The 60948-nt window shown below is 36.4% G+C and overlaps 1 protein-coding gene and 2 long non-coding RNA genes across 3 annotated transcripts; 2 read left to right on the plus strand and 1 right to left on the minus strand.

The window, feature by feature from the left end:
- The first annotated feature begins 10225 nt into the window (after window positions 1-10225).
- Window positions 10226-13026, plus strand: LOC140142280 (uncharacterized). Its single transcript, XM_072164249.1, has 2 exons — window positions 10226-11736; window positions 12795-13026. Exons 1-2 carry the CDS (start codon window positions 10226-10228, stop codon window positions 13024-13026), a joined length of 1743 nt encoding a protein of 580 aa, XP_072020350.1.
- Window positions 13027-35811: 22785 nt separating this feature from the next.
- Window positions 35812-42010, minus strand: LOC140142639 (uncharacterized). Its single transcript, XR_011857548.1, has 3 exons — window positions 41798-42010; window positions 40511-40634; window positions 35812-38135 (listed from the first exon to the last, which is right to left on the minus strand). It is a non-coding gene; the product is annotated as an uncharacterized lncRNA (long non-coding RNA).
- A 4681-nt stretch (window positions 42011-46691) lies between these two features.
- Window positions 46692-50591, plus strand: LOC140141886 (uncharacterized). Its single transcript, XR_011857480.1, has 3 exons — window positions 46692-46890; window positions 48055-48178; window positions 50175-50591. It is a non-coding gene; the product is annotated as an uncharacterized lncRNA (long non-coding RNA).
- The last annotated feature ends 10357 nt before the right edge of the window (window positions 50592-60948 follow it).

Below are 60948 nucleotides of genomic sequence, written 5' to 3' on the forward strand. Positions count from 1 at the left end.
AGTCATCAAAATTCAGATTTTGGTATCTTTGTCATTGTCATATATAGATGACATAGCCTGTTTAGTTGTTCAGCCAAAACCCGTGTATTTAAGACAAAATAAGGCATTTACATGAATCTGTAATTTATATACTGACAGTATAATAGCTACATTTATTTGAATTGGGCTTCAACTTCGTCAATACTGCTCTTTTCTTCGTTTTTTTTTTTGTTTGTTTTTTTTTTGCAAATTTTAATTTCAAAAATTCCATATGATAATTTGAAGGACTTATCATTCACTTTTAAGCAATTTATAAACAATTTGATTTTTTAATTCAAATGAGCTAGTTTCTTCTTAAAAGAGACATTTCAATTAAAACAAAAGTGGAATATTATTGGTTAAGAAGCGTACTGCTTTGACAATCCTAACAGATAGTAGAGTATAGTATTTCAAAATATTCAAGGTCATTTTTTTTTCTAAACCCTGTTCAGATTCAAATCCAATATTTTCAATCAATGCTCACTGAACCAGTTCGTAACCAAAAGAATGCGTAACCTGCAAATCTGCAAAGGTCATATTTCCACGGTTCAGAAAACTTCTTTACACAGTTTTGTTCAAAAATATATTGTTATAGGTCGTGTTAAATATACCGTTTGTCTTGGTCAATGAGTCCATTTTGACCGATTTTCAAAAGAAATACAGACACCCCTTTTAAAGTCGCTGAATTTATGATAATCAATTTGGCTTCCGCAGCAATCACTCTACTTATATGGCCATTATACATTTAGTGGATAAAATTAATAATGCGGTAGAAAAAATATAAAACTACTATTGGAGTATTTTTAGATCTTTCAAAGGCTTTTGATACTATAGACCATAACATATTAGCCCACAAATTAGAACACTACGGATTCCGAGGCATTGTACTGGACTGGTTTAGGAATTACTTAAGTAACAGGAAACAATATGTATATTATAACTCGTGTGAATCCAAAATGAAAGATATCATATGCGGTGTCCCTCAAGGTTGACCTCTACTGTTATTGTTAACACATCTAACGTACTAAGCTTTATTCTGTTTGCAGACGACACCACAATACTCTGCTCACATAAAGATATAAGAAGCAAAGTTTGGTTAATTAACAATGAACTAAAGGAAGTCAGTAATTGGTTCAGAGCAAACAAATTATCAGTAAATGGCAGTAAAACCAATTATGATTCTGAGAGCACCACATATGACGTCCAAGAAAACTTAACATGGAAGTGTCATATTAACTGTATAGCAAAAACTATTTCAAGGAATATTGGTGTAATGAACGAACTCAAATTCTTTGTACCAGATCGCATTCTTTATACTCTATATTGTACCTTTATTCAACCTTATTTAAAAATATGGAATATTAAGTTGGGGAAACACGTGCAAATCATACTTGGATACAATTGTGAAACTCCAAATATGGGCGGTACGGACAGCAACAAATAGTCAATACAGAAGTCATACAGCCCCCTTGTTTGCCAAATATAACATTTTAGCAAACAATGACACCTATAAATTAGAATTGGGAGCTTTTATGTATAAGTACGGTTTTAATGAATTACCGAGCTTATTTAACAGTTTATTTACCCTACGATCTAATATTCATGAATACCAAACAAGAAACGCTAATTACTATAACTTAAGGGCTGGGGCCCGGGGCTGGGGTATGAACGTTTGGACAGTATTTATTTTGGGACATCAGAGCACATCAGACATATCGAATTGCATTCTGAATACGAAGAATGTCATTCTGATATCAAATAATTTTGATTTTTTAAATTCGCAATTTAATACACATTTTATGGCAAATCATTAAAATTGATATTTTTGATATTTAACAGTACTTGAAGTAAACTTTATAAATCTGATGATTTATACTTAAAGTGTATGTAGGTGGGATGAAAAGCCGACGATCAATTGAACATTTTGACCTTTCGTATTGAAGATATGGATTTTTTTCCCAAAACACCAAAAAAAATTAGGTCTTTTTGGGAAAAAAATCCATATCTTCAATATGAAAGGTCAAAATTTTCAATTAACCGTCGGCTTTTCCTCCCTGCTACATACACTTTAAGAATATATCATTAGATTTATATAATTTACTTCGAGGACTGTTATATATCAAAAATTTGAAAAATATCAATTTTTTATAATTTGTCATAAAATTTGTATTATATTGTGATTTTCAAAAAATGAAAATTATTTGATATCAGAAAGACATGCTTCGTATTCAGAATGCAATTCGATAGGTCTGAGGTGCTCTCATGTCCTACAAAAAATACTGTCGAAACGCAATAAACGCTCATTTTAGATCCCTTAACTAAAATAGCAGGGTATTCACCGATCATGCTGTCCGTACATCAGGTCCTATATTATGGAACTCATTGCAAAAATATTTAAGAGCGTCTTATTCAGTGAAACATTTCCGGAACGTGTACAACAGACGCTTAATTTCAAAATATGATCAATTGACGAGCATTGTAGTTTTTTGGTTCTTCTTTTTTTTTTTTTTTTTTTTTTCTGTTTTTTTTTTTTTTTTTTTTTGTAACTCTTCTGTTAAAGGGGATGGCTACCTCTGGCCTTACTGGCCTTTCGGCCATCTCCTCCATGATTCTTTGATGGTATTTTGATGTAATGATATTTTAGTGCGTAATTTGTATTTTTATGTGAATTGTGGAAATGAATAAATGAATGAATGAATTCAATGATTTGCTCATCCGGACTATCGTAATAATTGTCCAAATTCAACGTGGTCCCTTTCCTATGAGCTAACCTGATAGCAACGGTAGCGGGACCAATATTGGTCATAAATGAATGGTACTGGCATTAGGTCATCGGTAGATGGTGCGCATCTCAGAAGAGCCTTAAAACTTTACCAAGGGACAAAATAGATGTGTGCTATCTACTGAAGATAGCACCATGATGACAACATACAGACTGCTATCTATGAAGATAATATCATAATGACAACATACGGACTGCTATCTACTGAAGATAGCAGCATAATAACAACATAGAGAGTGTTATCTACTGATTAGATAACACCATAATGGCAACATACATGTACATACTCCTATATACTGAAGATAGAATCATAATGCAAACGTAAAGACTGCTGTCTATACGTATACATCCTACTAACAACCTGCAGACTGCTATATACCATGTATACTGAAGATAACACCATAATGACAACATACAGACTGCTATCTACTTAAAATAGCAGCATAATGACAAAATAGAGATTGCTATCTATACTGAAGATAACACCATAAATTATGACATCATAAAGACTGCTATCTACTGATGATAGAACCATAATGATAACATAAAGACTATACGATAACACCCTAATTACAGCATGCAGACTGGTATCTACTGAAGATAACACTATAATGACAACATACAGACTGCGATCTAACATACAGACTGCTATCTACCGAATATAACACCATAATGACAACATACAGACTGCTATGACGACAACATACAGACTGATATCTACTGACGATAACGACAACATACAGGTTGCTATCTACTGAAGATAACACCATAACGGCAACATACAGGCTGCTATCTACTAAAGATAACACCATAATGACAACATACAGACTGCTATGACGACAACATACAGACTGCTATCTACTGAAGATAACACCATAATGACAACATACAGACTGCTATCTACTGAAGATAACACCATAACGACAACATACAGGTTGCTATCTACTGAAGATAACACCATAATGACAACATACATATTGCTATCTACTGAAGATAACACCATAATGACAACATACAGACTGCCCTCTACTGAAAATAACACCATACTGACAATATACAGACTGCTATCTACTGAAGCTAACATCATAATGACAACATACAAACTACTATGTACTGAAAATAATATCATAATGGCAACATACAGACTGCCATTTACTGACAATAGCACCACAATGACAACATACAGTCTCCTATCTACTGAAGATAACATCATAATGACAACATACAGACTACTATCTACTGAAAATAATATCATAATGGCAACATACAGACTGTTATCTACTGAAGATAACACCAGTGATTACATATAGACCGCTATCTACTGAAGACTGCCATTTACTGACAATAGCACCACAATGACAACATACAGTCTCCTATCTACTGAAGATAACATCATAATGACAACATACAGACTACTATCTACTGAAAATAATACCATAATGACAACATGCAGCCTCCTATCTACTGAAGATAACACCACAATGACAGCAAACAGACTGGTATACACTGAAGATATCACTATAATGACAACATACAGACTGCGATCTAACAAACAGACTGCTATCTACTGAAGATAACACCATAATGATAACATACAGGTTGCTATCTACAGAAGATAGCACCATAATGACAACATACAGACTGCTATCTACTGAAGATAAAACCATAATGACAACATACAGGTTGCTATCTACTGAAGATAACACCATAATGACAACACACAGATTGCTATCTACAGAAGATAACACCATAATGACAACATACAGACTGCTATCTACTGAAGATAACACCATAATGACAACATACAGATTGCTATCTACTGAAGATAACACCATAATGACAACATACAGACTACTATCTACTGAAAATAATATCATAATGGCAACATACAGACTGCCATTTACTGACAATAGCACCATAATGACAACATACAGACTCCTATCTACTGAACATAACATAATGACAACATACAGACTATCTACTGAAAATAATATCACAATGGCAACATACAGACTGCTATCTACTGAAGATAACACCAGTGATTACATACAGACCGCTATCTACTGAATGTAACACCACAATGACAACAAACAGACTGGTATCCACTGAAGATAACACTATAATGACAACATACAGACTGCGATCTAACATACAGACTGCTATCTACTGAAGATAACACCATAATGATAACATACAGGTTGCTATCTACAGAAGATAGCACACAAATGACAACATACAGACAGCTATCTACTGAAGATAAAACCATAATGACAACATACAGGTTGCTATCTACTGAATATAACACCATAATGACAACATACAGATTGCTATCTACAGAAGATAACACCTATCTTCTGAAGATTACATCATAATGACAACATTTATACATATTGCCGTAGGCCCCTTAAGCCTAACACCATGCTTTGCACTATGGATGTTTCAGCCCTGAACACTAATATCCCGGCAAAAGAGGGTATAGATGCATGTCGTTCTTTTCTTGAACCCACAAATTCTTCAGACCAACTTCATGTTATGGATAAACTACATGACCTGGTGAATAGCTCATGGTCCGAATCTCTCTAAAAATGAATTTCTTAGCGTCCAACTTTGCTAGTTTTCGGTTATTTGCCAAACTATCACAAATTCGCCAGAACAACAAAGTGAGGGTGTGTGTACGCTCGGCCCAACCAATCAGATTTCTCTCTATTTCAGCGCACGCGTAAATGTTATGATGATGTCCTAAATGTAATTAGTGAAAAAATCAATTGTCACAAGTTGGCAGTATTCACGTTTTACACGTATGTCTGCCTCATATTTTCAAGGTTAACGCAACAATTATTGAACGAACTTCAGTCAAAGTTCATGTTTTGTATTTTTAATGCTTCATTGCTCTGCAATTTACTATTATACTGAAATGTACGTGCTGTGTATGCCAACACTCACTCAGAGAGCCCAAAGTTTACTCATTTCAAATATAAAGCCCTTTTGTTTTTGCTGCTTCTTCCTAAAACGATATAATTGGTGCAAAACACCCATCGCAATAATAGCGTCCATACATGCCATACCAGAAACCGAAAGTATATTCTATAAATTGTTACACTGTCTGTCAATGGAAAAAACCCAAATATAGTAATTACACAAAATTCGTGGCACACCTCATCTGGATCGTGTTATTGATTGTTAGCGTGCCACCACCTTTCCTCGCCGTTCCGTCGAATGTGGACAAGTGATGGCTTTTTCAGCCTTTACATGACTTACAGGCAATGTTAGTTCTCCAAAGATTTTTTTCCCTATGAGGCACCGATAAGCAGTCCCCGAACAACGCCAAATATGGATTAAAAGACCTTTGACCTTGGATGTACAACAGCATGTTATGATCTAATGGGAAACTGTGCACATCAACAAACACCATTTCTATCAAAAGGCAACGTCTGATATAATTTGAAACCACATAAATTACTAGAGTTGGTTCTTCTCTTGGATTTGGACCAAGCTTTAGAATATCGAATGTTGCGTTTTGAAATAAAACAAACCAGAAATTTATCACCCATTGTAAAAGATATGGTACATGTACCGAATACATGTACATACATTGGCTGACCTTGTGGATTTCCTGGCCCAGCCATGCTAACCACATAAGGAGATTATACGATTAACCTAGTCCAGCATATGGTCATAGCAGGGTATTATTATGTAATACTCCTGATCCATATTTGGCGTTCTCTTGGACTGATAAGGGTTACAATCATCGCGTAAATTGAATAAAATTGCAGTAACGTGCTAACTACAGACAAAAGGATAGACAGGTGTACAAAAGGAAATTGTCATTTCAAAACAGTAGCGTGCTGATCGGGACGCACATGGGCATCGCTCTAAACAATGGTATCCAAAGACACAGATATAAAGACAATGTCAAAGGATAGACAGCTGGCACTTACTCTCTCTAATGCCCCACCAAGCCATCACTATGTAATGCTCATAACACATAAACCCTACCAAGCCTTCACTCTCTGTTATACCCCACTAAACCATCTCTCTCTCTAAAACACCACCAGACTGGACCACACTCTCTCTAATACCCTACCAGACCCTCACTCTCTCTTATACTCTACCAGACACTCACTCGCTCTAAAACACCACCAGGCTGGCACTTACTCTCTCTAATGCCCCACCAAGCCATCACTCTCTCTTATACTCCACCAGACACCCGCTCTCTCTAAAACACCATCAGACTGGCTCACACTCTCTCTAATACCCTACCCCTTAACCAACCACACCCCTTGTCCCATCATGACAACCTTTTGAGGTGGTCCAAGGAACCAAAATGCCTACACATTCCCTTTTAAGGGAGTTTTTGTTAAGTGATCAGTTTCATTGACGTACGATTCAAACCTTTATCATTGCAAACACAGGTAGTTAACAAAATACTATCTATTGCGCAACACTGTGTTAAAAAGTCGTACCCATTTTGCTTTTTAAAGCCTTTAGACTTTGACCTCTGGGGAAGTGGCTAATATAGAATACATCTAGGGTCATGGGTCATCATTGTACTAAGTATGAACCCTGAGGGTGCTTTAGTTCTTGAGCTAGAGCTGTTTGAAATTTTACACATATTGCTCACATCCAATATGGTTGCCAGAGTAACATTAAGTAACATTTTTATGTGTGCTCAAATAGAAGCCAATGCTTGTGCTGACGTAACTTAAACAAATGAAAAGAACATTATGAAGACAAAAAATAAAACAAATTAAATTGGATGAATGATCTTTGACTTGATTGTAGATCGAAATCATTATTTTCAACAAACGCTAATATTTATCATTTAATTAATGCATTGCACAATTAAATGTGTTGTTGCCTTGAAAAACGGCTCATAGAACCAAACAATTACAATACCTGTACATGTAGCGACAAATTGACGGGTTTTAATTAATTAAAACTTATTTTGTATGACACCGCAAAGGACCGACTTTTGATCTGTTGATGTGTCAATGAAATCCACAAAACATTGTAAGTCCTTTGAGTAATGAGCGTGGTTAATCTTAAACGCAGGGCGGGTCAAAATTGACTAATTCTACTCACAAAATGGCCCCAAAAAGCATTTTGAAATGACCAAAGTAGACCTGTTTAATCTACATTCAAGTTATGTAAATATTTTACCTAATATGCATAGAATTTTTCTACTTATCAGCTATGTTATTTTTACATAATTCATGGTTATGTAAAAAATACCTATTTGTTTTGGAGTTCATATGCTACCTAATGTTATGTTTTTTTTTTACATAACCTGTGTAAAAAAATTTCTGTGTGATATGGTAATGACAACAATGTTACCCAAACCAGCTTATCCGCAGATAGGGCAGACCATTTGGATTGAGGGTGGATTGAACCCATCCATAGATTTATTTTTATCTTCAGAAATTATTCTGAAGAATATTGATTCAACTCTTGGTAGTTCAAAAAGGAGCTCCTTGCATGTTTAGCAGAAAATGCGGCAAAAATCGCTGTTCGTTGGATTTTTTTCCTGAAATTAAAATTTGCCTATACATAAAATTTCCAAAAGTTGACATTTTTACGTCAAAGCAATATTCTGGACATTCTGTTAGGAATGTTTGTACTTATGGTATCAGTGGATAGAGGAGAGGTATAACAAATAATATAATGTCGTTTGATATATACAGTAAGCCAAAAAATTAAGGTACCAGTTATGTTCACCTGTTGTATATCCTTAACAAAGACAGATAAGCCATAATTGGAACCAGCAGCCAATAGCTGCATCTGTTAGCTTGAATTTAAGACCTCATTCGTTGAAATTGTTCAAGAAATAAAGACACGGCGATCCCAAAACTCAAGGAAGATACCAGGGATACCAAGGAAGATAAAAGTTGCAGTTTGCTGCGTTAAATGCCCTATTGATTTGTACACAAAGCGTTCGTGAACAAGAGAACTAGCGCTGCGCTTCCATTGATTGGTTACGGTTCGCTATCTCTAAGGTTCGCTATCTCTAAGGTTCGCTATCACTAACTTCATATAAGGTTCGCTATCTCTAATTTTAAATAAGGTTCGCTATCTCTAATTTTAAATAAGGTTCGCTATCTCTAATTTCAAATAAGGTTCGCTATAGCGGTCCTTATTTAAAATTAGAGATAGCGGACCTTATTTGAAATTAGAGATAGCGGACCTTATTTAAAATTAGAGATAGTGGACCTTATTTAAGATTAGTGATAACGAACCTTAGGTATAGCGAACCGTAATCGAGATTAGTGATAGCGAACCTTAGAGATAGCGAACCTTAATTAATTAGGGATAGCGAACCTGAAACAAAATTAGTGATAGCGAACCTTAGGTATAGCGGACCTTTATTGGAATTAGTGATAACGAACCTTAGAGATAGCGAACCTTCAATAAATTAGTGATAGCGGACCTTATTCAAAATTAGTGATAGCGAACCTTATTTTAAATTAGTGATAGCGAACCTTATTTATAATTAGTGATATCGAACCTTAGAACTAGCGAACCTTATTCTAAATTAGTGATATCGAACCTTAGAAGTAGCGGACCTTTTTTTGGGTATAGCGAACCCTTTTCTCTATTAGAGATAGCGGGATTCTGATCTCCATAGACTTTACACGTTAGTGATAGCGAACCTTAGAGATAGCGAACCTTAGAGATAGCGGACCTTAGAGATAGCGGGATGTCACCCATTGATTAGCACGTTAAAACCAGCGTCGTGCTTTCATTGATTAGAACACAAAAGTGCAACTTTTGATTTCGTTTCTTCATTAGGTTTTTAGTTACCGTTTCTTTCATTCTCAGCCAATTTCAACAAGTAAGGTCTTAAATCAGAGCTAAAGAGTACAGGTCTTGGCTGCTTGTTTTAATTTGGACATATTTGTCTTTATTTATGATATACAGGGGAGGGACTTGCAACAACCCCTTCTTCCTCGACCCTCGTCGTAGTTCATGTTACAAAAATGGCTCATAGAACAACGATTACTGTTGCACAACTTTGGTCGTTCTTGCAAACCATATATCACGTTGTTTTTCCGTATGTATGTTGCATGTAATTGGTAGTATTGTATAGACAACAAACATGGGTTAATAATATCACGTTGTTTTTCCGTATTATGCATGTTGCATGTAATTGGTAGTATTGTATATGCTTCCGGGGTGTATGCTTCAGACAGATGTTAAGCTATAAGTCTTCATTATGACTCGTTATCTTCAATTGATTTAATTGCCGTTTATTCGTCTAAAATAATAAATGCGTGGGCTTACTATTGATAACAATGAAGGGGTGATATAATGATCCGAATAGATTGTCTTGGGATGTCTTATATTCGAGTTTGTGTTCCAACAGAAAACATATCTCATTTCAAAACAGTAGCGTGTTGATCACGACGTATATTAGTATCGCTCTTAACAATGGCATCCAAAGACACAGATATAACGATAATATCAAATTCTGACACCAACAATAAGAGTGTTGAAAATAAGTGGGGGGAATCGATTAATCATGTCAAGCAGCTTGACACAGCATCGGTTAGTTTTGATGCTAGCGTGGTATCAGCGTCTTCCTCGACTTCTGATGAAGAGGACAATCGTCTGGTACGTGAAATTATCGCCGATATCACTTCTGACAGTGGTAGGTGCAAAGATATACACCGCTGTATGAAAATTCTTATATTTCAGGTGATCCCATTGATTGTGCTTGTAGCATTCTCCGTGTTGTCGTTAAAAGAAACGGTTAAGCGTCTGAAATCAGCAGAGGCGATACAAGAACATGTCTATGCCAATCAACGGATCGGGGACTTGATAGTCGCGTTACAAATTGAACGCGGTCTCAGTGCTATGTATTTGGGATCGCAAAGAAGCAACCCTGACGTCTTAGAGCAGTTGTATATCGGGCATCTTTACAGTAATATAGCGCTGAGTGCTTTGGATGTCTGGCCTGCAGAAGGAATTTATTCACAAAATGTAGGCAAGTTGGCGACGAAGAGTGATTTGGAGGAAAAGATAAAACTTCATCGATGGCAGGTAACAAACAAGAGCGGGAAAACGTCTGTGACACATAACGTATTGTTTTATACTGCGGTTAATCGGGCATTGATGGTTAGTGGGATTCAGGAGATCATAGAGAATGATCAACATGCTATCTGGTCAAAACTTGTAGCGCGTAACAATCTGCTTCATAGTTCGGATATGTTCGGTATAATGCGGGCTCTCGGAAGTGTTCATTACAGTTCGTGTAAACTGTCTGAAACCGATCTTGATTGGTTTGTTAAGGTATCTGCACAAGGTGAGCTGTTATTGGAGCAAGCATTTGATTATTACATGTCATTAGCAGAAGAATATTATAACTTAATAAACGCACATGAGTCCTTGATGCAGGGTCTTTCAAATATGACATCTGATATTATCCGCAACGTCGATGCATGTGAAAAGTACGGTACACTAACTGCTCGCGACAAGTCTTTTCAATGGTTTTGGAACATGACTGTTGTCATCCAATCAATTGCTCAAGTTCACAATTGGACGTCCAATCTGATCAGAGAAGAGGCACAAAAAGTCATCGACGAAGCCCAAGTTAGCGCTTCAGTATATGGTGCAATGACCATTGTTGTAGTATGCTGTAGTTTTGTACTTGTTGCTTATTTCAGTAAACAGTCACATGAACTTGTTACTACTATCGGGCATTACGCGCAACAACTTACGGATAGAAAAAATGATTTACAAAATGAGAAAAAGCTGAGTGAGAGACTCCTGTATCAGATGTTACCGAGAAGTGTTGTGAAGCAGTTGAGAGAAGGCAGGTCTGTATTGGCTGAGAATTATCAGTCAGTTACCATTTATTACGGTAATATTGTTGACTTTACGCCGATGGCAGCTCAGATGACACCCATGGATGTAGTTGATCTTTTGAACAAGCTCTACAGGTATTGTAAACCGATATTTTATATAAGATGTGATTGCTGTAAGACTTGTTGGTTTATGAAGAAGATGTATTTTTTACCTAAGTTATGTAAAAAAATTACATAACAAAATACCTAATAGCTGATGTAAAAAAAATCTACATAAAAGTTATGTAAATATTTTACCTAATATGCATAGTATTTTTTTTACTTATCTATGTTATTTTTACATAATTCATGGTTATGTAAAAAATACCTAGTTCATATGCTACCTAATGTTATGTATTTTTTTTACATAACCTGTGTATCCCGAACTTTTTATTGTTATTCATAAATGAAAGCCAATCATTTTCAGTTTTATTCTGACAAATAGAAAGATCGAATCTTGTGAACTATTACTTTTACATCAATTTCAATAATGCCCATGGGTTGTCTGTGGGTAACTTACGTTACTAAGGTTTATTAAATATGCCAAACAATAAAACAATTGAATATAAGATAATACTTGCTGTCATTCAAAATCAATCTTTTGTCAATTCTTGACGCTTTTATTTAATATTCAATTTCAATTTCAATTGTAACTTACGTTACATGTATATGATACTTATCATTGAGCATATCCCTATGGTGACACTAGTTATTAGAAAAACGATCCAGGGGTAATCGGGTGCTGTTTTAGTCAATTGTAATAGGGTGGTAATACTAGATCAGACTGACATTGTTGTGATTACATGAAAGAGAATTCCCATCTCTCACCGAATAGTTTTAAATGTAAACAAAGTAAATGTAATACAAAGTAATACTTGAGTATATCACATTTTCATTTTGAAGTTTGCTGAGTAGGGGGTATATTGCGCCTTTCGCCGACAGTGCTTTTCAGTGCTCCATATGGCAGCTCGTCTGGTCTCCTTTTCTACTTGTGATGATGATGCCTAATGTATAAATAAATAAAACTGATGCCATGCCCGGGATGTCATGATGAAACTTATAAGTATACACGTCTGCTTGTTGGACCCTGCAAACGATTAACGGTGACGAACAATATCTAATAGTTTGTCTTCACTTTTACTTCTTTATTTCAGTATCTGCGACAGCTGTATCGACAAATATGACGTGTATAAGGTAGAGACGATCGGTGATGCTTATATGGTGGTATCAGGTTTACCAGAGCCTACCGACCGACATGCGTGGGAGATAGCATCTATGGCACTGGATTTGCTTAGTGTTACCGAAACATTTGCTATACCTCATTTGCCAGACGAACATATCAAACTTCGCATTGGAATTCACACTGGTAGGTCCTTGCAGCAATAATCATGTTTCCCAATCATGTTTTTATTTCAGAGCTTTTTATAATTTTGTAAGCAAGACAATTCACCTTAGAAGTAGTGATGTAACAGGATTAATTACCATAGCGATGGGTCAAAATGAATTTTGACTGTATTGCCCAGCACTATAATAGAAGACCAAATTTAAATTACTAGTTTGCGTCTGACGTCATGGCAAAGACGCGGCGTGGTTGCTGACCTGCGCAGTACAATACGGCATTTTTGGTCTGGTTGACAGAACGTCATACGCAAAATTCAGTCTTCAAATATAGATGTCACAGTGTTCGTCTCTTCATTGCACCATAGATTTATCAAGAAATTGCTAATTAATTCTGTATACATTTCACATTATGCTGAGTCATATATGATGAATGCAGCCTGATTATAGTGTAGGGCAAAACCAGCAACAATAGCATAGCATATGGTAATTAATCATGTTACATCATTATTTCTACGACGAAATATTGTATTATATATGGATGTTGTATTAATACTGATGACCAACCCAATACAAAACGAGTATTTACAGCAATATGCAAGGTCATCGAAACCCAAAGCCAATATCTCTCAGAAATGTTGTCCAAGAACATATTTTCAACATACCTGAAGTTGATGGTAGGGCAAAACGTCTGACATTGGTTTTCAGGGGGGTCAAAATGTACAAAAAATGTACAATTGGAGTTTTGTGCATGGGTAATATCTCAGCTAAAAGTATTCTAATAGGCTCAATATGGGATAAGAGTAATGTCCTACCAAAGGGCGCTGAAAAAAAAAAAATGGCCAGAAAAATTATTTTTACTTTTGGAGTTCTGACCCCCCCCCAAGCCACTGCTTTTATCTCCAAAAGAGAAATTACTTATGTTGTAAATATAAAGAAAGGAAGGAACAAGAAAGTAAGAAATATAATAAACCAAAAGTCATAAAAACAAAGAAAATATAAGTAATTGCAAGTATAGCAAATGAAGGACCATCCCACATCAATGCTGCCCACAAATTAATGACACAAAATTCATAAACCCATAAGCCCAACGACAATGTTCATTCCCTAAATAAAGCTGTTATTGTATAACACTATCATTAAGGAATGTTTGATATTCATGCATGGTACGTGTACTCCGTTAAATCTTTGAAGTATATCTTCAACATTTATGAATCGCTTGAATTTTTTTTTTTTTTTGCAGTTTATTAATGCTAACACTTTTTCCTTCAATGAGGGTTCTGTTTTTGGGACACCCTGTAAGAAAAGGTTATTGAAGCAAACATGAAATTAATCCATCAATGGTCTATACGAAACCTTAGAAGAAGTAATGTTATAACTACCTGGTCGTTCGCGTTCCCGCTAAAGAGTCTATCAAATAACAGGAGAGCGTGGCCTAGCGGTTAAGGCATATAGGACTGTGAACCCAAGGGTCAAGGGTTCGAATCCCATGTCTGGCTCTTTGTGTCCTTGAGCAAGACACTTCACTCTACTTGCTTAGTGCTTCGGAGGGCACTTTAAGCTGTCGGTCTCGTGTACATGCATATTTTCTCACATTAATGTAGTGTGCACGTTAAAGAACGTCACAGGCTATTCGAAACGAGCAGGGGATCATCCCGGTCATGTTGACTGTACTTCAAAATACACTCATCTACTCTAGGTTCCAGAGTAAAAAATAAGTACAGCTTGTCTGTACGCAGTGCGATAATACTCATACATATGAGGGAGGCACTTATAAGGAAGAAGAAGAAGAAGAAGAAGAAGAAATAATGGTAGAATACTAAACATATAACTTTGTTAAGGGAGGTGTAATGAGCGAACCGTGGTTTGGATTCCAGAGGGAGGGTGTCTGTAAGAGGCACAGCCATCAGAAAATGAACAACTGAGATCGCGCGCCAAATAAACTTACTGCAGAAATTTTCCAAATCTTTAAAAAAAAATAGGCATAGGTGGGAATCGAATCCGGCACCTTCCGGTTCTGAATCAACGGATAGTATCACTAAGCCAACTTTAACTCTGCATTAAAACCTGTGATATTAATTCTTGATAATGCTTAACGAAAAATAAATAAATAAATAAATGTGTCCGTTCTCTCGAGCCCCAAAACGTCATTAAATAAATAAATAAAGTAACTAAATAAATAAATAAATAAATAAATAAATAAATAAATAAATAAATAAATAAATAAATAAATAAATAAATAAATAAATGTGTCCGTTCTCTCGAGCCCCAAAACGTCATTAAATAAATAAAATAAATAAATAAATAAATAAATAAATAAATAAATAAATAAATAAATAAATAATACAAAAGGAAATTATAAATTAGTTTTTCTAGGCCCTAACGGTGGAAAAATAAAGCAGCATAAGAAAAGTGCCAGACGCACGGTTTCGAACAAGCGACGCCCAGAAGTAGAACAGCAACTTAGAAACCACAACGCCTTAGACCGCTAGGCCATAGAATCACACAGTTTCTTCGAAGTCAAAGAAATGTATTAACCTTTAACGTTACGCAATATTGGCACATGACACGGGCACATGTCTGCGGGTAAAGATACTGCATGATAGAAAGGCGCATAAATAATCTAAGGGTCTATCCATGAAGTTAATGGTCATTGACATGTAACCAATTCTTTGTATACCAGTGTATATACCAGCTACAGTCAACATATAAAAACAAGTATATTGTTAGGCGTAGACGCAATCATCAATGCGCGAAGTATAAAACCATAGTCGCCACTCGTGCACTTGTTTGAGTCCACGGGCATTCCGAAAACAGCCTTCAACCCTGAAATCAGAGGTCGGTTTTGGGTTGTTACATGCAAATACAAACTAAATATATCTTGAAAAAACCCACCAAGAGGACTACGAGACTTATTTAGAGCCAATCTACATTCTGTTATTTACAAAAGCCGACGATCAAAGTGAAATTATAAAAGGAGCAAGACCAGATATCAACGTTAACGTTAAATCACGGTAAGCCTAAAATCGCATCGAAAACGCCAAAATGCAGTCACAAAATTTATAATATTACTAAATCACCAAAACGAATTGTAACGTAGGTATGCAGAAAAGAGTTGCATTAGCAATAACAAAGTATGTGCAAACAGATTTGTCTTTGGCATGTCGCTTTTTTGAAATATCACCAAAAATATCAAATTTTGGAAAAACGCCCCAAAATTTAAAACAAACACGAACCTTCCAAAATAAATATATATTAACACTCGGCGGCCAAGTCACTACCTGTCGCTGTGATTTGGAGTAACTCGTTGCTTCCCTTCTCCAGATACCTGTACTTCAAGGTCGCTCATACCCCACGCCTTAAGGAAAAACTTGGTTAACATTTTTTATCAAAAACTTTCATATCATGATACTACGTTGGTGATGTTTATCATTCATCCACGTTGTAAACAATCATAATATTTGTACTATAATCTTTTCAACTGGATTTACTATTAAGTGAGTGGGAAATTTTCACGTTCCATTCTAAATGGAATTGGCCTATTATCAAGAGGACAATCTGTTTCAAAGATTTCTATTTGTTTACTAGGTCCCTGTGCTGCGGGAGTCGTAGGGTTGAAGATGCCACGATACTGTCTATTCGGAGATACTGTCAACACTGCGTCAAGAATGGAATCAACCAGTGAAGGTAAAAAGATAATAATATACCGATACCATCGCTGTTGTTATTTTGTTTTTTGTTTTGCCGACCTCTCATCGTGACGTCACCCATTCAAAACGTATATATATTTGATATTTGCAGGGCCGTCGCCATGGGGATGGTGTAGGTGGGTGCGACACCCCCCCTGGCGATCCCTAAAGGGGAAATTCCCCCTGGTGATCCCTAAAATAGGCAAATTCGCTACATTATGAGCATCATAATGTAAACATATGGAAAGCACATTTTCTATCAAACATTATTTTACACCACAATTGATATTTATCCCGTGCGGCTTATGCAGACCCCTTCCAGACTTGTCTTTGAATTTTGCGAAAAGATATTCCATACTAAATGTCAAGTCTGTAATAATATATATGGTGACGACACAGGAACACTACCATACGAGAGCTATTCGGTACTGGCCACAGATGCCCCATTACTCCAGCCCTAAATGTAATAACAATAGTAATAGTAATAATAATAATAATAATAATAATAATATGTGGGAATATCTGGCGACACATGAACACTGCCGTAAAAAGCTATTCGGTGTTGGCCACAGATGCCAAATTTCCCTAGCACTAAATGCAATAATAATAGTAATAATAATAACTAAATAGTATATAGTATGTGGTGACACAGGACTACTACCATATGAAAGGTATTCGGTACTGGCCACAGATGCCCCATTGCTCCAGCCTACAATGTGATAATAATAAACTCAACCCAGAAAGTATCGAAACGATTATAGATGGTCAGATATATCGGGAACTGAAATATATAGCAAAAACTTATTTAATGTATATAAAGCGCAGCTTTCTCCTGCGCATTTTGATAAAATAGGTATCAAAATGCGCAGGCGAAAGCTGCGCTTTATATACATTAAATAAGTTTTTGCTATATATTTCAGTTCCCGATATCTGGCCATCTATAATCGTTTCGATACTTTCTGGGTTGAGTTTAGTTGTAACACTATATGACCGTAATTATGTGTATTCATATACAAGCTTATACATATGGTCCATAGTGTTATAAGGTTAAATTTCTCCTTTTATTGAGAACAACATCATACTATGTAGCCCAATATATGAATTATTTAGGGACCCCTTACATGTTGAACAAACGGGGTCGACTAATTTAACTTTGTCTTATTGTAGCATGCCCTTATTTTATACTTTCAGCCATGAAGATTCATTTGAGTCACGCTACCAAAATAGCCCTAGAACGCGACCGTGACGGAAAGAGATTTGTTATAATTCCGCGAGGAGATATTGAAGTCAAGGTGAGATTATTGTATACAAAGCGTTCGGTTACGAAATATATTTTTGACTTGCTCAGACGAAATGAGCGTAAAGTTGGTAGTATCAAGACCATTCCCTGATGATTTTATATTCTTTATTATACGAGATCGTGACGGAAAGAAATTTATTATTATTCAACAAGGAGATATTGAAGTTAAGGTAAGGTTATTGTATATTGATTATTTTGTACAAGTAGTATGCCTTTGAGAATGGGACACATATCCCGTTTTGGAAATTCGTACTTCAATTTCAACGAGATTCGGTGGCTTATTTAAAACAGCGGATGTCCTCACAAAAGTAGCTTTATATTTTGCTGGAAAAAAAACAGATTTTTTTTACAAAGAATATTATGCTTAGGTAGTGTTACCCTAAAACTGTCGCTTTTGATCCCATCTACATGGGCAGGATTGTCTGAATCCGAACGGACCCAAATGAAATTGCCTTCCCCCCCCACACACACCCCCACCTACACTGAAAATACACCTTTAACATCCTTGTTACCATCCCTGGCAGTTAAACTTTTTAGAATCATGAATATTAAATTATGCTTTTATACATGTATATTGTGTGTAATCTGCAGTATGTGTCTTTACAATTTGTAAATATGCGCATGTTTTCTACATAATATTCTACACACTGCAAACTAAATATACCAGTCATTCTTTTTGTTTTCTTTTATTTCTATTATAATCTAGGGTAAAGGCACAATGAACACATACTGGCTTGAGGAGGTAATGGACCCATTGGAAACTAAGCGACAAGTTGGTTGGACCAATCACACAGATACAGAAGAAACACAGTTCAATTCTGTTCGCTTGGTAAAGCCGTACTCACCCACGCGTCCACTTTCTCCCTCCAATTCAGCGAATGAAGCTACAAATGGGAGGCTGTCACCAGTGGCGTAGCCAGCAGTTTTTCAGAGGGGGTGGGGGTGGGGCAAAGGGGGCCAAGACAAGTTTTAAGGGGGCACCTTTTGGCAACAAAATCAGTTTATGGTACAAATGCGCGCTCAAAAAAACAGTTCATGGTACAAATTGGCCCTTTATAGGTTAAAATGGCAAAATATGATGTTAATTTGGTCAGAAACACATAAAAATCTTAAATATCGGGGAGGCCACCAAGAGGGGGGCAAGACTTTTCACAGGGGCAGCTGCCCCCCCCCCCCTTGGCTACACCACTGGCTGTCACGAGAAGGTTCCTAACATTTGAAGCAGATTTTGTAACATTACCACTATCGGTCGATAGAGATGGCGTCTGGTTAATTCTGAAAACTAAAACAAGAATGGTTATGTTTTGGTATAATTAACACTGAACCCTGCTTTTTGATTTTGATATAAGTCAAAGAAGATACGAAAAAGGGAGAGAAGAAGAATTTTTCACTTGGCACCTCCGGGATTCGAACTTTTGACCCCCCGCATGCAAACCACACGATCGCGGACCGGTAGCTACACGGGTTATCGCTGCCAAGCCAGCAAATCCGTGAGCATATAACACTTAGGGTGATTGCGTCATCGCAGACCCTGGGATTCATGCATGCGCAGAATTTTTCATCGTGGTATTCTGTGGTTTTTTTGGTGTTAGGGTTAATGATTGAAATTTAAAACTGTTGAACCAATCGCACACATATCTACCTCGGAATGGACATATTTCAGTTGGCCCTCTATCTTCCACTAGCTAGATTAATAATTGATTAAGACTCCCTGAAATTTGAACTTACCCGAACAATCAGACAAAGTCTCCAAAGGACAGGACAGAAAAAAGGACATATCTGTCTTGTGTATTAGACCAAGGCCAAACTGCAATCGTAAGGAATCGTACACACGGGAGACAATCGCCCTTTGAAAACTTGATTTCTGGAACATATGGGACCAAGTTCCACTAGCTCAGAAGTTGCAAACCACATTCACTTTAAGTCAACTGGATATTTGTGGACACAGACTAAGTCATGATCTTGGAGAGACATGTAATTACATCTAAACGTCAAGAAGACAGTGATACTGCCACAATACACATCAAGTCATAGTAGTTGGGTGATCTAGAGCAATTCCGTGACCGTGGAGAGCGAAGGTTCGTTTCTCAGTGGATTTGTCTTCTATGAAGGTTAATTGTAACATTTCCATTAAAAATGTCAGATATGTCCCTTTTTAATTTTGAGCCGAACAACTGAGGTTAAAGCAAAAAAAATGAAATATACTACCAGCGCCGATGTCGGCAATGCGTGTCATTCCTTCGGTCGTACTACGGCACGGTCCTTTGATGTGTGAACGACTGCCCCGCACGCCATTTACGTACTGTGTTATGAACATCGCGTATGCGTTCGACTTATATTTCCATCGTAATAATAAAACGACGATTCCTGCGCTTCATTTAAAATCTCGGATTTTGACAAAACTATAGCACTATTATATATATATTATATACCTCATATATAGATTCCTGTCATCTGATTGGTTGAAAGTGCAGTCATTGAATTAACTATGCCCGCAAAATGAACTATGGACCGGTCCATGGAAATGAACTATGGACCGGTATGCGTATGCGTTCGACTTATATTTCCATCGTAATAATAAAACGACGATTCCTGCGCTTCATTTAAAATCTCGGATTTTGACAAAACTATAGCACTATTATATATATATTATATACCTCATATATAGATTCCTGTCATCTGATTGGTTGAAAGTGCAGTCATTGAATTAACTATGCCCGCAAAATGAACTATGGACCGGTCCATGAAAATGAACTATGGACCGGTCACGTGCGTCACGATCAAACTGCGCGTTTTCCCAGCGTAAAATGATATTACGCATGAGTTAATGTTTTCACGCGTTATAATTACGCAGAAATCGCAGATTGTAATCTGTGTGCCGTTCGCATTGAAACTATTAGTTTCTCTTTCCAAAAACTGTGGCTTTTAACCAAACAGATGACAAGAATCTTAAGATTTGGTATATAAAACAAATATTGACTGCTTTTTATTCGGGGCATGGTTAAAATTATAGGCCCGCAGTGATCTCAAAACCATGCCTATGCCCTCGGCTACGCCTCGGGGCATAGTCATGGTTTTGAGATCACCTTGGGCCTATAATTTTAACCATGCCCCTCATAGCAGTCACTATTTGTATACTATAGCACTATAGTCTTGTTTTTTGCAGAATAGGTTAGTTTAATGAAGTGCATTACAATCGTGTAACAAATATTGAGGGCGTCCTTCTCAGCAAATGTTACAATCAGGCCTGGTTACAATATGGCTTTAAAGCAATAATATGTGATTTGCATTAAAGAATAGATTCCTATTTTAAATATTAATTTTCACTGATCACATTGCCCCCTTTAATTTCGAGCCAAACAAATCATTACTGGTCGAATACGATAGGATTTCAGTCTTAGGCGCGTTAACACGGCTACCCAATAGGGCTGGGGTCTCCGGTCGAAGCAGGTAGTTGAATTCGACAGGCGATCATGCAAGGAGGCTTATAGACTTGAAACAGCCACTGTCATTGATTGGTTAGGGTTAGGATTAGGGTTAGAGTTAGGACTAGGGTTATGAATAGGCTTAGGGTTAGCTTACACACAATAATTACTTGAAGGTTGTACACCGCCCCCCCCCCAAAAGTAACTTGTTGAATCAAAAGCTAGAGGGCTGCATACAGGTTCAAAGACCTATGAGAGCGCTATCAGAAAACTTTTTATGTAATATTAACCGAAATCTTATCGTGTTCGACCAGTAATGTGAGGCAAAACGAAGAAATTTGCTATTTCACTCCAGCACGGTTGTTTGATATAATGTAAACTGTGTCATTTTAAGTCAAGTTGAACAATGATGGCGCTCTTTATCTCAAATCTTGTTTGCATCTTTCCAAGGGTTATCAGAAAAAATACTAACAATGGCAAGGAAATTTTCATAAAAAAAGTTTTATCATGAAATAAATCATATTATTTGGCTAATTTTATCTTTAAAATAACGCCCTCAATTTGCACAAAAATGTAAAGTTTAGAAAATAAAATTACCACAAAAACGTCGAAAAAACTGATACTTTGATATAGAAACGAAAACCTATCTTAACAATAGCTTAATAATTGTGTTACAGTATGTCAGCTGTTGGTATTGTCCAGGTCTAGAATTGAACATTATACAAAGTCTTTTGTTATAAAAAACTAATAAATGACCACTTCAAACAACCGAAATAGCTCCCCGATCGTACATGTATTATTATTGAGCAATGTGTACACAGTTTATAATCACTCATTGCAATGCACATTGGATTCAATGATAATACATGCACGAGACATGTTAGCCATCCCTCGATCGGTGAACTCAGATATAAAAACTTAAATTTTACTGTAATTAAAGCACTTAGTATCACATGGTATTCAAGTACAACATTCAGCATTACAATCATACAAACAGTAGAAGTTTGAAAATATTTAGTGCGTCGCTGTGGAGTAAGTCACACGTTATGGCTTTAATCAGGGCCGGATTTACAATAGGGCCAGATGGGCCCGGGCCCAGGGCCCCCAAATTTTTGGGGCCCCCAAAATTTACCCTGTGCAGTGTGCATCTTCTATTTTAGCCGAAAAACAACATGTTTTTGACCAAAATATGGTACAAAAATGCAAAATTTTGCGCGCGCGCGCACTGGCCCATTATCACTGATTATATAGCAAATTTCAGCTTCAATTTGGGTAAAATAGTCTAAAATTTAAATTTTTACAATTATCATAGTAAAATCTAAACACTTGGCAACTTGAGAGCACCCCAGCAAACACAAAAACGTTTTTAAAACGTTTTAAATAAGTTATATTTTGGTTTAGGTTAAAACGTTTTAATAACATTAAAATGTCGGGTTATATAAAGGTCATGATAACGTTTTAAAACGTTTTGTTTGAAAACACACTACAACAATATTTTTAAATGTTTTCAAAAAATGTTATTTTAAACTATTTTTGCAAACATTTTTGCCAAATATTGTGTCAATACTTAAATAACATTATGTTAAAATATTTGAACCCAGCAAACACAGAAATGTTCTTAAAATGTTTTTTCAAAACCTTTCAATAACATTTAAATGTCGGGTTATATAAAAGTCATGAAAACGTTTTTAAAACGTTATTGAAAATATTTTGGGCAAACATTTTTCGCAAAATATTTTTTCAACCCCACAATAACATTCTGTTTAGAATGTTTTGTATCAAGTTTTCAAGAATGTTTTTGGAATGTTATTAAAACGTTTTGATACCCTTTATATAACCCGACATTTAAACGTTTTCTGTAAAACATTTTTGTTTACTGAGCAGTAGATTATCAAAAAATGTTTTTTAAGGTTACGAAAACGTTTTATACTCTTAGTATACCCTTTATATAACCCGACATTTAAACGTTTTCTATCAACCTTTTATAACCTTTTGCGAATGATGTCGAAAACGTTTTGTGTTTGCTGGGACATGCCTTCTTCACGATACGTTTGGGGCCTCCAAATTTTGGCCTGGCCCAGGGCCCCCAAAAAGGTAAATCCGACCCTGGCTTTAATGCCTCAGATAGCGACGTTTTCACGTATTTTTGTGGGATTTGAGAGCACATCACATATCAAATTGCATTTTAAATCTGAGGAATGTCCTTCTGATATCCAATATTTATTTATTTTTTATTCGCGATATAATACATGTTTTATGCCAAATGATTAAAAATTGATAGTTTGAAATTTGACATGCCTGTAAGTAAATTGTTTAAATCTAATGATAGATATGTACCTAAAGTGTATGTAGCTGGGATGAAAAGTTATCCATCATTTGAAAATTTTACCTTTCGTATTGACATATTATTGCTTTAAAGCCGTATTGTAACATTTGCTGAGAAGGACGCCCTCAATATTTGTTACACGATTGTAATTCACTTTCAATATGTGTCATTTTATGAGAATAGTGTTTTACTTTGTGGGTACCCTTATCATAAGTGTCATTTTTTATCATCGCATTGGTTGTGTTGAGGGGCATGTGAGGCCCACGGATTGCCTCTTATGCTACATCGGTGGGTCTCTCATGCTTCTTATGGATGGAGATGGCTGTGTCACAGCTTTATGTACCTTTAGTGGTTGTGTATTGTGCAGCTGGCCTGCTTTTAATTTCATCCATAGTTAATATTCATTTAATATTTTTAGCTATATTCATCTTTGTACATTAAGTAGTTTTATTATTGTGTAAAGCGCATTCACAATGCGCTATAAATACTGTGTTATAATAATAATAAATAATAATAATAATAATAATAATAATAATAATAATAATAATAATAATAATAATATTATTATTATTATTATTATTATTATTATTATTATTATTATTATTATTATTATTATTATTGTGTTTATAAAGTTTAAGTTTTTAAGTTTTAAATTTGAAAACAAAAGAAGAAAGCCAGAGAAAAACTTGGAATTTGGACATTTTGAGATAAATCCATATTTTGGTAATGTAATGGCGCATTTTTCATTGATGACATCCTCAAATCATCACCATGCTTTCGTTTAGAAGACAGCTGAACCTATCTTGACACTTTTTGTCGCCTTCTGTGTATTTGATATGGTATAATGAGCTATTTCAAAGTTTACTTCATTAGGAAAGGCCCTCTAGAGGGCGACAGACAAACCCTATACGCCTCATTGATAACAAATTAAAATAACATATCTCACAAAAGATAGATCATTTTACAATATTAATGATTCGTAAAATGTTTATTTTTGATACAAGGTGAAACAATCTAAAACAATCAAACTTCCTAAAAACGGTTGTTATTTTAAGATTACTAAACCAAATTAGCCAATGTTTTGGAAATAAATAGATATTTTCGAATATTATGTGTTTATTAATTTATTTGATTGAAAAAGAAAAACGCCAAGTGGTCAAACTTTAAAGCTCTTTTCCTGGAAACAGTAATTTTCAAGTTAAATCGTTTTACCAAATCAGGGCCGTTATGGACAAGCAAACGATATAAACATCTACCAAAAACGTAATTATCCCCTTTAAGGGATCTGGAATGAGCGTTTCGACAGTATTTTTGTGGGACATGAGAGCACATCAGACATATCGAATTGCATTCTGAATACGAAGAATGTCTTTCTGATATCAAATAATTTTCATTTTTTGAAATTCGCGATATAATGCAAATTTTATGACAAATTATTAAAATTTGATATTTTCACATTTTTGATATATAACAGTCCTCGAAGTCAATTTTATCAATCTAATAATTTATACTTAAAGTGTATGTAGGTGGGATGAAAAGCCGAAGATCAATTGAAAATGTGGACCTTTCATATTGAAGACCTAATTTATTTTGGTGTTTTGGGAAAAAATCCATATCTTTAATACAAAAGGTCAAAATTTTCAATTGATTGTCGGCTTTTCATCCCACCTACATACACTTTAAGTATAAATCATCAGTTTTATAAAGTTTATTTCGAGTACCATTAAATATAAAAAATATAAATTAGCCATAAAATGTGTATTACATTGCGAATTTCAAAAAAATCAAAATTATTCTTCGTATTCAGAATGCAATTCGATAAATACTGTCCAAACGTCCATACCACATCCCTTAACTAATGGCCATTATTCCTTAATGGTTGATTGTATGCCAAATTTGGAATATGCAGTCGAAGCAGAATTTATTTATGCGCATCGTAACACCTCATTTGTTGCAATGGTCTCAATATTGATCAATCAAAGTAATTCAAGATTTGAAAGTTGCAGCATACTTCGTGAATTTGGAGGAGGGAAAACATGTTGTAATCAATAAAACAAGATATTCCTGAAAAAAATTGGTGTCCGTTCCAATTGACAATGTAATTATTATTTGAATGTAATGTTAAAGATGGAATTGCATGAGAAGTTTTTCACTGCAGCACTGACAGGAACATTTAGTGGTAGTTCATTTATCATAAAATAAGTATACACTTACATACGTGTTTTGGCGCAGCGTCAGCCTTCTATTCTAGCTAAAAATGTTTTTAAAAATAAACAATATGCAAATGTGGTAGCTAATTAGCATATTTTGTGACAAAAATCACATGGGATCATAAGACTGCCCTTACCACCATCCCACCAAGTTAAATCTCTATACGCCTCACCAGTTCAAAAAAAATGGCAAAAAGCCTTTTTTTAAATAAACAAATATGCAAATGAGGTGGCTAATTTAAATATTTTACGACAAAATCACGTGGGATCTGAAGACTGCCCTTTACCACCACCCTACCAAGTTATATCTATATACCCCCACCAGTTCCGAAAAATGGCAAAAGCGTTTTTTTAAATAGAAAAAAAGGAAATGAGGTGGCTGATTTGCATATTTTGTGACAAAAATAGCATCTGATCTTAAGACTGCTCTTAACCATCGCCCCACCAAATTACATTTCTATATGCCTCACCAGTTCCGAAAAATGGCCAAAAGCATTTCGAGTATTTTCGACAAATAAAAAAATAAGCAAATGTGGTGACTAATTTGCATATCTTGCGACAAAAATCGCATCAGATTTTACGACTGCCGCTTACCACAACCTCATCAAGTTACATCCCTATACGCCTCACCAGTTCTTCGAAATGGCAAAAAAAAAAAACTATTTTTAAGTTAAATATGCAAATTAGCTACCTAATTTGCATATTTTGCGCCAAAAGCTGCCTCGAGTCTTAGGGCAGCCACTTACCACCACCCTACCAAGTTACACCCCAATACACCTCACCAGCTCCGAGAAACTAACCTGGATGCCAAAGGCGCATTTACAGACAAAGTTCACACAATACAAATGTATAAGACCCCATTATAGCATAAGGCAATTTATAAGTCATTTTAAATGATTTTAAATGTGACGTATAAAATTTGTCTATAACACAGGGAGATATAAAATGTAGGGATTTGGGTACTTTTTGTTCAATTTTCACAGAAATTGAAGGATTTTGACCCATGTTTACCTGTCTGTTTACCCCAGGGTCGCTGAAACAAAGAATTATATTAATTAAATCACCTAATTTATAATTAATAAAGGACAAAGAAAGACAAAAGCAAAAGTATGCTTCGTTTAGTTAAACAACAGTAAAATCCCTGTTGTGTACAAAAAATAACTATATACGACAATGCAAATCAGGATCAATTCATGGACTAAGTGAACAGGGAAATGTTGATTTCTCATCGGATGGAACAGCCATTTTTTTCAGAGGGAGTATGTAAATTAAATGTAACAGCCAAAATGCCAATGGTATGCCCGGGTGGGTATGTAATTTAACTAGAACAGCCTTAAATTGATATCGATATCAATATTGACGTCACAGATTCGATTTGTCACGTGATCGTCAAACCTGTACTAGAAGGTGTCAGTTCTGCAAGAACTGACACAAAAAATGTCAATATTCACATCAGTGGTCATTTTTATATTTAACCCTTCTTGGTTGCAGAAAATATTGAACTTGTTATGTTTTAATAACTTAACATCTCCAATCAGTAAATTTTGAATCTAACTTTACTACTGAAAAGAAAACATCCTTGTTAGGCAGAAAATAATATTGAAATCTTCATGTATCAATTTGACATTACCATGATTACAGTGATGTAAATAACGACAATTGGGCTATTCAGAAAATAGATGCACACCCCTATAGAGGAGTTCGGATATCCGGACTTTTGTCCAGTCATGACTGTTGGAAATCCAGACTTTTAAAGTGTCAAAAGGCGAAAAAATCCAGCAGAAAAATAGTTCAAAATCAGACATCCTAAATTTGAGAGCCCATTTTAGACATTTCCGTAATTTTTCCTTCATTTTATTGGATTTCCAGGTTTTTTCAAGTGACATTTGCAACTGGAATTCCAGTCGTTTTCAGAAAGCAGACTTCGAAATCCAGACATTTCTTTGATTGAAAAGTTACTCCTCTATAGGGGTGTGCACTTATTTTCTGGAATAGCCCATTGTTTGTTCAAATGAGAGCTGATAAGATTTCCTTCAATGAATACAACATGAAAGGATTTTGCTGCAACTTTCAAATTACGGGTTACTTTCATTAAAATGATCAATTATTGGGACCATTGCAACAAATGAGCTCTCATAATGCGCAGAAATAAATAAATTCTGCTTCGACTGCTTATTCCAAATTTGACATACAATTAACGGTTTGGGAATAATGACAATTATTAGGGGGTAATTACTTATAGCTAGATGTTTATTTGGTTGTAAACATTAGTGGTAAAGTAAGGTAGTAAATTCAAGAATCTCACAAATAAAAAAAAACCGCATAAATTACCCCAGCAAACACGAAACGTTTCTCTGAGGATGTTTAAATAAACGTTTTCATTCAGAATCTATGTTTTGAAAACTTGATACAAAACATTGACGCATAATGCTATGAAAGGTCACCGGAATCAGTGGCGTACCGTGGCCGCTCCTACCCCGGGGGCTGAAGGAAATTCAATTTTGCCGCCCCTTCCTCAACAGCCTGAAAAGAAGAGGTTGACCCAATTTTTTTTCGGTGGTTTGAAAAGTGAAGAGCAAAAAAAAAAAATGTATGTTGTCATTATGGTGTTATCTTCAGTAGGTAGCAGTTTGTATGTTGTCATCATGGTGTTATCTTCAGTAGATAGCAGTCTGTATGTTGTCATTATGGTGTTATCTTCAGTAGATAGCAGTCTGTATGTTATCATTATGGTGCTATCTCCTAACGATAGCGCCATATTGACAGTCTGTACATACAGACTGCTATCTACTGCAGATAACACCATAATGACAACTTACAGACTGCTATCTACTGCAGATATTACCATAATGACAACATACAGACTGCTATCTACTGCAGATAACACCATAATGACAACTTACAGACTGCTATCTACTGCAGATATTACCATAATGACAACGTACAGACTGCTATCTACTGCAGATAACACCATAATGACAACGTACAGACTGCTATCTACTGCAGATATTACCATAATGACAACATACAGACTGATATCTACTGCAGATAACACCATAATGACAACTTACAGACTGCTATCTACTGCAGATATTACCATAATGACAACATACAGACTGTTATATACTTCATTAATATATTCTTGTTCATTGATTGGTTAAAAGTGGATCACATGACCAAAAATAGTTCTACCATCAGTACTCCTATCCGTAAATATACAAATACAACATGTTTCATTTCGGGGAAGTAGTCAAAACTACAGGTCTCGAGGTGTTGGATGATTTGACTACTTCCCGACGCGACAGCGGAGGGAAGTAGTCAAATCATCCAACACCGAGGGACCAGTAGTTTTGACTACTTCCCCGAAATGAAACATGTTGTATTTGTTTTACTATACCTCATAAATATTTTCACTATCACGGCCTAAAATCGTGCACAAAAGTCAAAACACACACCAGTTAAGGGTGCATGCCAAAAAATCCGCGTGTGAAGCGGTTTCCGGTAAAAGTTTATCACGACTATAGTCCCAACTTTGCATAAAAAATGTGCAAAATCGGTACAATATTAACAATTTTAGTGTTGCAAATCTTGTTTTGCTAGAACTTGTGAATGTGATCTCTACTAATTTGAACAGAAAACGCGAAAATTTGAGTGATGTTTACGATAATGAGCGCATGAACACACGAGGTCAAAACGCGGTTAGCAGTCGGACGTAAACAAGGGAAAATCGGGTCTTTTTATATAGCGCTATTTTTCTCAAAAAGTAGACCTAAAATATGGTGTCATTTTCAGATATGTTATGCAGAATTTTGTTCTGATTAAGATGATATCAAATATATATTTCAAAGTAAGACGTAACTCGACTTATAGCCTAAAACGTGACCCCTATTTTGCACGTAAAGTCTATGGAAAGCTATTTTGTGGCATGTACCCTTAACGTGCCAGCCGGCTTAAGGCAGCTGTGTACTCTCAGACATATGCATGTAGTAAAAGTGCCATAACTTTTTAATTATTAACGCAAGACATATAAAAGTATACATTTTTATAAAGGCAAGACATCAATGAATCTTAATATAAATACAGATTTGGTGTAAAAACAACAATTATGAAGAAAATCACAAAAAGTGAGTTGGCAATTTTTGTTCGGTACATCATAACAAAAAACACCCTTTCCAAAACTTTTTGTTTTGTTTTTTTTCTTAATCTTGAGACACCATTCCAAAAACAGTTTTTTTAGTTTTTTGATATTGGCCTTATTTTTTGAGATATTGACCATATAAGGCATCAAAATGAACTTTTTAAAATTCACAAACGCCCATTTGCACAAAATGATGCCTAAAATCGGAAATGGACCAAAATATAAAAAAAATGAGAAAACCGTTTCTTAAGTCGATCATGCTTTTTATGATGAGCATAATTGCTTACCTATAATAGATGCTGCATTTATTGAGTTATCGTGTACCTAAATCGTCATTTTACCGAGAAAATGAACATTGAAATAAAGGCCGTTGAAGTTTAAAGTGGTCATATTTTGCACTTTGATCGAAGCTCACAGGAGAATGCGGCAGTTCTCGTTTTTCTACCTTGCATTACGTGAACATCGGGTAAATCCACAGCCCTTTGAGAAGTTTTGGCGAAATCTATTCATATCTTGATGTTTAAATCGGGGAAAGAACTTGAAAAAATTCACATTTTATCAGCTAAAACGGAGCCATTTGACCGCTAGGTTTTTATGAAATCAGTGCTTCCGCGGTGCTTCCATAAGATGCGCGGCGCATGCAGCTAAGCGTTGCGTATGCGTAGCGTATCTGTGCGTTAACAAATTGCGCGTCTACAAAACGCGATGCGTTGTTGCGCGCGTATACCCTGATGGTACAACAAAGATTTTCTTTCCTTTTAAATTGCGGAAACGAGTGAAATAGTGAAATAAAATCCATAAAATAGAGCAGTTGGAGTTAACAAATCTGGATTTTCTTTCCTTGTATTTATAAAAAACATAACAAAGTAAATACATTTCAAAAAAGCTCAATTTCGCGAAAATACAATGTCTTGAGTACACAGCCGCGTTAATATTTTGCTTACCTGATTTTATTGCAGGATTTCTGTTCAATCAATATTTACATTTTGACATACATTATTCTAATTTTCTTTTTAACTTTCCATAAATGACATTTTGTTTCATAAAACGTCTAATTCGCGTGTTATTATCCCTCGGTATAAATCTCGGCAAAGTAACTGCAGCAGACGCCATTTTCACGATAATCGCATCTTCAGAATCGCCGTTGTGTAGCACAACGCTACGTCTGAAGGAACGGTGACGCGCGGGGTCGAGACACCGTGTGGTAGTAGGCCCAGACAAACAAGTACTAGTCAGGGAGTGAAAGCAGTTTAGGTAGAATTAATTCCTCAATCGACGATTTTTGTACCAGCGGGTGTAGAATATATTGTAGTATTGTATAACAAAAATCGACTAAAATCTACTTTGGGCAATAAAAATTACAAGCCTTAGAAAATTGCACTTATTCTAACTTTGAGCAAGTTTAATTCCGAAGAGGTAAATAGAAAATACTTTTGCGAAGCGTGGTCGCATCGGCTATCGCGACGGCATTACGCGCTGATACATGAGCGTCAAATTGCGTATATTTAATCGCATACACCGTGTTCCGCGCTAACTCACATTTTATTATAATTATCCTTCCGCACACACGGTTCGCATCATTAATTGCATATTTTGCCATTCATTGACGGCGGACTGTTCATGTCTGTTTGCCAATGAAATGCGGATTATTAATTGGGATCTTCAGTATATAACTGCTTTCAAGATACTTCAAAGGTGTCGTATTTAGTATAAGTCTAAATAATTATACTATGCCCCTACGCTGCCTGCTATAATAGCCCACTAGGTCTAGGCCTATTATTAAAAAACAAACAAACAAAAACAAAAAACAAACAAAAAAAACCACCAAAAACATGTCTCTCGTCCTCGGCTCTATAGTCCGGGTTTTTAAAAACAAAAAAGAGGAAGAGTTGCTTTTTATCTCTTATGAATGATCGCAAAATTGGTACAAATACAAATAAACTTAGGGCTGTTTTAGCGTATATAATAATCTATAGGCCTAATGTCTGGGAAAAAAAGACAAGGGCTTAGTTATTTTTGTTGTTCTGAGAGGTAGGCCCCCGGGATTAGGGCCCCTTTAAGTTAGGCTAGGCCTATATGTGATCACAAAACCTTCCATGATATTTGGTTCTTTTAAGTGGATCGTAGGCCCCCGGGCGTAGGCCTATACTATAGGCCCTACATACGGTGTGTCCCGATTGACCACATTTTCCCTCGTGAAGCATGAAGTGCCCAGATGGTGAAAGTCTAGGAGAAGTAGGCCTAGAGTAGAAAATGGATTTGTCAATCATAAGAATCTAAACGTTTTTTACTTCAACCTTGTAGAAAAAAAATCTATTAAAGTTTTATAACCTAACAGTGGAAGTCCCAGGATCAAACCTTGTCAGCCATGAAAGATCATTTCTACCATCTACAGCCCAATTATGGAATTCTCTACCTGTCCAAATTCCAGTCATTAGATCGACAATCGAGGGAGCAGGGAGCTTAATCGCTTTCTAGGTGCATCTTCGTCAGCAGCTTCTAAATGATTTATTTGTCTCTGCTGTTAATGCCCAGTTATGCCATGTCGAAAAAAAAAAATCAAAATGTCAAATTTGCAAAAAACTGCCATTGGCGATCTATGTGCAAAAGAAAATATATCAAAGCTTAAGGATCATCCCATAACCATGCCCAATTTCATTGCTCTATCTATTGCAGGGAAATAATTAGAAGAGATTTCCGAGAGGCTTTTTCGCACGTATTTCATTGGGAAGCGTAATGGTGGTGTGCCCCCCTTCTAATCCGCCATCGATTGTCAGTGACTCAATTTCATGGAGCGATAACATTTCAATCAAATCTATATAATAGGGCCTAATAGGCTCCCGCGATATCACATGTGTAAAAGCGTGTGCCAGCAGGTATGCAATGACGTAGGCCTATATTATTAGGCCGTCAGTTACATATATTAGGAAAATAAAAACACGATAAATCTATACTGCATTAGCAAAATAATGGCTTTTATACCAACCAGTTATAACTCATTTAATTAGTAGGCCTAAACCATCGGACCAAATGGTTTGTAGACAGTGGCGGTGTGTCCCCTGCCGCTGTTCGTCATGGCCGTCGGTTTATGATGTAAGGCCGTCGGTAGACGGAAGGCGTTGGTGAAAAAAACTGGGTTAACAATAGATTATTTTTTAACCAGAGTGACAGAAAAAAGGGGAGAATACCGCCTATTATCCATTTTGTTATCCTTTTATTTATTTATTTATTTTTTTGCTCTTCACTTTTTCAAACGATGCAAAAATTTTTGGGTCAACAAATAACAACTTCCGTCGGCAAAAAATATTTCCGTCGGTACATTTACAAGTTGTGCCCCCCCCCCCCCCCCCTAGCCTGAATCCTTCTGGCCTCTAATGGCACAGTGGAGCGGCCGTGCGTGAGTATTAGAGGACTGGAGGATCGAGTCTACCCCCTCCAAAAAAAAAAAAAAAAACATCACTTACTCTCCCCTCTCGGCCTGTCAAAAATCGCTTGCCTCCCCTCTCGGCCCGCAAAAATAATTTGCCCCCGGCCCCTTGCACATGCCAAATTTTTGGGATCCCAATATGCAAACCTTATATGATCTTGTCCCCCCCCTCCCAATTACACCCTCCTCCAGGGCTCATAATTATTGTACAGGTCTAGATAACTATTAATTTCCGTTGTAGGCTTCTTGCAATGTCTGATATAGTCTGGCCTATATGTACCAATTAGGCCCATAGGTTTAATTAATTGGTGAACGACATCAAAGTATTTTATACATCAAATGTATTACCTAGGGCCTAAATATTTATTCCTTCATATCTATTCAACAAATGGGGACATCTTAATTCATGTAGGCCCCTATGACGAACAGATAAAAGTTGCAAGAACTTCAAACGCGATAATTAGGGCCTATCTCAAAATGGCCATTTTGTGATACGCCACTATTTCATCCGAGCGACAAATTATTATTGCACAAGGTGGCGATCAATTAGACACCGACTTCGTGCGTGTGATGTGTTCGTGACGCTCTGGTTTGCGCAGTATGCAAGCCAACACGCTCACTTGTTGCGCAAACGCAATTACAAAACAGTAAGCGTAGACGCGTTAACCATGTTTGCGTAAATGCGGCTCAAAAGTCGGAAACGTTCGTGATTTGTATATTTTTGCTGTAAAATAGTGATTTTCAAATGCCTGTAGATTTTTTTGCCCATGGTGGATTTTGGTCGATTTTGGATATGTGATAGAATAATTGCAGCCACATCTACCAGTACAAAAATTGTCGATTGAGGAATTAATTCCAGCAGACAGCCTTCCCAGAGCTCTCTCTCCCTCACTATACCTAGACCTATGACTTTGGTTTGCGTAGTGAAGTCAACACTGCTTAGCAACGATTTTGACAAGGACGCAACCCGGACGCAAACAAGCAGACATGTTCGCGTCTACAGAACATGTTGCATTTGACGCGGGCGATAATGGCGTAACAATCACGCAAACGAGCGCGTTTTCTCTCCAGACATGAACGCTTATTTCTCCGCGTCCGACCACCCGACCAAAATCACCTTGGATACGTGGCTTCACCTTAGCCTGAATCCTTCTGGCCTCTAATGGCGGCGCCTTTTTTTACCCACAATCCTTCACGTTGCCTTATTCGAGGCCTGAATTCTTTTGGTGTAAAAAAGAAGAGCACTTTGACAATGGAATTACGATGTCATTAATAATTAATTAGGCTGTTCTGATCATGCGCAGTAGGTCAACACAGGCTTTAGTCTCCTCCTCCGCCAGTAATAATTGAGTGAGTAGGATCAAACCGGCAGCAGAGGAGACTATCATGACGAATTTGCTGTCTACCGTAGATAGCCGATAATTACAAGTAATTTTCATAGGCCTATGCATAAAATAAAAAAAGAACCCAAAATGCCCGTATCGTGGGGATATTATATAATAAATATGCTCTTGAAATAAATATGGCATGATTTTCTAAATATTAGGCAATCATCATGAGAAATTAAAATATGCACCTGGGCTGAATATCTCTCATTTTCTTCGGAAGTGGGAGGGTCCCACATTTTCCAAAAGTCGGCGTCAATAAAATTGCGACCCCTTCCCTATTTCGGCAACAAAGATTTTATGACCCCCATAAACAGGCTCAAAATTGTATTAAAATCAGTCTTTTAAAATAAACACACTATCTGTGGTCAACTTGTGACTCCCTACATTTTGGGCATCAACAATTTTTATGACCCCCCTCCCCTACCCAAAAAATTATGACCCCCCCCCCCTATATTTGGGACCCCCACGTCCGAAGAAATTGATAGCCCCTGAATGACTGCACTAACCATTTTGATATGTCCAGTGGGGGCCAGGATTTTTTGGGGGAGGGGCATAAAAATGAGGGGGGAATCAAAGATGAAAAACATTTGCCTAAAATTTTCTCAGTATAGTCAGTAGCCAAAATGTTTGAAATTCAGTCTCCAAATTTTCGTTCAAGAAAACAAATTAAGACAATTCAGTTGCGTTAAATTTGGCCAAAATATTTGGTAGGCCTATATCCAAATTTCTTTTTTAAAAAAATGGTTTTGATTGGTCAAATTCTCTGCAGCACCCCCACAATTGGCCATTTTCCCCTCATCAGAACAAAACATTTTTCTTTTTTCTTTTTTACAAATTTGTAGGTTTTTTCATTTTCCTTAAAAAAAACCTCAACCATTAATTTATTGATCAGTCCTTACACCAGAAAACAAACACATAGATACATGTAAATTTGTATTATTATTCATTGTCATTTTATTTTTCTAAGACATAACTAACATAGTGCAAAAACACATCGAGTAGTCCAACATGCAGTCAGTGTATAATTCAAACAAAAATACATGATTAAACAAGTCTTACATTTTTATAATAAAAACATTATTTAAAATTAGAACATTTTACTGGCAGTGTCGAAACTGTATTATTTTGAATAGGCATACTTAACATTAAACATAATTTTTAAAGGAATATCAACATTGAATAATAGGCCATGCCATTTAATAGTTTGTCTCAAAGAATAGTTTGTCCTTACAAGAATCATAATAAAGCAGCCAGCTTATAAATTACATTGTGGTACAATGTAGGTAGTCAAACAGGAAATAGCAACATTCAAAGCATTGTACAATGTAGGCTACACTTCACATTCGGCGGAGGTAGAATAGCCTATTCATAAAATTTTAAAGAAATATAAATTCCAAGCAAAAAATATATGATCTTTCAGCCCCAATATTTCACAGGGACAATGAGAAAAATATGAACTTAGGGGCTGTGCAGTAATTATGAGCCCTGGGGGAGGGTAAAATTGGGGAGGGGGGGGGGCAAGAATTTTTTGGTGAGCCGAAAGCGGGGGGCAAGCACTTTTTGGCAAGCCAAGAGGGGGGGGCCAAGCGATTTTTGGCACACATTCATGGCGCGCCTTTTTAATAAAATGCTCTAAAAAGGCTTAGGAAAACAGTACGAAAACGCTTAAATATGCAAATTTTTAAAACCATTTAAAGTTTTCAAATTGGGATCCCAAAAAGCAGGCCGAGAGGGGGGGGCAAGCGATTTTTGGCGAGCCGTTTGGAAATTTTACCCCCCCCGGGGGGGGCTCATAATTATTGCACAGCCCCTTACATGTACACTGATACCAAAATCTCCATTTTGATGAAGAAAAGTGGAGATGAGGCTGTTGAGTTTACCATTCTCCTTTATTTCTCAGGACTAGATGAGCAGATGAGAATTTTAAAACAATTTAAACCATTTTAATTTTACAAAGATGAAAAGCATTGGTTTGAACACCCTATAAGGCCTACTTTGATATAAAATTGGATCAATTGAGCCCATATTTATTGGTCGAGCTACGAGTTTTCAAATATTGGACGAGACGTAGTCGAGTCCAATATTTGAAAACTCATAGCGAGACCAATAAATATTGGGCGTAAAGCATCCAATTTTATCATTATTATGTTTTAGATCAAATATTTTCACACACTTGGATTCATCAAAACATAATATTGACTGGCATTGATCCCCAATTTTATTTAGTTAAAACCCTATATTATTGAAAAGTGCATTCTTAATTTCCAAATTTTGATTTTAATTTCACTATCTACAATTACGCCAAAAAAATTGTTAGCTTGTCCATAGATCACTTTCAGAAGTTGGGTCAGTGGGACTCGGAAGTTTTTAAAAAAGTACATGTACCGTATTCGTCCGAGTATCAGTACCATGTTTGAGTAAACCCCAATTGGGATTTTACTTTGGATTTGTAGTGTCCCTGGACCTAGAGCTGAATGCTAGGATCATTCATGGTTGACTTTGTAAAAACAATAATAATAATAATAACATGATTTCAAAATGCATTGGATTTGTATCCATTTTGAAACCATTAATAGACCATGACATCATTGACATGAATACAAAATTAATTATAACTTTACTTCTTTACATATTTAAGACACAAAACGTTATTTTTTAAAGTCAACCATGAATGATTCTAGCATTTGGCTCTAATTTTATTTTTATTTTGTAAAAATTAAAATTAAATTTTAAAAAAAAGAAAGAAAAAGTTCTACAGTCGGTCTGATGAGACAGTTGATCGGACGAGGACAAGCAAACAACTTTTTTGCCTAATATGAACACTATTAATGAACACTGCTGATTTACCAATAAGATTGTCCAGTCCACAGGTACATACACATAGTACATGCATGACCAACAACACTTCCATCTCTGCTAGAGCTGTAACAGAGTTAATATAGTCTGAATAGGCACATACATATAGTTTATCAAGGTATGGGTGTGGAGTATTTGTAAACTTGATCAGGGTAAGGGTGTGGGCGTGTGGCCCAGGGTGCGATTGTGGTCAGTACATGTATTTCAAAATTATATGAGTTTCACTGTGGTAAAGTCCGGTGGTGGGGGTTCTTCTTTGTTGAAGGTGTATGTGGATTTGCAATGGCCGACGGGTACCTTTTCAGCGAATTTGGTACATATCTCATTCTCTTCTCTTGCTTTAGCTTCTTGCTGCAGGTGGTTCCTTTCAGTTCCAGCAGTACAAGTTCAAATTTCATCTGTAAAAAAATCAATTAAAAATATTTTTAATTTAATACATTTTTCTTACCAAGATTAAATTGAAAAATTAATCTACCAAGCCCACAAAGTGGCATGGAAAGAAAACATATCTTGGGCCCGATTTAGTAGCTTGGGCCCCAGACTTAGTAGTTCAGGCCCCAACTTATTAACTTGGGCACAAGATAGTAACTTGGGCCCTGGCTTTAGTAGCTCGGACCCCGACTTACTAAGTTGGGGCCTTGAGAGTTACTACGTCGGGGCACAAATTACTAAGTTGGGCCCTAAATTACTATTTCAGGGCCCTAAGTTTCTATCTTCAGGCCCCAAATTACTAAGTCAGGGCCCTGTGTTACTAAGCTGGGCCTAAAGCTACTAAGTTAGGGCCCTGAATCTCCTGAGATTATTTTTTTCTTTCCTTGCCACTTCTGGAGCTCCATAACAACCTGGAATATTGCAATGCTAAAATGATTCCATGAAATTTAAATGCTCTCATTTGATTTTGATTTTGAATTATGCATACGGTACATATTAAGCCAGGGATTTTTGGGCGGGCTCGCGGGTACCCACCCGAAATTACATTACCCGGGCAGGAAATACCCTGCCCGGGTGCCCGAAATTAAAAAAAAAAAAAAAATCCCCGGTTTTGTAGTGTCCCAGGACCTAGACCTAAATGCTAGGATCATTCATGGTTGACCTAAAAAAAAAAATTGCATGATTGTTTGTTTTTAATATAAAAATTGATAATTTGTATTCATGTCATACTCGATTAATGATATCAAAATGCATTCAAATTCAATAAACATCATGCAATTTTATTTTAGGTCAACCATGAATGATCCTAGGCCTAGGTCCAGGGACACTACAAAACCAAAAAATTAAATAACAAAAAAAAAAAAAAAAAAAATAGATTTTTCTTTGTTGCAATTTCGGGTACCCGGTTACCCGCCCGAAAAATGCACTGGGAACCCGCCGCTATCCGGGCACAAAATTACCTGAAATGTTGAAATTCAGTAACCAATGTTCATTCTTATTCAATGGGTGCGTCTTGTAAAGAATTCACGTAATTTGATTGGTTTTCTGGTGTATAATATCTCACAATAGTTGATAGTGATATTTGTCAGGGCGCGCGCCGCCGCGCAACGGCGGCACGCTTGTTGCTCCTCAATGATCGCGCGTGAATGCGTTCGCGTAATAATGCGAGAACTAAAACGCGATTCGGCGGCTTAGATGTTCGTGATGGTTTCGTTCATCCAATGCAACGGGATGTCCACACAAAAGTAACTTTATTTTTTCTGAAAAAGGCAGTTTTCTTCAAAATTACATTAAAACTGAATAAGAATGAGAATAAATGATAGGATTTTGTCTTTTGCCTATCAATGCGATAGCATCCACTACTCAAAATATTGGCCAGCCCATCCATTATGACACGATATTGGATGGGCAAAAGACAAAATCCTATCATTTATTTGAGAATAAAGATAGGATTTTGGCGCAGCCGGTATCCACTACGATAAAATATTGGCCAGCCCATCCATTATGACACGATATTGATAGGCAAAAGACAAAATCCTATCATTTATTCTCATTCTTATTCAGTTTTAATGTAATTTTTGCGAGAAAACTGCCCTTTTTCAGAAAAAAATAAAGTTACTTTTGTGAGGACATCCCGTTGTTTTAAATGAACGAAACCATCACGAACATCTAAGCCGCCGAATCGCGTTCTTAGTTCTCGCACGTGTATTACGCGAACGCATTATCGCGCGATCATTGAGGAGCAACAAGCGTGCTGCCGTTGCGTGGCGGCGCGCGCCCTGACTAATATCACTATCAACTATTGTGAGATATTATACACCCGAAAACCAATCAAATTACGTGAATTCTTTACAAGACGCACCCATTGAATAAGAATCTCTAATTCTATGTGATCCAATTATGCATAATGCACTTACTTGTAAACGTTTCAGCAAACACTGTTGCCTTTGTCAACACTTGACGAGGAATGACATTTGATTGAATTATAATAAGAATAATTTGGTATATAATTTTACAGAGAGTAAGTGCAATTCAGCTGCAAGTAGGGGCGACTTGGCCTAAATGATGACTAAGTATTCTGGTCCTTCGATACCAGGGTCAAAATTCATGGGGAAAAGGCAATTCTCCCCAATTCTCCCAAAATAGCTAGCCCCATGGAAAAAAAATTGTCAATGGCAAAATACACATGAGGGCTATTTTGATTGGAATCGGAATCTGTCAAAATAGCTATTCAAAAAAGTATTTTGAGGGCTGCCCGGAACATACATTCATTTGCCTTAGACCTTACGGCATAATCCTTCATATAAAAACAATAAAAATTTATTAAACTCATTGTACGTACCAGATTTTTGATGATTCACAGTTGAGTTCTCCATACACCATGATTTGAAGTCACAATGAACATCTCCAGAATGCAGTTGCTGTAACTGTCCAGTTCACTTCAAGTTGACATCACTGATTACAACCTAGTTGTGAAAATTCAAAAAATTAGATTTTAAAATTGAGCAACTTTTAATAAGAGAATTTTTCGCAAAGATTTGCGTGAATCAAAGTTGATTCTTGCAAACGTTTGTAGTTTACACAGAAGATGATTTGCTGGAATCAAATGATTCCCGCAAATTTATTCTGCAAGAATCAATATTGATTCGCGCACTGTTCGGTTTTTATTTGGCGGAAATTATTCGGCTTTTGTTACTGCGCGCATCAAAGTCCTTCTCACGATTGCGTAAATTCAAGCGTGCACCAGGGCTGTCAACTCTCACGCACTGGCTGGGAGTCTCACGCATTTGGTCATTTTCTCACGGTCTCACGCCAAGGTTGTATAATCTCACACCTAGTAAATCTCACGCAAAGAGCTGTAAAATGAGTAACATCTGATGCATCGTAAAAATAATTTGATGTCCCTACCCCCCACCCCCAATCACACACACAATTTTTAGATTCTCAAACGTGGCTTACATAGCCATGGGTCAAAATGAACAGTGTATTTGCAAAAAATAATTCTGCCCCGGTAATGGAAGTGTCTCAAGCCTACAGTCTGTCCACATGTACAAACCAAATTTGTGGCATCGGGGGGTCGATGCTTTGTGTCACACGCGAATGTGACGCGTAAGGAGCGTGGTGCGCTCCGCAAATACAAATCGCGCAGCAGTTGGCGCGCCAAAGAAACTGAAATAAGTATTCTCATACCTCCAGTTTCCGAGGTCTATTTCCCGGGGTCTATTTACTTTGTACTTAAAGTGGACAGACTGTAGCAATTCCAAAAAGTTGACAGCCCTGGCATGCACCGATCATTACATAATGCATAACTAGCGTAAACATTGCGCCCAACCGCATACAAGCCATTCTATATCATTACACGGTGTTATTTTTTCCGCCTTATATAAACCAAACAAACTAAATATATTTATTTTATTGCACCCGTGGTAGGCCTATTTAGGAGTCTAGCCTAGCATGCCTAGCCTCCGAACATGCGAATACTATCAATCATGCTATCGTTTTGCTTTGAAATTCAGTCAATCATGAGTCTTGACACTGTTCTTACCCCGTAAAAGATATGGCCTGTACACAATGAAGTAATCATGCACATCCTATGTATGTTTCAATGACACTTGAATACCATGCTTACCGTATTAAAATCCGAGGCAGTCGGTACTGTAGTTTGTACGGTGTGAATGCATGTCATCACTGTGGTGAGTGGTGACGATCTTTCCTCCTCAAAATCAAGGCAACTATTATGACTTGACGGCTGCAAATGGTCTCAGTGTGTTGCAAATATAAAAGTGTTTCCCATGAATACTTTCAAAGACATATACATCATCGCAAAGTTCATTAAAAAGTGAAAATTTAAGAAATATGTAATGGCGATAACAACGGTAACTCAAAATTGACGGCAAAGAAGGTTTAAAACGGGGATCCGATCCGCTTATGAAAAAATGAAGACGCGTACGCGACGAGTGGATTTTAGCTGATTTTGTAGCTAGTTGTTAATTTGTTTGTTCGCTACATACAGGAACTTAAAATAAACTGCCGAGTACTGGTTAAGCGTCAGATCAGGGCTCTGAAGTGTTTATCAGGTTTATGATTCCGCGTCTACGCGCGCAATGACGTAATCAAAATCTACTAAATATTCATATTTCACTGCTCCTGTTTTAGAACGTTGTTTGCTCCAGTCCTCAATACAGCACAGTGGAGCGGCCGTGCGTGAGTATTCGAGGACTGGAGGATCGAGTCTAGCTTCACCTCCCGCTGTGGTAAGGGATGGGCAGTAATAGGTCTAGGTGGTATGTCTATGGTAGTAGGGGTGCGGAAGTTTTTACTACTTCCCCGCGTTCGCGTAATTGCACAGGCGCGGGGGATTACCTATTAAATATTTATGAGGTATAGTAATAGTACCTCTAAGCCGTAAATAGGCCTAGTATTTTTAATGTCCCGGATGAGCCGTAAATAGTACCTCCAAGCCGTAAATAGTACTTTTGACCATGCCTTCCGCGTGCGCGCATTCGATGCGACGGAACAGTTCACGCACGCGAAACTGGCATAGCGTGATTTCGCGCTGCTGTAATTGGTTAGCCCGATTTTAGCCTATTCGATTTTTTTAAAGGGTAAAATATATTAAATTGGTCGTGCTGTTCACTCAGGATAGAAGCTGGAGAGTCAAAATGTCAAATGATTTTCTTTTAACCAATCAATGATCAAAGAACATATTAATGAAGTATATAAAACAAATATATACTGCCTTTATTCGAAGTTCTGGTTAAAACTATGGTCCCTCGTTGAGATCAATTAATACTATTTTCCTTCGGGGCTGCGCCCCTCAGGAAAATAGTACTATTGATCTCACCTCGGGCCCATAGTTTTAACCAGAACATCTCATGGCAGTATATATTTGTATACTATCTACTGCAGATAACACCATAATGACAACTTACAGACTGCTATCTACTGCAGATATTACCATAATGATAACATACAGACTGCTATCTACTGCAGATAACACCATAATGACAACTTACAGACTGCTATCTACTGCAGATATTACCATAATGACAACATACAGATTGCTATCTACTGCAGATAACACCATAATGACAACTTACAGACCAGACTGCTATCTACTGCAGATATTACCATAATGATAACATACAGACTGCTATCTACTGAAGATAACACAATAATGACAACACACAGACTGCTATCTACTGAAGATAGCACCATAATGACAACATACAGACTGCTATCTACCGCAGATAACACCATAATGACAACTTACAGACTGCTATCTACTGCAGATATTACCATAATGACAACGTACAGACTGCTATCTACTGCAGATATTACCATAATGACAACATACAGACTGCTATCTACTGCAGATAACACCATAATGACAACTTACAGACTGCTATCTACTGCAGATATTACAATAATGACAACATACAGACTGCTATCTACTGCAGATATTACAATAATGACAACATACAGACTGCTATCTACTGCAGATAACACCATAATGACAACTTACAGACTGCTATCTACCGCAGATAACACCATAATGACAACTTACAGACTGCTATCTACTGCAGATAACACCATAATGACAACTTACAGACTGCTATCTACCGCAGATAACACCATAATGACAACTTATACATACTGCTATCTACTGCAGATATTACCATAATGATAACATACAGACTGCTATCTACTGAAGATAACACAATAATGACAACATACAGACTGTTATATACTTCATTAATATATTCTTGCTCATTGATTGGTTAAAAGTGGATCACATGACCAAAAATAGTTCTACCACCAGTACTCCTATCCGTAAATAGTACCTGTAAGCCGTAAATAGTATTTTCACTGTCCCGGATGAGCCGTAAATAGTACCTCCAAGCCGTAAATAGTACTTTTGACATGCCTTCCGCGTGCGCGCATTCGATGCGACGGAACAGTTCACGCACGCGAAACTGCCATAGCGTGATTTCACGCTGCTGTAATTGGTTGGCCCGATTTTAGCCTATTCGATTTTTTTTGAGGGGCAAAATATATAAGTTGTGCTTAAATTGGTCGTGCTGTTCACTCAGGATAGAAGCTGGAGAGTCAAAACGCCAAATAATTTTCTTTTAACCAATCAATGAACAAAGAACATATTAATGAAGTATATAAAACAAATATATACTGCCTTTATTCGAAGTTCTGGTTAAAACTATGGTCCCTCGTTGAGATCAATTAATACTATTTTCCTTCGGGGCTGCGCCCTCAGGAAAATAGTATTATTGATCTCACCTCGGGGCCCATAGTTTTAACCAGAACCTCTCATGGCAGTATATATTTGTATACTATCTACTGAAGATAGCACCATAATGACAACTTACAGACTGTTATCTACTGAAGATAGCACCATAATGACAACATACAGGCTGTTATATACTTCATTAATATATTCTTGTTCATTGATTGGTTAAAAGTGGATCACATGACCAAAAATAGTTCTACCACCAGTACTCCTATCCGTAAATAGTACCTCTAAGCCGTAAATAGTATTTTCAATGTCCCGGATGAGCCGTAAATAGTACCTCCAAGCCGTAAACAGTCAGTCGTGAGCACGGTCGCTAATGAGCTGAATCAGCTAGTTGTGAAATGAGGATCTCGAAGAATCTCATGGTTTCTCGCTCGCAATCCGTGTACAATAATTCAGACAAAAACACGCTCAGCACTGGCTGACCTGAAAGGATAGGTATATACTGTCATCTGTTTTATGAAAACATTTCAAAATTGCTTCCAAATCGCTAAGGAGGCATGTACATTTAATTCTGTGACAAAAAACGAGACCAAGTTTGCTTTATTTTTGTTGTTTTTGATCATTTAAATGACACTAACTTTTTGTTCAATTTTTCCAAATTGAAAACCTTAGGCGACATTCGTCTACCTCCCATCCGATTTACCTAATCATGAACTTTTTTTACTTCATTTTCACGTAGTTCACATAATTCCGCTTCGTTTGGTATATTTATAGGTATGTGTTATTTAGATTAAGTGTCTAAATTGGTCTTCAAAAATGATGGAAAAATGCGAATTTTACCGAATTGCAGGCCTTTCTCGTGGTATTTTTTGCGTCACCTATCAATCAACATTCGGGTTGTACGCGCCCTAACACAAATACCGCGCCGGCGCGCAGTTAACTTTGCGTGACGCTCGCGCTATGCAAGTGGTGTACAGTGTGATACGCGTTTAAATTCGCCACAGCATAAATAAGTAAACAAAAAGTTTTAAAATACCTGAATATTTACAAAGCTCATTTCATCTTCGCCGATAACTGTCTACCTCCCGGGTGATTTACGTCAATTTGTACAACATTTTCGTGGCATTTGTGTACAAAACCGTTTTATCTTTCATATTTGTGATTTTTACGATTGTGTTATTTAAATTACAAATACAAAATTAAGTTTAAGTATGATGCTTTTTTCCCAACTTTTACTGAAATTGTTTAGTTCAAAACACACGTTTATTTTTCATCTAAATAATCTTTGATTTCCTTCTTTTTTGTGACATGCAAGTTTACTAGTTTGGAATGCTAATTTGAGAGAGTGATAATTTTTCGTGTTAAAATAAAGAAATTAGAGCTCTTCAAACAGGGAAATGTCATGGGCTGATTGTTCTCGAACCTCATTTTACCTTCCCAAAAAAGTGTCTACCTCCTGGTCGATTTACGCCAATTCTTACGGATTTTTCGAGGTATTTGTATTCAAAACCTTTGTATTGGTCAGATTTTTGAATTATACGAATGTGTTATTTCAATTACCGCAGAAAAATGGACTTTAATACTGTGTTTTTTCCGACATTTGTACTGAAATGTGCTAGTTCAAATCACACGCTATTTATTCATCCAAATAAACTTGGATCTACTTCTTTTTTTGCAACGTGCAAGTTCATTGGGTTGGCATGATAATTTGAAAGTTTCGTAATTTTTCGTGTTAAAACAAAGAAATGAGAGCTCTTCAAACAGGGGAATGTCATGAGCTAATTAGTATGCATAATTGGTCACGGAGCATTACGCGCACTGGTTGTTATGCATATTTACTTTCACACAGAGCAGCGTTTGAGCGTAGACTCGATCCTCCAGTCCTCGAATACTCACGCACGGCCGCTCCACTGTGCTGTATTGAGGACTGGAGCAAACAACGTTCTAAAACAGGAGCAGTGAAATATGAATATTTAGTAGATTTTGATTACGTCATTGCGCGCGTAGACGCGGAATCATAAACCTGATAAACACTTCAGAGCCCTGATCTGACGCTTAACCAGTACTCGGCAGTTTATTTTAAGTTCCCTGTATGTAGCGAACAAACAAATTAACAACTAGCTACAAAATCAGCTAAAATCCACTCGTCGCGTACGCGTCTTCATTTTTTCATAAGCGGATCGGATCCCCGTTTTAAACCTTCTTTGCCGTCAATTTTGAGTTACCGTTGTTATCGCCATTACATATTTCTTAAATTTTCACTTTTAATGAACTTTGCGATGATGTATATGTCTTTGAAAGTATTCATGGGAAACACTTTTATATTTGCAACACACTGAGACCATTTGCAGCCGTCAAGTCATAATAGTTGCCTTGATTTTGAGGAGGAAAGATCGTCACCACTCACCACAGTGATGACATGCATTCACACCGTACAAACTACAGTACCGACTGCCTCGGATTTTAATACGGTAAGCATGGTATTCAAGTGTCATTGAAACATACATAGGATGTGCATGATTACTTCATTGTGTACAGGCCATATCTTTTACGGGGTAAGAACAGTGTCAAGACTCATGATTGACTGAATTTCAAAGCAAAACGATAGCATGATTGATAGTATTCGCATGTTCGGAGGCTAGGCATGCTAGGCTAGACTCCTAAATAGGCCTACCACGGGTGCAATAAAATAAATATATTTAGTTTGTTTGGTTTATATAAGGCGGAAAAAATAACACCGTGTAATGATATAGAATGGCTTGTATGCGGTTGGGCGCAATGTTTACGCTAGTTATGCATTATGTAATGATCGGTGCATGCCAGGGCTGTCAACTTTTGGAATTGCTACAGTCTGTCCACTTTAAGTACAAAGTAAATAGACCCCGGGAAATAGACCTCGGAAACTGGAGGTATGAGAATACTTATTTCAGTTTCTTTGGCGCGCCAACTGCTGCGCGATTTGTATTTGCGGAGCGCACCACGCTCCTTACGCGTCACATTCGCGTGTGACACAAAGCATCGACCCCCCGATGCCACAAATTTGGTTTGTACATGTGGACAGACTGTAGGCTTGAGACACTTCCATTACCGGGGCAGAATTATTTTTTGCAAATACACTGTTCATTTTGACCCATGGCTATGTAAGCCACGTTTGAGAATCTAAAAATTGTGTGTGTGATTGGGGGTGGGGGGGGTAGGGACATCAAATTATTTTTACGATGCATCAGATGTTACTCATTTTACAGCTCTTTGCGTGAGATTTACTAGGTGTGAGATTATACAACCTTGGCGTGAGACCGTGAGAAAATGACCAAATGCGTGAGACTCCCAGCCAGTGCGTGAGAGTTGACAGCCCTGGTGCACGCTTGAATTTACGCAATCGTGAGAAGGACTTTGATGCGCGCAGTAACAAAAGCCGAATAATTTCCGCCAAATAAAAACCGAACAGTGCGCGAATCAATATTGATTCTTGCAGAATAAATTTGCGGGAATCATTTGATTCCAGCAAATCATCTTCTGTGTAAACTACAAACGTTTGCAAGAATCAACTTTGATTCACGCAAATCTTTGCGAAAAATTCTCTTATTAAAAGTTGCTCAATTTTAAAATCTAATTTTTTGAATTTTCACAACTAGGTTGTAATCAGTGATGTCAACTTGAAGTGAACTGGACAGTTACAGCAACTGCATTCTGGAGATGTTCATTGTGACTTCAAATCATGGTGTATGGAGAACTCAACTGTGAATCATCAAAAATCTGGTACGTACAATGAGTTTAATAAATTTTTATTGTTTTTATATGAAGGATTATGCCGTAAGGTCTAAGGCAAATGAATGTATGTTCCGGGCAGCCCTCAAAATACTTTTTGAATAGCTATTTTGACAGATTCCGATTCCAATCAAAATAGCCCTCATGTGTATTTTGCCATTGACAATTTTTTTTCCATGGGGGGCTAGCTATTTTGGGAGAATTGGGGGAGAATTGCCTTTTCCCCCATGAATTTTGACCCCTGGTATCGAAGGACCAGAATACTTAGTCATCATTTAGGCCAAGTCGCCCCTACTTGCAGCTGAATTGCACTTACTCTCTGTAAAATTATATACCAAATTATTCTTATTATAATTCAATCAAATGTCATTCCTCGTCAAGTGTTGACAAAGGCAACAGTGTTTGCTGAAACGTTTACAAGTAAGTGCATTATGCATAATTGGATCACATAGAATTAGAGAATAAATGATAGGATTTTGTCTTTTGCCTATCAATATCGTGTCATAATGGATGGGCTGGCCAATATTTTGAGTAGTGGATGCCGGCGCAGCCGGTATCCACTACGATAAAAATATTGGCCAGCCCATCCATTATGACACGATATTGATAGGCAAAAAGACAAAATCTATCATTTATTCTCATTCTTATTCAGTTTTAATGTAATTTTGCAAGAAAAACTGCCTTTTTCAGAAAAAATAAAGTTACTTTTGTGAGGACATCCCCGTTGTTTTAAATGAACGAAACCATCACGAACATCTAAGCCGCCGAATCGCGTTCTTAGTTCTCGCACGTGTATTACGCGAACGCATTCACGCGCGATCATTGAGGAGCAACAAGCGTGCCGCCGTTGCGTGGCGGCGCGCGCCCTGACAAATATCACTATCAACTATTGTGAGATATTATACACCAGAAAACCAATCAAATTACGTGAATTCTTTACAAGACGCACCCATTGAATAAGAATGAACATTGGTTACTGAATTTCAACATTTCAGGTAATTTTGTGCCCGGATAGCGGCGGGTTCCCAGTGCATTTTTCGGGCGGGTAACCGGGTACCCGAAATTGCAACAAAGAAAAAATCCAATTTTTATTTTTTTTTATGTTATTTAATTTTTTGGTTTTGTAGTGTCCCTGGACCTAGGCCTAGGATCATTCATGGTTGACCTAAAATAAAATTGCATGATGTTTATTGAATTTGAATGCATTTTGATATCATTAATCGAGTATGACATGAATACAAATTATCAATTTTATATTAAAACAAACAATCATGCAATTTTTTTTTTAGGTCAACCATGAATGATCCTAGCATTTAGGTCTAGGTCCTGGGACACTACAAAACCGGGGATTTTTTTTTTTTTTTTTTTAATTTCGGGCACCCGGGCAGGGTATTTCCTGCCCGGGTAATGTAATTCAGGTGGGTACCCGCATGAGCCCCTTAAAAATCCCTGGCTTAATATGTACCGTATGCATAATTCAAAATCAAAATCAAATGAGAGCATTTAAATTTCATGGAATCATTTTAGCATTGCAATATTCCAGGTTGTTATGGAGCTCCAGAAGTGGCAAGGAAAGAAAAAAATAATCTCAGGAGATTCAGGGCCCTAACTTAGTAGCTTTAGGCCCAGTTTAGTAACACAGGGCCCTGACTTAGTAATTTGGGGCCTGAAGATAGAAACTTAGGGCCCTGAAATAGTAATTTAGGGCCCAACTTAGTAATTTGTGCCCCCGACGTAGTAACTCTCAAGGCCCCAACTTAGTAAGTCGGGGTCCGAGCTACTAAAGCCAGGGCCCAAGTTACTATCTTGTGCCCAAGTTAATAAGTTGGGGCCTGAACTACTAAGTCTGGGGCCCAAGCTACTAAATCGGGCCCAAGATATGTTTTCTTTCCATGCCACTTTGTGGGCTTGGTAGATTAATTTTTCAATTTAATCTTGGTAAGAAAAATGTATTAAATTAAAAATATTTTAATTGATTTTTTTACAGATGAAATTTGAACTTGTACTGCTGGAACTGAAAGGAACCACCTGCAGCAAGAAGCTAAAGCAAGAGAAGAGAATGAGATATGTACCAAATTCGCTGAAAAGGTACCCGTCGGCCATTGCAAATCCACATACACCTTCAACAAAGAAGAACCCCACCACCGGACTTTACCACAGTGGAACTCATATAATTTTGAAATACATGTACTGACCACAATCGCACCCTGGGCCACACGCCCACACCCTTACCCTGATCAAGTTTACAAATACTCCACACCCATACCTTGATAAACTATATGTATGTGCCTATTCAGACTATATTAACTCTGTTACAGCTCTAGCAGAGATGGAAGTGTTGTTGGTCATGCATGTACTATGTGTATGTACCTGTGGACTGGACAATCTTATTGGTAAATCAGCAGTGTTCATTATTAGTGTTAAAAAAAAAAAAAAAAAGTTGTTTGCTTGTCCTCGTCCGATCAACTGTCTCATCAGACCGACTGTAGAACTTTTTCTTTCTTTTTTTGAAAATTTAATTTTAATTTTTACAAAATAAAAATAAAATTAGAGCCAAATGCTAGAATCATTCATGGTTGACTTTAAAAATAACGTTTTGTGTCTTAAATATGTAAAGAAGTAAAGTTATAATTAATTTTGTATTCATGTCAATGATGTCATGGTCTATTAATGGTTTCAAAATGGATACAAATCCAATGCATTTTGAAATCATGTTATTATTATTATTATTGTTTTTTACAAAGTCAACCATGAATGATCCTAGCATTCAGCTCTAGGTCCAGGGACACTACAAATCCAAAGTAAAATCCCAATTGGGGGTTTACTCAAACATGGTACTGATACTCGGACGAATACGGTACATGTACTTTTTTTAAAAAACTTCCGAGTCCCACTGACCCAACTTCTGAAAGTGATCTATGGACAAGCTAACAATTTTTTTGGCGTAATTGTAGATAGTGAAATTAAAATCAAAATTTGGAAATTAAGAATGCACTTTTCAATAATATAGGGTTTTAACTAAATAAAATTGGGGATCAATGCCAGTCAATATTATGTTTTGATGAATCCAAGTGTGTGAAAATATTTGATCTAAAACATAATGTAACGGAACCCCCAGTAGGCTCCTCAGTAGGCCTACTAATATTGAAAAGCATCATTTAAACTTCACAAGCGTCTACGGGACGACAGGTAACCTTCCGGTCAGCTATTGTTGTCACACAGTAATCCGTTGACCGCTATCCTGTCAATCGACATCTAATTGATCGATTGATCCAATATTGATATTATGGAGTACCCGCGGCGCCCTGTGATGCAGCAGGCACAGGCCGGGTAGAACCTAATTTGTTGGACCGACGCTAGCATTGTAGTAGCGCACTGTGTCTAATAATAATAAATTAATATTAATAATACAAAATATTCTGATCATGTGGATTTTTTTGCTTTTCTATTTGTTAGGCCCACACTTTATTTTCTTCTTTCTCCCTTTCATTTTCTTTATTCTTCTCATCAGGAGATTTTTTTTCCCTTTTCTTCAAAACTATGTAGTTCTTTTCGTTCTTATTCTAATCTTTTTCTATTTATTCATTTCTTTGTACACATTTGCATTTTTTCTTCATATTTCTCTATTCATTCGAAATATTTCCTTTATCTCAGTTTGTCCCTTTATTTCCTTTTTCATTTACTTAATTTGCCTAATGCATTTCAGTGTTCTTTCATGTTTTTCTGTTATTTTTTTTCTTTATTCATTTCTTTGAACTAGGGCCTAATTCGCCCGATTTATTTTCTTTCTCAAACGTTTCTTTCTTTCCTCTTTCATTTGCTATTCCACTAGTCTTTCCTTCTGTATAAATTATTTTTTCTTTATTTTAACTGTATAGTATTTTAGTGTAGTGTATAGTAAATTTTGGCTTCGTTAAAGGTTCAGTATTTTCTTTAAAAAACATGCATGTATTTAATCAGTTATATTTAAATGCTTTATTCAATTAACTAAGTCAGGCCTTTGTTTCATTTTTATGATTCACGCACACGGGCCCAGGCTTATACCCGGGGGCCTATACTGTGATTGTGACCTCGCTTCATTTTTTACAAGCTATAGGCTTATCATGCTAGCCATAGACTCTAAAATATGAATATAACTTCTTAATCTAACGCACTAAATTTTGTTTCATAATTTTCTTTTTTACCCGTATTTAATTTCAGGTCCAATTTATTTATTTTATTTTTTATTTAATAATTTCAAAATCTTAATCTCTAAATAAATGCAGGGATTTTTCATATAATAATAATAATATTATATTATTATTATTATTATTATTATTATTATTATTATTATTATTATGTATGTTGGAGATGAAACCAAATAAATAAATCTGAATCAGAATATTGAATTGCATTTTTTTTTCACTTACCGTAGTTAATTTTCTATTAAATTTTTGTATTTCATTTCATTCAATTCAATTCAATTCAATTCATTTTAATTTAATTTTATTTTATTTTATTTTATTTTATTTTATTTTATTTTATTTTATTTTATTTTATTTTGTGTGTGTTAATTCGATTTTAATTTTTTTTACAAGGATTAGGGCGGGCATAGAGCTATATATACATAATTCTAATGTTTATTTTCTTTTTAATTATTAATTAATTAAATTTATTTATTATTATTTTTTATTATCAATTTATTTATTTATTTGTTTATTTATTTATTTATTATTTTATTTTCTCTCGTTTCTTTCTTGTTTCTTTTCTTTCTTTTTTTTCCCTCCAATTTTTTTGACATATAGTCGGCCCGGCGGCAGCCGACACGTGCTGCTTGCGGACATGACATACTGGTTTGCGATCGATACCTATCATCAATGCATCGTGACCCCGACTTCCGATCGATGTCATTGAGTGGATAACGGTCACATGCACGGAGAGGGAACAATAGCGTGTGTGTTTGATTGACAAGGTTACCTGTCGTCCCGTAGACGCTTGTTAAACTTCGGCAGCGCTAATCATATTTTTATCATATTTTATAATCTATTCATTTAAATCTTTATTTTCATTTGCTCAGGTATTGCGTGCTTGCTTTGCAGGCGCAGCGCGTACGCAAATTGCGCGACCAAATTGTTTGCGCGATATAGAAATGAAATGCCGATCGTGTTGTTTTGGAACGGCTGAGTTGCGGCCCAGGCTTTGTACCGGGTGGACGTGTTTTTCATGTCTGGCAACTCACACTTCGGCACTCGGACATTCTGATACATAGATTCGCTGATCCTTTTAGGATCAGCTACGTGAGTGTTGTAATAATTCGTAATGATTCGTATTTAATATAATATCGGACTAGAAATGTGCTTATTAATTTACTTATAATTTTGTATACTTTTGGATCACGGAGACTCAGTAAGCGCGGATTAATTCCGAGTGAGTTCTCGCTTATGGCGTGATCAGGTTTTTGGCTTTTCTATTTTTAACTTCACTCAGTCAGATAAATAAAATACGCATCGTCGATAAAACATAAATCATTAATTTCTTTAGTTAATTCATCTCATTAATTGTCACGATTTTCTAATCAATACGTCGGCCTTTTTAATAGATAAATAATATAATAAATGTATTTGAGAGATCGGCGATAGAGTCCGATACTCTAAATTTCATCATCAATTTGAGCGTGGGAAATAACAGCTATGTAACGGAACCCCCAGTAGGCTCCTCAGTAGGCCTACTAATATTGAAAAGCATCATTTAAACTTCGGCAGCGCTAATCATATTTTTATCATATTTTATAATCTATTCATTTAAATCTTTATTTTCATTTGCTCAGGTATTGCGTGCTTGCTTTGCAGGCGCAGCGCGTACGCAAATTGCGCGACCAAATTGTTTGCGCGATATAGAAATGAAATGCCGATCGTGTTGTTTTGGAACGGCTGAGTTGCGGCCCAGGCTTTGTACCGGGTGGACGTGTTTTTCATGTCTGGCAACTCACACTTCGGCACTCGGACATTCTGATACATAGATTCGCTGATCCTTTTAGGATCAGCTACGTGAGTGTTGTAATAATTCGTAATGATTCGTATTTAATATAATATCGGACTAGAAATGTGCTTATTAATTTACTTATAATTTTGTATACTTTTGGATCACGGAGACTCAGTAAGCGCGGATTAATTCCGAGTGAGTTCTCGCTTATGGCGTGATCAGGTTTTTGGCTTTTCTATTTTTAACTTCACTCAGTCAGATAAATAAAATACGCATCGTCGATAAAACATAAATCATTAATTTCTTTAGTTAATTCATCTCATTAATTGTCACGATTTTCTAATCAATACGTCGGCCTTTTTAATAGATAAATAATATAATAAATGTATTTGAGAGATCGGCGATAGAGTCCGATACTCTAAATTTCATCATCAATTTGAGCGTGGGAAATTACAGCAATCAGCTGTTTATTTGTAAACAAACCCACGATGATTTAAGCTTTTATGCCGATGCACTCGTGACTTTTACAGGATGAAGTGACTGGTTTTAGTGATTGAATAATGTCGTTATTTTGCTGATAATTTCAGTAATGAGATTGGAATTGTAAACTTGATACGTGAATATTGAATATATTGTTGTGCATTGTGAAGCTTACAGTTTATGCTGGGAAACCAGTACAATATAATATTGATAATTTTATATGTTGTCATGAGTCACCTTTATTGATCTCATTTCTTTAACTAAGTTACTTAAACTAATTAATTCACAATCCGTGGCAAATCACAATCAATTCTACAACCATTTTCATAATTAACGACCAGGTATTTATGCTATTTATGATCCTGACATTTAGGCCTATATTTCACATCGATCCTTTAGGACTTTCACGCTACCATTATACATAGTCCATATTTGTATTTGTAGGCCTAGGCACATCCGTTTCATTTGGGGGCAGCGGTGGGATAGAAAGTCTTTTTATCAGATTTTCGACCCGCATAAAATTGGCTACAAATAGTGTTAGTAAAGGATCAAGGAGATTTAAGCGATGGATCAATAAGTTAAGCATAAAAACCTCATGTTAAAGAGCAATTAACCTCCCCAACTTCGAAACTCGAAAATCAACTTCGAAATTCGATACGTGACTCGAAACTTGAAAATCGGAATCGAGATCACAATGAGGTGCTTTTTGATACCGACTTGACACAAAGTTAAGGGCATTTGACGACAATACTGTAAATAAGCAGGTCAAACCCTTCATGCCAAGAGCATACAGAATCTGTCAAATAATTTGGCTGAAGTCAAGAAAATTGAACTAATGCCATGACAGTCACCACTGCCAATTGCAACGAGTCTTCGGACTCAGACATGCAAGAAAAGCATGAACAATGGCACATAGCCTCTTTACACAGTAAAGTTGGTCAGATTGAAGCAGCTATAGAATGCATTGTCAAAATGTTGACTGAGGCTCGTTTCAGTGATCCAAATGTGTCGGCTTCAAAGTACCAAAATAGTAACGAGCAGGATAACATGGCATCATTCAGTGAAGCCACTGCACACTCTCAGTCTAATGACTATGAGCATGCACCAAACAAGCCTGACATCAAACTAGATAAATATGATGGTACAACATCATGGTCCAATTACCTGCTACAATTCGAACTGATAGCAGAATACTATAATTGGAGCGATTATGATAAAGCTATGCATTTAGCTGCAAATTTAAGAGGTACGGCACAGGGAGCATTAAGTGATGAGAACGTTTCAAAAAGACACACCTTCCAATCACTGGTAACTTCCTTGAACTTACGGTTTGGTCATGAAAACCAGGAAGAATTATTTTGGATGAAATTAAATAATAGAGTCAGAAATCCTAATGAAACTTTACCTGACCTGGCTCATGATATTCGCACACTGGTTAAAATAGTCTTTCCTACAATGCCTGATTCTTCCACACAAGAATTGGCAAAGAAATACTTTGTAAATGCAATACAAGATAGCCGGGTAAGACTGAACATTTTACATGCCAAACCTGCCTCTTTTAATGCCATGATACAAATAGCAGTGGAAACTGAGTCTTTTTACAAGGCTGAAGAACTCAGAAAATGTCATGTACATGTAGAGTCAAAAACTATCATTGACAAAACAATTATTGACATGATAGATGACATTTCGAAGGAAATAAATCAGGTACAAATAACACCTGAACGAGTAAAGAGAAAATCTCCTTCAGCTCAAAGGCGAGCCTGGAAAAGGCGAACTATCCGTTAACTTATAGAAACATTATGGTGGCTTCACATGTGTAACATGCGCAGTTACACGAGTTTCATGGTTACACCTCAAACCATGTTAAGAATTGTCACCACAAGAAATAATGAAAAGAGGTTTAGTGACTTCACATGTGGAAAGTAACACGAGTTTCATGATGTATTTCATGTTAAGAATTGTCACTATAATTAATTAATATCAAATCAAGGGTTGAAGAGTGCACTTACCGAGGGCCCCGGTAATGGCATGATTTTTCTTTTGATTTGCTATGATACAGTTCAAAAGTTTAAAATGCTTTTGAACAAACAATATTGTTCAATGACAACAAGAACAATGTATTTTATAATTTAACCTCATCAGATTTGTACAAGATTTTCATTGTACACCAAAACTTGCAATAATTTGATTGCAAATGCTAATTTAACTTACCTGTATAATAATACTGAGCCTGCTCTAAAAAATGACTGAAGCTATGGCTTCAGTGTAACTTTGTTTACAACCACCAGGTGGCGAAGATGGTGTGATGTTCCAGATGGATGTTCTACTGACTCAATCCATGAAGACGAAGTTGGAAAGCAGGCTGTTCTACGACTCATCATCACAGACATTCTGAATTACTGTGAAACCCTCAAGACCGAGACCTCTAAAATAAAGCACCTGTACACCATGCTGTACAAGCCATGTACCACAACTACAAGCAGAAGAGGAAACTACCAAGAGCAATTTATCATTGAATTGCAGAACTCATGAACTTACATAATTTCTCCTTGTGTTTTGTGATTCCTGATACCAGTGCATCAGAGTGAGTGGCAACAAAGACAACGACGAAGTCAAAGACATTGGCGAAGAAGATTACAACTTCAGTGCAAGTGTTCCAGAATACAGTTCCTACCTGAGGTTGGAAGTTCAAGATTGGACACAGCCTGACACAGTGCATGAGTGACAGACGTCATCAACCAGGAATGATGGAAGGATGGATAAACCTTTTTATATTGTTGATGAAATGAATTTGTATGATTACTTTTATAAGCTTACATGTCTGTATAAACTGTACAAAATTGCATTTATTGTCACCACTTTACCTTTCAGTCTTCAATATTTCACCATGTAAAAGTACCATTCTGTAGTCAGTCAACTTTATATAGAGAGACATTATAATATAATCCACAGAGACATGGATGGACGTCATCAAGCAGTGTTGAAAATTTCACATTTTTGTTGTTTATATTCCTGGCCATGCTGGCTGGAAAACATTGCTGGAAATCTTTAAATTATTATTGGTGAACATCAACCATACAAGTGTTGATGTAGAAAGTAAATTGCTCGCCACAACAGTCGGTACATTTCTATTGTAAATATCGTACAACTGTTTGACAGTTCGTTATTGATTTTTTAAATGTTATTGTTTGGCGAACAGCTAATTCATGAATGAAATGACATGTACGTGTACGACGAACTCTTCACGCTGATGCTCATGTGTGTACATGTTTACAACTGTACATGTTTGTTTCCAAGGTAAATTGAATGTTTCTGGAGATAAATTTATCTCACATGTTTGAAATGTGTTTATTCCTCAACATAAAAAGATTGATTCTCTTGAAATATTATTTGTTTTTGCAAACACGTTTAAAAATGTGTTTATGTGGATGTAAGAATCAGAATTCGTACCAGAATTCATTATTTTGGCTGCTCAATTTTGCAAATTCTAAAAACGCGCCGAAAGTAGTTCCTGCTTATGGGATACGGGCTGTCAGTAGCAGTTCAAACATTTTGCGTGCATGTACACATTGGAAATCGTGAAATAATTTGTGCATGAACTGTTTTGTTATTGTCTCAATCATTCGTGTATTTCATAATTCTGGATACAGTTCTCGTGTGCATTCAACGAAATTCAACTGAGTTGATTGTTTATCCAGGAAGTTAACGTAAGCACGAATTAATTCTCGTTATTCATGACTTTTTATACTGTTGTCTTATTATTTTTTTTTTTGGTAAGCTTAAAAATATCTGAATGTCAATGTAACATGATGAACCAGGAGATGACTGTAGATTTGCTATCCAGTGACATTATGATGTTGGATGTCCGTAAATAGTCCTGATTCCTGAGATGAGATTGGATGATGGTGGATTCCTTTGCTCAGGAATGGCATTACTGGTAATTGTGATGTAGGACTTGGTTTTGTATAATGTGACAGTAGATCTATTGTCTGATAACTGGTGTCTATTTTATTATGTATATATCTTTTCAATATTACCTCGTATTTTGAGGACAAAATGTTTTTCTTAGAAGGGGTAATGTGCTTGGAACCCCAGTAGGCTCCTCAGTAGGCCTACTAATATTGAAAAGCATCATTTAAGCTTCGGCAGCGCTAATCATATTTTTATCATATTTTATAATCCATTCATTCACATCTTTATTTTCATTTGCTCAGGTATTGCGTGCTTGCTTTGCAGGCTTAGCGCCATGACGTACATAAATTGCGCGACCAAATTGTTTTGCGATATAGAAATGAAATGCCGATCGTGTTGTTTTGGAGCGGCTGAGTTGCGGCCCAAGCTTTGTACCGGGTGGACGTGTTTTTCATGTCTGGCAACTCACACTTCGGCACTCGGACATTCTGATACATAGATTCGCTGATCCTTTTAGGATCAGCTACGTGAGTGTTGTAATAATTCGTAATGATTCGTATTTAATATAATATCGGACTAGAAATGTGCTTATTAATTTACTTATAATTTTGTATACTTTTGGATCACGGAGACTCAGTAAGCGCGGATTAATTCCGAGTGAGTTCTCGCTTATGGCGTGATCAGGTTTTTGGCTTTTCTATTTTAACTTCACTCAGTCAGATAAATAAAATACGCATCGTCGATAAAACATAAATCATTAATTTCTTTAGTTAATTCATCTCATTAATTGTCACGATTTTCTAATCAATACGTCGGCCTTTTTAATAGATAAATAATATAATAAATGTATTTGAGAGATCGGCGATAGAGTCCGATACTCTAAATTTCATCATCAATTTGAGCGTGGGAAATAACAGCTATGTAACGGAACCCCCAGTAGGCTCCTCAGTAGGCCTACTAATATTGAAAAGCATCATTTAAACTTCGGCAGCGCTAATCATATTTTTATCATATTTTATAATCTATTCATTTAAATCTTTATTTTCATTTGCTCAGGTATTGCGTGCTTGCTTTTTGCAGGCGCATGCCGTACATAAATTGCGCGACCAAATTGTTTGCGCGATATAGAAATGAAATGCCGATCGTGTTGTTTTGGAGCGGCTGAGTTGCCCAGGCTTTGTACCGGTGGGACGTGTTTTTCATGTCTGGCAACGCACACTTCGGCACTCGGACATTCTGATACATAGATTCGCTGATCCTTTTAGGATCAGCTACGTGAGTGTTGTAATAATTCGTAATGATTCAGTATTTAATATAATATCGGACTAGAAATGTGCTTATTAATTTACTTATAATTTTGTATACTTTTGGATCACGGAGACTCAGTAAGCGCGGATTAATTCCGAGTGAGTTCTCGCTTATGGCGTGATCAGGTTTTTGGCTTTTCTATTTTAACTTCACTCAGTCAGATAAATAAAATACGCATCGTCGATAAAACATAAATCATTAATTTCTTTAGTTAATTCATCTCATTAATTGTCACGATTTTCTAATCAATACGTCGGCCTTTTTAATAGATAAATAATATAATAAATGTATTTGAGAGATCGGCGATAGAGTCCGATACTCTAAATTTCATCATCAATTTGAGCGTGGGAAATTACAGCAATCAGCTGTTTATTTGTAAACAAACCCACGATGATTTAAGCTTTTATGCCGATGCACTCGTGACTTTTACAGGATGAAGTGACTGGTTTTAGTGATTGAATAATGTCGTTATTTTGCTGATAATTTCAGTAATGAGATTGGAATTGTAAACTTGATACGTGAATATTGAATATATTGTTGTGCATTGTGAAGCTTACAGTTTATGCTGGGAAACCAGTACAATATAATATTGATAATTTTATATGTTGTCATGAGTCACCTTTATTGATCTCATTTCTTTAACTAAGTTACTTAAACTAATTAATTCACAATCCGTGGCAAATCACAATCAATTCTACAACCATTTTCATAATTAACGACCAGGTATTTATGCTATTTATGATCCTGACATTTAGGCCTATATTTCACATCGATCCTTTAGGACTTTCACGCTACCATTATACATAGTCCATATTTGTATTTGTAGGCCTAGGCACATCCGTTTCAATAATAATGATAAAATTGGATGCTTTACGCCCAATATTTATTGGTCTGGCTATGAGTTTTCAAATATTGGACTCGACTACGTCTCGCCCAATATTTGAAAACTCGTAGCTCGACCAATAAATATGGGCTCAATTGATCAATTTTATATCAAAGTAGGCCTTATAGGGTGTTCAAACCAATGCTTTCATCTTTGTAAAATTAAAATGGTTTAAATTGTTTTAAAATTCTCATCTGCTCATCTAGTCCTGAGA

Source organism: Amphiura filiformis, chromosome 20 (genome assembly GCF_039555335.1).
Source record: "Amphiura filiformis chromosome 20, Afil_fr2py, whole genome shotgun sequence".
Lineage (NCBI taxonomy): Eukaryota > Metazoa > Echinodermata > Ophiuroidea > Amphilepidida > Amphiuridae > Amphiura > Amphiura filiformis.

Bases quoted from the DNA above. Each gene is read 5' to 3' on its own strand.
- LOC140142280 (XM_072164249.1), top strand. From the start codon at position 10,226: ATGGCATCCAAAGACACAGATATAACGATAATATCAAATTCTGACACC. The intron at 11,737-12,794 runs GTATTGTAAACC...TCTTTATTTCAG, and splicing joins CTTTTGAACAAGCTCTACAG to TATCTGCGACAGCTGTATCG.